This window comes from Pelodiscus sinensis, chromosome 1, assembly GCF_049634645.1.
Source record: "Pelodiscus sinensis isolate JC-2024 chromosome 1, ASM4963464v1, whole genome shotgun sequence".
Lineage (NCBI taxonomy): Eukaryota > Metazoa > Chordata > Testudines > Trionychidae > Pelodiscus > Pelodiscus sinensis.
The window spans coordinates 3,076,262-3,146,437 of NC_134711.1; the positions used below are offsets into that span (position 1 = coordinate 3,076,262).

The window sequence follows — 70,176 nt, forward strand, 5'->3', positions numbered from 1 at the left end:
TAGTGTGTTAACCAGTTCAGATCTTTATTCAAGCCTAAACGGACTGAACGGAGATTCAGGACACCTGCCTCGGGAAGGAAGGTCTCTGTCTGTCTCCCACCACCTGCCGGTCCGGAGTGTCTCTCCAGGGTGCAAAGAGGCTGAACCGAAAGCGACAGCAAAAAATGGATGCTCACACTGAAGCTCCCAAGGGCTGAAACTCTCCTCGCTGTCCCATGGTGGTAAATTCTACTCCCCTGCTGCAGGGACAGGTGTCACTGAGGTCAGAACCTGGCCCCAGCAGGGTGCCTGGTGGAAAATATCACCCCATATTTGCAGGCAGAAGCTGTCCCTGTCATGTGTTGGGCCAGAATCTCTGAGCCAGCGCAAGAGCAGTGGGGGCTAAATGTATTTACCCCTCTCTGGCTGCCTCTCAATTGGAGGCTGCTCCGTGAGGTGCAAGTCCCTGGCTTCTCACCCCCCCAAAAAATCATTCAGGGGGGCAAAAATAAGGGCACAAATTCAGCTTGCCAGGGGAGAGTATGAACGGCGGCGTAGCTAAGAAATCGCACCCCTCAATATCTGCCCCCGTAGAGACGATCAGCTGTGATTCCTCTCCCAGGAACCGACCTGAGATGCCGACTTATTTCTCTAACACTCAGGAGACACTTGTCTGTAGCCACAAGACTTGTGGGACGCTTTGATCTGTACAATGTTGGTTGGGATCCAAACTAGGAACCCAACAACAAGAAGTCTTCGCCGGACCCTGTGGCAGGAAAAAAAAAAGCAAACACCATCCTGGTCTGCATTAACAGGAGTGTGGTGAGCAAGACACGAGAAGTCATTTTTCCGCTCTCCTCGGCGCTGGTTAGGCCTCAGCTGGAGTCTTGTGTCCAGTTCTGGGCCCCGCATTTCAAGAAAGATGCGGAGACGCTGGAGAAGGTCCAGAGAAGAGCAACAAAAATGATTCGAGGTCTAGAAAACGAGCTAGGAGGGAAGGCTGAAGGAATTGGGCTTGTTTAGTCTGGAAAAGAGACGACTGAGAGGAGACATGGGAGCAGCTTTCAAGCACCTAAAAGGGTGTTACAAGGAGGAGGGAGAAAAATTGTTCGCCTTGGCCTCTGGGAATAGGACAAGAAGCAATCAGCTTAAATCGCAACAAGGGAGATTTAGGTTGGACATCAGGAAAAAGTTCCTGACTGTCTGGGTCTGTGGTCCCCAACACGGTGCCCGCGGGCGCCATGGCGCCCGCGGGGGCATTTGCATGCGCCCGCCAGGTGCTCGGGACTGGTCTGGCCCCGGGCACATGGCGCGGCGCTTGTGGGGAGCGTCGGCCCCGGGCGCGCGGCGCTTGCGGGGGGGGGAGGAGTGCCGGCCCCGGGTGCGCAGCTATGGGGGGGCCCCAGCCCCGGGCATGCGGCTATGGGGGGGCCACCCCCAGGCATGCAGCTATGGGGGGGGCACCCCCGGGCGCGCAAGTGTCCCCGCCCCCTGGCGCCCGGCGGGCGAACGGCCACGCCCCCTGGCGCCCGACAACCTCAAAAGGTTGGGGACCACTGGTCTGGGTGGTTAAATACTGAGCTAAGTTGCCTAGAGGGGTTATGGAATCACCATCACTGGAGATATTTAAGAGCAGGTTGCATAGACTTCTCTCAGGGATGATCTAGACAGTGCTTGGTCCTGCCGTGAGGGCAGGAGACTGGACTCGATGATTTCTCGAAGTCCCTTCCAGTTCTAAGATACTAGGATTCTAAGTCTGGCCCCAGCACTGCAATGACCAGCCCTCCCCAGGGTCCCGTAGGAACAATCACTCACTTGCGATTGATTCCTTTTGCAAAGGCTCGTTAACACCCCAGCGGTTAAGGGAACAGAGGTTTTGCTCGTCATGTCTGTGTGCCAGGAGCCAGTTCCGCTTTGAGCTATGGTCTGGCCACAGCCGAATGCCAAAGCAGCCGCTAGCGCTGATCAAACGCTCTGCAAAGCAGCCAGCTGTGCGCCAAGGCTCCAGAGAGTTTTGACTTCGGCTTCTGGGTTTCCAGAATATGGTGCCAGAGTCTCGTGACTTGATCTTAGGGCAAGTCACTGGGCAGCCCCGTGCCTCGGTTTCCCCATCTGTGAGACAGGAATCACGCTACAGGCAAACCTCACCGATTTAGCTCCCTGTAAAGATTGGAGAAGCTTAGCTGGAAGGTGCTAGCTATGTGCAAAGGGATTATTAATGAGGACGTGCAAGCCAAACACAGTGGCAAAGAGGTATACTGAGTCCAAGTCTGCATTCGGTAACGCCCCGGGTCTGGGGAAGTGTCGGGGGTAAACCAGGAGGACGTGGCCTAGTGGCAAGTGTGGAGTAAATCCGGCAGAGTCTGACCTCGCGCGTCCGCAATGGCGGGGGGGAGGGGTATGAAAAAGAAATCGTTGCTAAAGACGGGCATTAATGTTGCCAGCTCCGCAGAGAGGAACGGTCTCCCCTCGAAAAGGGAACTGGGAGGAAGCGGTGGAAACTGAGGCCGGCTAGTTCCCTTTGCGTCCAGTTCCTGTATGTCTGGTTGCCTGGCCTGCATGGGGGGAGGCGGGATGAGCTCATTGCCAGCCACGCGAGGGCTTCCACGTGAATGAGGCCTGGGGCCGTGGCGCGAGAGGGTGGCACCTCGCCCGCAATGAGCAAGGGGGCCGGAATCCTGCAGCCAGCTGGGCCCATGCCCTGCCACGCACCCTCAGCTGGAGAGCGGAATACGCGGGTGAAAACCCAGCGGGAGAAGGCAAACCTTGACCCCGCCCCTTCTGCCCGATGTCCCGCCCCTTCAAGCAACCTTTCCCCTGCCCCCGTGGTGCCAAGCCCCTCCCAACTCCAGCCTGATCCTTCCTGGCCACCTGCAGGGCTGGGGCTGTCACACTCCAGCCCTAGCCTTCCCCGGTGGCCGGGGAGCGTAGGCACTTTTAGGAAGGCAACGCCTTCCCTTGCCTACATCACCTGCTACCCACGGAGGCAGCCCACCCCCTGCCCTTTCCTAACCCAGCCACCGGGGTGTATCTCCTGGAGTGGACGCTGGAACGCAGTTGTCTGCTGGCTGGGAGGAGTCTTGACGTTAACACCCCTCGAGATGCATGGGGCAATCCACCCCTCTCCGAGCTAGGGCCCCAGGCTCTGTGCACCCTCCGGCAAGCCCGTCGGCATCATAACTTTGCCGAGGAGGAGGAGGAGGAGGAGGAGGAATTTTCCCTGGTGTAACCCTGGGGAAAAGCCCCCCTGTATCAGGCACTTTAAAACCGGGGAGTTTCTGTTGCTTTCTCAAGTCAGAACAAGCTTCCTGCCCCTTTGACGCCGCGAGAACGTTCCTCTCCAGGTTGCCACCCCTCCCGGATTGGCCGGGAGGCTCCACCAAGGCTTAGGGCATGTGATAAAAACCTCCCAGGATAAATCCCAGCAAAATTGGCAGCCCTGCTGTATCCACCAGAGCAGGACTTCGTCACGAACCACAGTCAAAGCAGCAACAACGGCCACGTGTGGCATGGGCAATGCCTTTCACAACGGCAGGGGCGGGCGACTTGCGTCCCGCGGGCTGGCCAGACCAAGCCTGGAGCAGGCCCCCTGCCTGCCGTGTCCCCGCACACCACTCAAAGCACCCGGCTGCGGGGACCATGTGCTTCTCTGGAGGGATCACTGGATGATTCCTTGTTCTGGTCACTCCTTCCAGAGTTGTTGACTCGAATCCCACGACTTGAACTCAAGTCCGACGTAAGTCGCCGAGGCGACGCGACTTGAGACTCGACTCGGGTTCATTGTTTGTGACCTGAGCCTCGACTTGAGCCTTGCTACTTTTGTTAAATCGACTTGGTGAAAAAATTGTCCGCAAATGCCGATATGGATGGCTTGTACAAAAGCGACTTGACATTTTTTAAATTAAGACTTGAGACTCGCCGTGGGACTTGACTCGAAAGTGGCTTTAGGGACTCGAGACTCGACTTGAGACTTGAACTGCAGTGACTTGAGACTCGACTTGGTCTTGACAATGACGACTTGAAGACAACACTGACTCCTTCTGGGGCACCTGGCATGGAGCTGTCTGTGGACAGGACACGGGGCTAGAGGGACTTTTGGTCTGACCTCGTATGGCTGTTCTTTATGTTATCAAAAAAGATATCAAGTAAGTTTGATAGGGTCTATTTTCCATATCTCTAAGATTGAGGGAGGGCACTATGACTATTGCCAATCCACATCGGGTTTATGAAACTGACATTTATTACTCTCTGTTAGTATTCTTTATTAAAGGAGAGCCCTATCAGCCCCATTGATTGGGCTCATAAACGTTTTCAGCTTTATATGCCCTCGGTTTGGACTTTACTCTGTTTGCACATCCAGGTTCGATCGCTTTACCATTCGGTTTTAAGTCTGCGATCAAGTCCGTCATCTGTCCAGACGATGGCTGGCATAGAATTCTCCCGGGGCCGCCTGCTGCATTTTTTGGAGGGAGAAAATCGTCTTCACTAGCATTTAGCAATTCCAAAGAAGGCGTGGCATGAGCTGTCTGAGACCTCCAGCGGATGTCACTGAATCATGATCACCCAGGTGTTTATTTTCCTGCCCATTATAGATAGGTGCACTAAGAGGCAGTCATCCGGTTCCCGGATGTGATCTGGTGGCCGGCCGCAGACACCGACTAATGCACAATCTTGTGTTCGATCTGTCAGGGCAGTGCTCCATCCGCATCATTTCTTCTGCATGGTCTGTGACTCAAAACCAGATAATGCCATTTTCGACACATAGCGGCATGCCTCATCCCGTTTTGCCCTTCCTAAGTAGGCTACATCCATTGATTTTAACAATTCGTCGTGTGAATCATCCCACACACTTGGTGTATCACCACGTAACTCAGATTTAGGCTCATAAATGAGCAATTCCTATAAATGAGCCCACAGTGAGGTTTTTTGGTTTCTATGGGTGGTGCACATTCACACATGCCTCTGTGCGCATACAAAATTATTCCGTACATGGCTGGAAAAAAATCCACACATGGATGGAATGGCTCTAGTTCGTTATTTGGGCTTCTATCATCAATGTACTGGCAATTCGAGAGTTTCTTCTCTTTATGGTCTTGCCTTCCTTGGTTAATTTTGTTCTCCACCGTTTGATTTTGTGCTGAAGGCTTAAGACCTTTGCTGGTTTTACCCTCTTTGTTTCTTATTTGTTTAACCCCCTCCTGACTTCTCTAGCCAGCCTGTCACTGAGGCTGTTCATAACTTTGCAGGTCTACACAATCGGATGCTCTTCGCTCTCTTACTCTAATACTCGCCCCCTGGATGTGTGTTACATTCCCGTGGTGCATCTTGTGTGTGTACCGTACCCAACACAATGGGCCCTGATCCGGATTAGTGCTTCTAGGATAGGCGCATATAATCCATACAGAATAATAATTAATAAGCGGCTGCGTGTCCCTCTTCTCAGTACGTACACAACTTAGGACTTAGGTCACGATGCCTGCTACTAAGTTGGGCATTATTGTAGTAACCCACAGTGGTCCCTGTAAACTGGGTACTTGTGCTGCCTCTCAGGAGAAATTTGAATGCCTCCCAGCTGTCTAGCAGAGTGCCCACAGCTAAGTTTTTTGTTTGTTTGTGTCTGTGGGTGGTGCACATTCACACATGCCTTGGCGCGCGTATAAATTTATTCCGCACACAGATGGAAAAAATCCGCACATGGGTGGAAAAGATTAGAGGGAACATACACTTACAGCATGCAGGGATTATGAAGAATATCCAGAAAGGGTCCCAGAGAGGGACCATGACGTAAGCCGCGTCTCGGCTGCTTGCCAGAACTGACTGAGGCTACTACCATAGAACGGAGCCCCGAGAGTTGCCTTTATTAGTAATGGGAGAGAGATCTCCTGGGCAAGATTTGGGGCTGGCGTGGAGGGCTGGCGTCCCCAGTAGGGTGTTTTGGGGCAAGGGGATGTTTGGAGCAAGGGCTTTGGTTTGGCCCAGTACAGATCCAGGAGCCAGATGATCCCAAAGTTCAGGGCTCCTTGAGTCTGCGGGTTTCGTCCGGGCTCATCGCTCATAGTAACTTTCTCCTTCCCCTGAAGCCTTTCACAAGGCCCAGCTGCCCTTGTGGCCTCCAGCCCTGTGCAGAAGGCACTTAGCGCCATGCAGGATCGGACCCGCTCACCGCTGTGCGTGCAACCCCAGCTCCAAAAGCCACCCCCAGAGAGTGGGAGGAGGGGGGACGACAGGGATCTGCCATAGGGCTGGGGGCAGCCAGGTGGCCCTGGACTCCAGGCCCTGCCTCCGCTTCTCAGCAGCTCCAGCCATGTGGCTTTGCCTTTCGGTCTCAGGGGTCCCTCTGGAAAACTGGGGTCTCCATTATTACCCAGTGTCGCCCTCCCACCCCCCCGCTCACCTTCGTTTAATCAGTTAACCAGTTAAACATAATGTTTAACCAGTCACCTAATTAAAGGGATTTTAATCTCGACCAGGGGTTCCCAAACTTTTCAGCATCACGCCTCCTTTTTGATTTTTGAGAAACTCTCATGCCCCCCCCTCCACCCACTCAAGAGCAGCAAAACTTGTTGAGCAAAAAAAGAAAGAAAGGAATTGACCGGGGCCGAAAAACAAAAATAGCAGTGAAACTTGGGAGGGAGATTGACGGGGGAGGACACTGGGTTGCCTCATGTCCCCCCTGGAATTTCTTCATGCCCCCCCGGGGGCACGCCCCCCAGTTTGGGAACCCATGCTTTAATGGTTTTTGGAGCATGTTAAGCTCTGTAAAAGATACATAATTGCCCCCACACGTGGGTCTGTGACCTACAGATAAAACAATAAGGCTGTGTTTAGACTGGCAGCTGCTTTTGCGGAAAAACTTGCCAGCTGTCTACACTGGCTGCTTGAATTTCCACAAGAACGCTGATGATCTCATGTAAGAAATCAGTGCTTCTTGCGGAAATACTGTGCTGCTTCCGTTTGGGCAAAAGTCCTTTTGCGCAAAAGCTTTTGCACAAAAGGGCCAGTGTAGACAGCTCAGATTTGTTTTGCGCAAAAAAGCCCCGATGGCGAAAATGGCGATCGGGGCTTTTTTGCACAAAAGCGCGTCTAGATTGGCCACGGATGCTTTTGTGCAAAAGCGCTTTTGCGCAAAAGCATCCTGCCAATCAAGACGCTCTTTTCCGCGAATGCTTTTAACAGAAAAGCTTTTCCGTTAAAAGCATTTGCGGAAAATCATGCCAGTCTAGATGTAGCCTAAGGGTGTAAATATTCAGGGAGGATCCTTGCAGAACAACCCCCCCCCCCCCCCCCACTGGGTTTCGCCCTGAGCCCAGTGCATGCTGGGGCAGGACTTGAGCCAGGGCGGGTGGATGGACACGCATGGGCCCTGCCCACAGCCAACCCAGCACGGAGTCAGCAAAGCAAACTAGCGGCAGCCCCCGGCCTACCCCCTCAGCTCCTCCTGGAGCGAGGGCCCTGAAAGGCGGCCTTCCGCCAGCTCTGATGGGGCCGCCGCGTGTGACCCAGACAGTTCATTTGGCTTTTGGCACGCAGCCAGACTTTTGTTTCCCTTTCTCCTCTGAGAAAGAGACTGACCCTGACACAACTAATTCCCTCCCTCCCCCCTCCCCGACATACACACGCTTCCTGCATGGTCTTTGGGACCTGAATGTCTCTAGCTGGGCCTTTCTTTCCCCTCTTGGCAGAGACCAGCTCGGTTTCCCGCTCCTTCCTGGCTCGGCTGCTTTCTGCCGATGGGAGATAGGGCCTCGTTGGTGTGTGCGGTGGGATACAGAGAGAAACACACACACAAAGGGCTTTATTCTCACTTTCCACTGGGGCTCGGCGGGTGTGGATTTGTCATGGGGGACACTACACCTGCTCAGCCCTGCTCCTAAAGTCTGGCAGATTAGGAGTGTGTCAGAGGAAGGAGAGACGAGGGAGACAGGGTGGGCTGCTCTACCGCTATCCTGTGTTTCCCAAGGGGCGTGGGACATGGAGGACAAATCAGAGCCAGTCTGAGGTGGCTCTAACTTACACCAGGGGCCAAGTGGGGCTCTGCACACCCCCAAAATAGGGGAAGCCTCTTTGCCTCTCTTTGGCTGCGTCCCAAGCGCTGAAAGGAAGGTGCTGAGGCCCAAAAACCTTTGCCACAAACGTCTGTGCTCTGAGCCCTGGCGATAACATTTATTCGGTCACCGTGTTGCTTTTCTTGGCTGCGCGCTGAGGAAAATCACCCAGCGCGGGCCAGGAAACGAGAAAAGCGGCGAAAAGAGCCAAAGGCGGGGCTGCCCCTGGGGGCTGCTCTCCTGAAGCCCAGGTCCGAGCGAGCAAGCCGCCCTTCCCGAGCCTGCCCGTCCCTGATTAACGGCAGCCCGTTAAGAGCTGGGGGAGGGCTGCCTCCCGAGAACGCTGCGCGCAGGGAAATGTAGAAAAGAAAAACAAACACAAGAAGGATCCCTCCCCCGCCCCACCCATTTGGTAACAAAGGGACTTGTGTGCAGCCTCAGAGGAAGCGGGGCCTAGTGGTTAAAGCACAGCGCTTGGGGGAGTTTTCCCAGCCTGGCACCCAATTCACGGTCCACGACTGAGCGCCAGTCTAGCCCCGAGGAGCTGCAAGCCATTCCGGAGCACTCTCAGTCAAAGGCCTGAAACTGCTCCCTGCCTCAGTTTCCCCCCATCACATAAGGCTAGCGCTACTTACTGAAGAATTGTGAGGATGGAGGAAGAGGGTCTAAAAACGATGGACGGTCGGATGAGCTACCGCTCAGTGCTCGTTCCTGAATTATTGTGGGGTGTCCCTCCTGCTAAAAGTGTCTAGCCCAGAGCTGGCTGCATTCTGGCTTGGTAGCATTGCTGTCGTCTCTGCCCATTCCTCGCCTACGCGCTGACTCGTCCGCCGCTACTGCTCCTTCTAGGCACTAGACTCTCCGATCTCTGCCAGGCCTGGGTTACCCTCCGGCATTAGGTCAACGCAAGGCAGCTACATCGCCCGAGCTATGGACGTGTCTACACTAGAACGGTGTCCCCGCTACGGTAACTCGCCCGGCTGAATCGCTCCTCCTCCACGAGCAGCGGCCGCTCGGGATCGGCGGCGTGAGGCCGATGTAGACACGGCGCTGCTCACGTGGACCGGTGCCGGCTTTCAGGAGCCGACCCACAATGCCCCGGGCTGAAAATTCAACCGGAGTAAGGGCTCCACGGAGTGACATGCAGACACGTGTGAGGGACGTGATCAGGGCTGGTGGCAGACTTCACTGGGCCCTGGGCAATGTGGGGGGGACTCGGCTTCGGGTCCCCTGGAAGGGGGGGATTGGGCAAAAGGGGAGGGAGGAGGGGCAACCTACCCTCAGTGTTGCCCAGACCACGCTGTGGCTCCTCCCACCAGCCCTTACAGACGCCCAGACCACGCTGTGGCTCCTCCCACCAGCCCTTACAGACGCCCAGACCGCACTGTGGCTCCTCCCACCAGCCCTTACAGACGCCCAGACCGCACTGTGGCTCCTCCCACCAGCCCTTACACACGCCCAGACCACGCTGTGGCTCCTCCCACCAGCCCTTACAGATGCCCAGACCGCACTGTGGCTCCTCCCACCAGCCCTTACAGACGCCCAGACCGCACTGTGGCTCCTCCCACCAGCCCTTACAGACGCCCAGACCACACTGTGGCTCCTCCCACCAGCCCTTACACACGCCCAGACCACGCTGTGGCTCCTCCCACCAGCCCTTACAGACGCCCAGACCGCACTGTGGCTCCTCCCACCAGCCCTTACAGACGCCCAGACCGCACTGTGGCTCCTCCCACCAGCCCTTACAGACGCCCAGACCGCACTGTGGCTCCTCCCACCAGCCCTTACAGACGCCCAGACCGCACTGTGGCTCCTCCCACCAGCCCTTACAGACGCCCAGACCGCACTGTGGCTCCACCCACCAGCCCTTACAGACGCCCAGACCGCACTGTGGCTCCTCCCACCAGCCCGTTTTGAGAACAGTAAGGGGATTTTAAAATGGCGCCCGGATGGGAAGATGCAAATGAAGCCTGGGATATTTAAATCCCGGGCTTCATTTGCAACTTCGCATGCCTACATTAGCCTCCCTAGTTCGAACTAGGGGGCTGGTGTAGACATACCCAAACAGATTTATTGGAGCATAAGCTTTTATGGGCAAAGACCCACTTCACCAGATGCATGTAGTGGACATTTCCAGAGGCCGGTATAAATATGCAGGCCAGAATCAGGTTAGAGATCACGAGGTAAATTCAATCAGAGAGGATGAGGCCCACTTCTAACAGCTGATCTGGAGGTGTGACCACCAAGAGAGGAGAAACTGCTTTTGTAATTGGCTAGCTATTCACCGGCTTTGTTTAATTCTAAATGGCTTTATAATGTGACATCCAGTTAATGTCTCTGTACAAGCCCAGGGAAACAGTGTCGCATTTGCAGATGACGATCAATTTCACACCCTCTCTCTGTCACTGGCGGGTGAAATTCCTTCGCAGAAGAAGGGCTCCTTTTCAATCCATGACTGTGTGCCCAGGCGGGTTTAAATGTGCCCCTCCCTCCAGATTTGTGTGTGTTCCTATTTCTCGTGTCTGATTTGTGTCCGTTCATCCTTGGTCGCAGAGACCGCCCAGTTTGGCCAACAGACCTGGCCGAGGGGCATCGCTACAGGACAGGTAGAGATGAGGATTATGTATCTGTCTCTCCTTCCTCTTCCCTGCTTAGCTTACATGCCCGAGGAGGGCATCTCGCTGGTCCAGAGCACCACTTGGCAAACCAGCCTTTCCCAACAGCCATGAGCAACTCTCAGACTGTTTTCTTCCGGGGCAGGGTCCGATCCATCTTCCATTGGAGTCCCTGGGTAGAGTCTCATAATCTTCTGTGGGCTTGGAATCTGGCCTTGGGCAATAAAAGGGCAGATGAATTTCAATGCTGATAAACACAAAGGCTGTGTCTAGACTGGCAAGTTTTTCCGCAAAATCATGTGATTTTGCAGAAAAACTTGCCAGCTGTCTACACTGGCTGCTTGAATTTCCGGAAAAGCACTGACGATCTCATGTAAAATCATCAGTGCTTTTCCGGAAATACTATGCTGCTCCCGTTCGGGCAAAAGTCATTTTCCCGAAAGACTTTTGAGCAAAAGGGCCAGTGTAGACAGCACAGGACTGTTTTCTGCAAAAAAGCCCCGATGGCGAAAATGGCGATCGGGGCTTTTTCGCGGAAAAGCGCGTCTAGATTGGCCACGGATGCTTTTCCACAAAAAGTGCTTTTGCGGAAAAGCATCCTGCCAATCTAGACGCAATTTTTCCGAAAATGCTTTTAACGGAAAACTTTTCCATTAAAAACATTTTCGGAAAATCATGGCAGTGTAGACGTAGCCAAAGTGATGCATTGTTGGAAAAAATCCTCCCAACTCTATGCATAATATGCGGGGGACTAAATTCGCTGTAACCACTCAAGAGAGCAATCTTGGTGTCAGTGTGGAGAGCTCTCTGAAAACATCCTCTCAGTGTGCAGCAGCAGACAAAAAAGCAAACTGAGTGTTGGGAATCATTAAGAAAGGGCTAGAGAGAGAATAAGACAGAGACTATCTTGTTGCCTGTATATCACTCCATGGTGCGCCCACACTTTGAATACTCCATGCAGATGCGGTCGCCTCCTTTCAAAAAAGATCTCTTGGCACTGGAAAAAGTTCAGAAAAGGGTAACAAAAATGAGGAGGGGTTTGGAACAGCTGCCCTATGAGGAAAGATTAAAAAACTGGGACTTTTCAGTTTAGAAAAGAGGAGACTAAGGAGGGATAGGATAGAGGTCTATAAAAAGTGACTGGCATGGAGAAAGTGGAGAATGAAAAGTGATTTGCTCACTCACACAAGAACTAGGGGTCACCCAATGAAATGAATAGGCAGCGGGTTTAAAACAAACAAAAGGAAGCATTTTTTTCCACACAATGAGCAGGCAACCTGTGGAACTCCTCGCCAGAGGTTATTAAGTTTAAGACTGTAACCGGGTTCGAAAAGAGCTAGATAGATTCAAGGAGGTTAGATCCATCAATGGCTATTAGCCAGGATGGGTAGGAATGGTGTCCCTAGCTTCTGTTTGCTACAAGTTGGGAATGGGTGACGGGGGAGAGATCACATGATTCCCTGTTCCGTTCCCTCCTCTGGGGCACCTGGCATTGGCCGCTGTCCGTCGACAGGACACTGGGCGAGATCTTTGGTGTGGCCGCTCTTATGTTCTCTTTGCACAGCTTGCAGAGCAGCCTTTCCCCGGCACAGCCCACATTGCAGCCTTTCAGCCACCCCGAACCCCCGGCTGCAGAGCGGCTCAGAGTCCCAGCACTGCTAGCAGACAAGAGCCAGACCGTCAGGCAGAACAGAGACTCCTTCCCCCGCCGCCGCGCTCGGCAGAAGGAGACTATCAGCTCCACCCTGCTCTGCTTTGCTGGCGTTGTGGCCGGCGGGTGGAATCTTAGACGCTGCCTCAGATTTCCAGGCCGGCGGAGAGGCCAGGAGGCCCCTGAGGGAGGGCGAAGGGGCGGCCGTCTGCAGAGAAGCCAAGGAGACGCGATGGGATGGCGCACAGGCGTGGAAGGGAGGTGAGGGGAAGGACACGGATCGATTAGTCCCCCGAGTCGAGGAGACGAGCACCGTGCGACGGACTTAGGCCGCCACCGCGAGAAAGGAGGGGAAACGCGCATCGCTCCGATGGGCGTTGGACCCCATGGGCGACGCTACCGAGGGGGGCAGGGGCCGGCCACTGAGTCCGGACCCAACAGGGTGGCCTCCGCTGAGGTGAGAGCAGCAGCTGACGTCTGGGACGTCACAGAGGTTGTTTAACCTCTTGGCGCAGTAGCTCCCCGTCCGCCACATAAGGGACAGGGGCTCGGATTCTGCCGCGCCCGATGGGGGAGCGAATTACCGGAGTCTTTGAGAGCGGCGAGGCGGCTAGGCAGGGAGGGGTGGGCAGCCGGAAGCAGGCTGAGGAAAATGACGTGCTCACCTGTGCACAGGGCTTGGAGGGGCGTCTAGACCTGTGGCTCTCAAACTTTTCGGCCCACCCAGCTCAAGGCAGGCCTCTCCGCGCACCACCCGCCGAGCACCCACGCTAGCGCTGGGCCAGGAGGTTGGGTGCAGGTGTGGGCTGAGGGTGCAGGGTCCTGGCTGGAGGGAGGGTGCAGGGGTGGGGTGGGAGGCGCTTACCTGGCTCTGTGCCTTCCGCCGCTCCCAGGCACCCGCTGCTCCCATTGGCCATGATTCCGGCCAATGGGAGCAGCAGGGAGCGCCTTCAGGTGAGTGGTTTCCTGCACTGTCAGTCTTCCATTGGAGGGGGGGGCAGCAGCGGTGGGCGGAGCCTCTTCCTTTCCCCACAAGCCGGATTGGCCCCCGAGGCTCGCCTCCCCCTCCCCTGCAATGGGAAGGGGCGAGCCCTGAGCCCCCAGCCCCGCTGCTCTCCACCTTGGGCCGGGCGGCCGAGCTCCCCGGAGAATCGCTCAGCTTCGGGCCAATGGTCTAGTGCTTATTATGGTCTGGATTCTGTCCCAGAAGGCCCAGGCAGGGAGGAGACAGGGACTAGGAACACGCCCCCCCCCCAGCGCCCCGGCACACGCTGCCCACAGCTTGGGGCCAGCTAGGAGGCATCAGCTAATGCCACCCACCCATTCCCCCCAGGTGGCCAAAGGGCGGGCGCGGCCCAGCCCCACATTGCCCTGGCCGGCAGGGATGAGCCAGGGGGGCGGCTGGGGGCAATTTACAGACAGTCCAGGCTGGCATCCTATTGCTCCCCCCCCATGAGTGGGTCCTGCAATCCTAGGTCCTGCTCCCCTAACCCCTGCACCCTCTCCTGCCCTCTAGCCCCTACACCCCCTTCTATCCCTTCACCCCTGCACCCCCCTCCTGCTCCCCTAACCCCTGCACCCCCTCCTGCCCTCTAGCCCCTGCACCCCCTTCTATCCCTTCACCCTTGCACCCCCTCCTGCTCCCCTAACCCCTGCACCCCCTCCTGCCCTCTAGCCCCTGCACCCCCTTCTATCCCTTCACCCCTGCATCCCCTCTGCTCCCCTAACCCCTGCACCCCCTCCTGCCCTCTAGCCCCTGCACCCCCTTCTATCCCTTCTACCCCTTCACCCCCCTCCTGCTCCCCTACCCCCTGCACTCCCTCCTGAACCCTTATCCCCTGCACCTCCTCCTGCTCTCCTACCCTCTGCACCCCCTCTGCTCCCCTAACCTCTAGACTCCTGCTCCCCTATTTCCTGCACCATCTTCTATCCCTTCCTCCCTCCTGCTCCCCTAACCCCTGCACCCCCTCCTGCCCTCTAGCCCCTGCACCCCCTTCTATCCTTTCACCCCTGCACCCCCCTCCAGCTCCCCTACCCCCTGAACTCCCCCTGCTCCCCTACCCCCTGCACCCCCTCCTGAACCCCTACACCCTGTACCCCCTCCTGCCCCAACCCTGCACCCCTTCTATCCCTTCACCCCTGCACCCCCCTCCTGCTCCCCTAGCCTCTGAACCCCCCCTGCTCCCCTACCCCCGGCACCTCCTCCTGAACCCTTACCCCCTGCATCCCCTCCTGCTCCCCTGCACCCCCTCTGCTCCCCTAACCTCTAGACCTCCCTGCTCCCCTATGCCCTGCACCGCTCCTGAACCCTTACCCGCTGTACCTGCTCCTGCCCCTGACCCTGCACCCCCTTCTATCCCTTCACCCCCTCTGCTCCCCTAACCTCTGAACCCCCCTCCTGCTCCCCTCTCCTGCTACCATAACCCCCCTGCACCCCCTCCTGAACCCCTACCCCCTGTACCCCCTCCTGCCCCAACCCTGCACCCCTTCTACCCCTTCAGTTCCCCTACCCCCTGCACCCCCTTCTGAACCCCTACCCATTGCACCCCTTCCTGCACCCCTGTACCTCCTCCTGCATCCCTCACCCCTGCACCCTTCCTCCTCCCCTAACCCCAACACCCCCCTCCTGCTCCCCTGACTCCTGTACCCCCCACCTGCACCTACCCAAGGACAGTGCCCTGGGGCATTGCTGCTCCCCCCCTCTGCCTGTGCTGCTGCTCCATGCACCCCTTTGGGGGGTTGTCAGGGATCCCTGCATTCAGGTCACATTCCCAGCTGGGCAGCGCGGGCGGGGAAGGGGGGCAGAGAGCAGCCCCCCGGGGAGAGGCGCCTCAGGGAGAACCCGCGCCTCTTCTAACCGAGTGCTGGCGTCCGATTCTCCGGGTGGGGCCGGGGGGAGATTAGAACTCTGCTTCCAGCTGCGCCACCCCCAGAACGAGGGCTGCTCCTTGGAAGAGGCGCCGAGCCCCCATTCCAGCAGCCCGGGGAGGGGGGGGAATTCTGGTTCGCCCAGCCAGAATCCTGTAGGCTCCCCCCACCTCCTACGACCCCCTTTTACAGCTGCGAGGGGCCACCAAGGGGCTGCAAGGTTGTTGTAACCACGACCGGGTCTCCCAGGGTAGGGCAGCCCAGCTCTGGAGAAGGCAGGGCCTTCAGCTGGGGTTGGGCGGGGCTTGGCTGGAGGTGGAGGGGAAAGGTAGGGAAGGGGCGTGGTCTCGGAAGGGGTGTGGCTTTGGGCAGAAGGGGCGGGGCTTCGGCTGCCTTCCTGCATGTGGGCAACGGTACACGAAACGTCTCGTGGGCCACGCCTAGAACCACGATGGGCTGCGGGTTGCCCACGTCCGAGCTAGGGCCCTCCTTCCCCGTTGCTGGCCTCGTTAGCCCATCAGGTCTCCTGGGCAGGGTCTGTCTCTCGCTGTGTGTACCAAGCAATGTTCCCTCTAATCTTTTCCATCTCCATGTAGATTTTCTCCACCCGTGTGAGGAATAATTTTTTATGTGCGCCGAGGCATGTGTGAATGTGCACCACCAATCGAGGGACTTCTTAGCAGCTTTCAGCTACCTGAAGGGGGATCCAGAGAGGCTGGAGAGAGGCTGTTCTCAGTGGCGACGGAGGGCAGAACGAGGAGCAATGGTCTCAAGTTGCCATGGGGGACGTCTAGGTGGGATATTAGGAAAAATGAATTCCCTAGGAGGGTGGGGAAGCCCTGGACTGGGTTCCCTAGGGAGGAGGGGGTGGAATCTCCATCCCTAGAAGTTTAAGTTCCATCTTGACCAAGCCCTGGCGGGGATGATTGAGTTGGGTTGGTCCTGCTTTGGGCAGGGGGCTGGACTTGATGGCTCCCGAGGTCTCTTCCAGCTCTGGGGTTCTATGATTCTGCACCACCACCCTTCCATTGCTTTGATCTCCAAAGGCAGCTGCCTTACCCCACCCCACCATCTCGCTGTAGATCAGGAGGGGTGAGGAAGTGTTTGATTCCCACCAGCACGACGTTGCCTGTGCTGACCGGCACATTGTCCCCGATACACCGGATCCAGATTCTAGACGCCACGCCTCCCGGAAAATCCGGAATGGAATTCAGTGGAGTGACTCCAGATTCCGAGCCGTGGGAATGTGGCCGTGCCATACACCTGGGTTTAAGGACGATCGCCCGCGGGCGTTACAGGGGGACGTATGATGCCCAGGTGAGAGGCCCTCCTGCCGTGGCGGCTGTTGGCTAGGGCTGGCCACAAGGAGCAGAGCACAATGGGCCGGGATAGACAGGAGAGCTGCAGCCAAACTGGATGTATTCAATAAACACAGCTAATCTTCTGCCGATGAATTCCAGGCTTCTGGCAGCCTCGGAGACAGCCTGCGGCGGGTGATGAGTAACACCCCCCTCTCCGGGCTGAGCTCTGAATTCACGTCGGAAGCGGCTGACTTCCCCAGAGAGCCGCTAAGCAGCCCAAGACAAAGCCTAGGGTTCAGCCGCAGCAGCGACCGGCATGGGCAGCGGGTGAAGGCCCAACTAGGGAAGGCAAGCCCTAACCCCGCCCCTTCCGCCTGAGGCCCGCCCCTGACGCCAAGCCCCGCCCACTTGAGCCAAGCCCCGCCCACCCCTAGCCCTCCCCAGTGGCCGGGGCATGTAGGCGATTTTGGGAAGGCTATGCCTTCCCTTGCATTCATTACCGGCCGCCCTTGGCTTCCCCCGACAGTCTTTCTAGACCAGTGGTCTCCAACCTTCTTGAACACGAGATCACTTTCTGAATTTAAGTGCAATCTAAGATCTACCCTTGCCCTGCTTCCTTCCGACCCCTTGTCTGAGGCCTCACCCCTGCTCACTTCATCCTCCCTCTCTTGCCCATCCTCACTCGCTTTCATCTATACATGGGGCAGAGGGTTGGGGTGCAGGCTCTGGTCTTGGATTAAGGGATCTGGAGCGTGAGGGGCTCTGAGCTGCTCTTGGGCCAGGCAGTGGGGATGGAGGAGGGAGTTCTAGATGCAGGCTCTGGGATGGTGTTTGGGCACGGGGTGCTCAAGGCTGGGTCAGGGACTGGGGCGCAGAAGGGGGTTCATGACTAGGGAAAGGTATGTAAGCTGCAGCTGGGCACTGCTGGTGGCTCCTGGGTGGTGGGGCAGTGGGGCTCCCCCCTGCCCTGGCCCTGCACCATTCCCTAAAGCAGCCAGCAAACTCCCTCCCAAGTCCTGTTGGGCCCCCTCTCTGCTCTGTGGAGAAAGGAGACAGAGTGGGAAAGGAGGCAGCTTGACATCAGCCCCCTCCTCTCTTGCCTCTGCCCTGCACAGAAAGCAGAAGGCTTGCCAAGGGGAGGGGCAGGAGATGGGCAGCCGTGCAAAGAAGGGGCAGCTGAAGTGCTGGCCCTTGGTAGCCTTTTGGCCAAACTAGTCAGGATCCCCTGTCAGACTCCACGATCGACCAGTAGATCCCGATCGACAGGTTGGTGACCAGTGCTCTAGACCTTGCGTGGCTGTGAACTGTCCAAAGGCACTGCCTAATGCCACTAATGCAAGTCTCTCGGCCACGCACCTTCCCATCCTTTACGTGGGACGCTCTGAGAAAGAGGATGAGAAGTTTTGGGATCCCAACAGGGCTGAGCCACGTGGTTTCGTCCGAAAGCAAGGGAGCTAGGCTGGCGTGGCTGCCCCGGAACAGGTTCAAATTGAGCTCAGGCATGTTGTAAATACAGCTTCCCAGCAGGACACACAGAGGAGGCCAAAGCATGCAGCCGGACAAGCAGGGCTAGGAGACAGCGGGTCCCAGAGAGCTTCAAACCACAGCTATTTTTGAGCATGTTTATTGGGGAATCGCAGCTGGAAAGATATTTCCAGCCTGACGGAGTGTTCCCGAAGAAAGGCGGCTTGAGAATCCTGGGAAAAAGAGGCAGAACCAATTGGAAGATGGGGGAAGGTGGCAGGGAGAGATGGAGGCCGAAGGGAAACTGAGTCAGAAGGGACCACACATGGCAGAGAGCGACTGGCATGTGAAGGAGAAGATTTTAGCTATTCCAGGAGACACAGCTGGGAGCTCTCAGCCTGCCACGGTGGAGACACGTGGGGCTAATAATAACTCCCTGAGCTAAATCCATCCCCCATGCAATATCACAAACTTATGTTTCTACAGGGGTGGCGGCGGGTACAGGCTCTCACGTTCCCAGACAAAGACCTGGCAGAGAGCTACGAGTATCTACCTGCTCCCCAATCCGGACAGCCCCCAAGATCCGAGTACAATCGGTGTGCGCAGCCAACAGGCCTTTGTAAGTGTAGCGCACAGCTGAAGGGTACAGCGTGTGCCTATGGAAACATGCGTGTGTGTAGCGGCGGGGAGGGTCACGTGTAGGTGTGTGATAATATCTGGTTCTTTTTATCACTAGAACTCACTGTGGTTTGCAGCCCTTGATATAACAATAAGAACATCAAAGCAGCCAGACCGGGTCAGACCAAAGATCCATCTTGCCCAGTGTCCTGTCGGCCAACAGTGGCCAAGGCCAGGTGCCCCAAAGAGAGTGAACACAACAGGGAATCATCAAGTGATCCCTCTCCTGTCACCCGTTTCCAGCCTCTGGTAGAGGATAGGGGCACCCTCCCTACCCATCCTGGCTAATAGCCACCAATGAACCTATCCTCCATTCATTTATCTAGTTCTTTTTAGAACCCTGTTCAAGTCCTGGTCTTCCCAACATCCTCTGGCAAGGAGTTCCACAGGTTGACAATTTTCAACAACACCCTGCGAGGTAGGGTGGTGCGATCTCACAGTTGGGAAACTGAGGCATGGAGGGGCTCAGTGACTTGACTAAGGTCCCAGAGACAGCTTGTGGCAGAACAAGGACTCCTCCTATTGGCTAACAAATGGACCAACCTTTGTGCAGAACACATCAATACATGCCCGTCTGGATCTTCGTCTTTATTTCCTCCTGCTCTTTCCTCCCCACCTTGCTCCATGCTCTCCTATCTCCTTAATCATGCCTTTGTCCCCTGCTCACACCTGCCTTTGTCTGGCCATGCCCTCGCCTTGAACGGGCCCCTGGCTCTGGAATGGCCCACTAAAGCAGGGCAGAGAAGTTGCGGCGCACATTCCACAACTGTCTCCGACTTAGCGATGGAGCAACGAGCCAATCTCCCATTTCCTCCCCGGGGCCCACGTTGCAGCTGCACCCCGGCACAGAGCCCGACCGCGAAGGCAGAGCAGAGATGATGGGGGCCGGCGGCGACAGGGCTGACGTGGGATCGAGCCGACCTGGCTCCGTGGGGGGTGCGATTCAGGCGGCGTTCACACATGACGTTCCCAATGCAATCGACGCGCGGGCCCCGATTCAGGAACGCCCCCCGGGACTTCCCGGCCTGTGCCGCAAGCCGCGTCTGCAGGAAACTCAACGCCGCGCCTTCACAGGCCCCGGCGCGGCCGCGACGCTGCGACGTCTCGCCGGAATGCACCCGCCCGTCTCCCCGGGCCGCAGGGGCTCCGGAAAGTGAACTCTAAACCCCACCAACACCTGCTGCCACATTTCACGGAGCTTGTCTCCCTCTTTCACAGGGGGGGATGGGGGAGAGACATTCCCAGGTTCAAATTCCCCAAATTCCTGTCGGCTCCGGCCGAGGGTCTTTCTCGCCTGAAATGCCACGAGCCTCGCGCCTGCGAATGAGTCACTGGACGGGCACGGGTCAGGGACGATAGACGCCCTGCGAGCCCACCGGCCCAAGGGGCTGCCACGGATTCAGCGTTGGATCGGCGGTGAAGATTTCTCCAGGCATCCCACGCATGGCGCCCTGCCGAGGACGCCGCAGAGAATGTGACCCTCTCCTGCATGCCCCAGCTCACCGTGCCCTCGACTCCTTCCCTGGGTGGGGGGCAAAGGTCCCTTGTTCTGAATTTCGCAAAGGCCGTTGGGCTCCAATCTCCCCGACCCGCTTGTCTGTCTTGTTCGGGGCTTTCGGGTCCTGCGTCGATTCCCAGACTCTCCTTCACCCAGACCCGCTCGGCCTGGCACCGTCCCCCCGCCTGTCTAGTGCCGGGCAGAATCTTTCACCCCGGGGTCCCTGCATCGACTGCACTTCTGGCTGGGCGCGAACCATCCGTGGCGTATGGGCGAGTTGGTTTTGGGAGGGTGTGCTTGTGTGAGTCTGTGCTACGTCTGTGGGTGTGTCTAGACTACATGCCTCCGTCGACGGAGGCATGTAGATTAGCCAGATCGGCAGAGGGAAATGAAGCCACGATTAAAATAATCGCGGCTTCATTTAAATTTAAATGGCTGCCCCGCTCTGCCGATCAGCTGTTTGTCGGCAGATCGGGGCAGTCTGGACGCGCCGCGCCGACAAAGAAGCCTTTCTTGATCGGCACAGGTAAACCTGGTTTCACGAGGCATGTAGTTTAGACGTACCCTGTGTGTATGGAAAGGCCTGAGTGTGTATGTGTGAACACACGTGTGCGTGCTCGCACAAGAATGTGTGCGTACCTGTCTGGTGCATGGGCAATGCGGGAACCAACCATTTGAGATGGCCCCGCCCCTTCTTCCCAAAGCCCCTCCCCTTCCCCACTGAAACCCTGAAGCTCCCCCCCCACACACACACACACCGTGGCTACCCACCCCACTCCTGGGCCCCCTGAGCACCCTCAGTCCTATTGCAGTAGGAAGGGCAGCATGGCCCCAGCTTTGGAGCATGGGCGGGGGGAGAGATGGCACAGCCCCAGCCCCCCCTCTAGGCACAGTCCCAGCCCCCCACAGTTACTCCACGGTGACGCAATCCATTGTCGGCAGTTACTCCACGGTGCACGGGGATGCACGTCAATTTCGGTGGACTCCTGTACCTGACTTTTGAGGTGGCTGGCGTGTGCTTTCCAACACAGCGCACCTCAGGCTGGCGTCTTGCCGCCGGCGTGCCCGCGCTCTCTTGTGCGGTTGTGTGCTGTTCCCAATAGTGCGGCGGCATGCTTGTTTCTGGGGGACCTGCCTCTTTGATGGCGGGCATGCCTTCGTGTCTGGGAGTGTGTTCTCTGGGTGTGTGTGTGGCTCTGGATTCCTGGGATCCTGCCGCACATCAGCCTGTCCTTTCACCCCATCTGCACCTCCCGCCTTCTCGTTACCCCAGCACACACGGCAGGAAGGTGGGCCGGAGGAAGGGGTTAACTCTGGCGGGGTGACATCAGGGAGTCGTGGTGTTTTGTTTCCCTGAAAGTCTATCCTCACGCTGCTGCCGGAGCCGGGAGGGGGAGGGGGCGTTTAACAGCCTGAGAAGAAGCGCGCCATTAGCTCAGCGGTCACACATCCAGCCGGTCTCGCGGCAGGCCGGTCGCCAGTGCCAGCTCAGAGCTCTAGGCCTTCAAAATAGCAGCGCGCCGCATGGACTCGGGACCCGCGGCCTCCCGAAAGGGGAGGGGATGGCCCGGACGTCGCACAGACATGGGCGCCGTCTGCCGTGTCCTAGCACGCGGTTGGTTTTTAATAGGCAACACGGTGACCTTCTCAGTCACAGCCTGGCCTTTTCGGGTGCCACGCCACACACCACGGTGACGCGGCCTGGGGCCGTGCCGGTAATGCAGGGCCAGGAGCTAGGAGAACGGCGCCAGGCCGTGGGTCCAGGGAAGCCGAGCAGCCGTGGCCCGGCGGGAGGAAGCTGCAGGGTAGCACACGTGGTTCTGGGTCCACGCAAAACACGGCAGCTAAAAACAGCCAGAGGAGGCCTCGGGGGTCGGCTGCCCCCTAGAATAGCAAAAGCCAGAGCAATGAAGTCATGGGCACTTCCTGCATTCCTGTCTCCCAAGCCCGGGGAGGAATCTGGGGTGTTTGGTTGTTTCCACAAGGTCACTGTTTACTGTAAGGGCGAGTGTCCTCCTGCTTGCATTGTCGGGTGTTGACTCACGCAGCAGGTAATCTGGTGGATGCCTTAAGGTCCTTTCCGGGAAAACTCCCGCCAGACGTAGCACAGTGCCCAGGTGTGCATGGCCAGGCCTGGCTGGCCAGAGAGCTAGCAGGGCCCACACCAGCATCTGACCCATGGGATCCGGCCGGTGGATGCTCTAGTTCAGTGTTTCTCAAGCTTTTTTTTGATAAAGTACCCCCTTTAAAAAAATTATAAGTACCCCAGTACCTAGTTTTCAGACGCACAATTTTTTTTCTACCATTGCAACACATTTCTTTAAGCAACTTAATCGTAGCCGGGCGGGCGATGAAATTTTGGGGAGTAAAAAGTACAGAAATAATCAAACGCTGTAAAACTTAAAACAGAAATTCAGTTTTCTCCAAATTTCAGCTGTGTGGATGTACCCCCTGGACTTCTCTCGAGTACCCCTAAGGGTACTCGGACCCTGGTTGAGAAACACTGCTCGGCTGTGTCTACACTGGTCACTTATTCTGGAAAATCAGCCTCTTTTCTGGAATAATTTGCCAGCTGTCTACACTGGCTCCTTGAATTTCCGGAAAAGCACTGACGATCTACTGTAAAATCGTCTGTTTTTCTGGAAAAACTATGCTGCTCCCGCTCGGGCAAAAGTCCTTTTCCGGAAAACTGTTCCGGAAAAGAGCCAGTGTAGACAGCAGAGATTTCTTTTCCGCAAAAAAGCCCTGATCGCGAAAATGACAATCGGGGCTTTTTGGCGGAAAAGCGCGTCTACATTGGCCACGGATGCTTTTCTGCAGAAAGTGCTTTTCCGGAAAAGCATCCTGCCAATGTAGACGCGCTTTTTCCGAAAATGCTTATAACGGAAAAGTTTTCCGTTTTAAGCATTTCCGGAAAAGGGTGCCAGTGTTGACGTAGCCCTCTACAGGGTGTGTCTACACAGCAGGGCTTAACTCGAAATAAGCTACGCAAATTGAGCTACGTTCACGGCGTAGCTTATTTCGCCATGGCTTATTTCAAGTTTCGACGCTGTCTGCGCAGCGCTTATTTCAAAGCCGAGCATGCTTCCTCTGACCCCTTACTCCTCGTACAAGGAGGGTTACAGGAGTCGGAGTAGCAGGCCTCCAGCTTGACAGCAGTCGAAATAACCTCCGGCTGCATAGACGCGGACTAGGTTCTTTCGAAATAATGTGGCTGTGTAGACGTGGACAGAGAATCCAGCCTGAGCAGCGCGAGTCACTCGCTGGATCTGTTCCACCACCCCTCTAGATTTAAGAGAAGTTTCAACGTTGTCTATTTCAGCGCCATCTGCCACGCTTTGACTGTTCACGATGATTTCATTTGACACTACCGTAAAACTTCCAATAGAAGCCCCCAGCATCTTTTAGTACAGACTGCCCGAGACCCTCAGCTTGTATTATTTGACAGACCCGGCATCTATTAAAACACCTGGTCTGTGTTCCCGGCGTCTAACAGTGTAAAAGACTCATATTGAAGGGAATTTTAGTTTGGGAGGTTACTGTACAATTTTCTGAGACTTGAGACTGTTTTCCATATGGTGGAAGACGACTGTGTCCACACCATAAGTTGGAGTAGTTTTACCCCATGTGTGAGACCTGCAGGTTGCTCTCCCTATACAATATACAGGCAGTCCCCGGGTTACCTACAAGATAGGGACTGTAGGTTTGTTCTTAAGTTGAATTTGTATGTAAGTCGGAACTGGTACATATTGTAGGGGAAACTCTAGCCAAACATTTCTCCAGAGCTCAGTTTTATTCTCCCATACCTCACTTCCCTCAGTCCTTTATTCTCAAGCTGAGGTGTCTGCTGAGAAAAGCTGCTCCATGTCTCCCTGGTCTGCTGGGGGGTCGCTAGCTTCGCGTCTCCCTGGTCTGCTGGGGGGAAGCAGCTAGTGCGGGGTTGCCTCACCCCGTTTGTAAGTAGGGATCTGATGTAAGTCGGATCCATGTAACCCGGGGACTGCCTGTACATGTTTTGTGAGTCTTTAAGGTGCTACTAGACTAGTCGTTGTTTTTTAAATTTTTCCAGATATAGACTAACTCAGCTCCTCCTCTGAACCTTACAGGGGAGACACCCGCCTCCCATTAATGTTCCTGCTCAGCTTTTCCATCCACGTGTGGAATAATTTTTGTTCTGCGCACCAAAGTGTGGGCAGATGTGCACCACCAATAGAAATGCATGGTGCTGGCTATGGGCACGGTGGGCACTCTGCTAATCAGCTGGGCGGCCCCCAAATCTCTCCTGGGTGCCCATAAAAGTGTTCAGCTTACAGGGAACATTGCCCCCCACCATGTTACAGGATATGGGGCAGAGAGGGAATTCTCTCAATGGAATTTTTGCATCCCCTCCCTCTGACCAGTCGGCAGGGATGATCTCAGATTAAGACTCTCTTCTGCCTGGCCAGGGTGTCCCCTCCACGGGGCAGGCTCCGGGTGCGGGTGGAGGTCTGTTGCGAGTAGTCGGTGGCCGGTTCTGTCTCCTCCCCTTTACGGGGGTGGGGGCGGAGCCCAGCGCCTCTCCCGGTACCTGCAGGAGGGAAAAGTGGGGGCAAAGGCTGGCAAAGTTTATATCTGTGATTGGCTGCCCTGAGGCCGGTCCTGCGCATTGTGGCAAAGGAGCCAACTAAAGATGCCTTTGCTGACAAGGTATCGGAGCGGCTCCCCGAAAGGATCGGGTGATGGTAAAGTTGCCCACCGGCACGGTGGCTCAGGGAAACCGCAGAACTAGCCGGCGTGGTCTCGGTTCCCGCTGATGTAAGGCAGAGTAGAGGGGCTCCCAACGCTTCCTCCAGTTGGGCCCTTCCTGCCACGAGTGGTAGGCTGACGGGAATCGAGTCGTTCCGAAAACAGCCCCGACCCCAAGAATAGAAAGGAGCAAAGGGCACGTATTTTTGACCATGGAAAAAATAGAGCGGCGGTTTCGAGTCTTTTCCCACTGCCTGGCTCTCACGGATCCGGCTCTGCGTGCGTTGCGCCCCCAACTCTCCAGGGACGTTGGTTCAGGGGGTGCTAGGAAAGCCGGATAGGGCCCGGCCCTTTCTCGGTCACTCCCATTGGAGTGTGTTTGTCATTTCTGGGTGTTTGGTGCGTTTCCCTGGACCAGGGACGGAGCACGGGGCCTAGTTCTGGGTGGCAGTAGCTCCACGCACCGGGGCATCCTTAGAATTTATGGGGCCCTTCGCAACACCCCACAAGTCCCCTCACGTGACTTGTTCCCTGTCCTAGCCTAGGGCCCCTGAGTGCTCCGCATCCCTTCCCCGTGGCATGTGACCTGGGAGAGTCCCATATGCATGTGCAGGAGCCGACCCTCACGTAGCAACCCCAACCTCAGGGCCTGATGCCTGTGACCTATCCCACCCTGGAGAAAGGCAGTCGTCCCGTCACGACAGTTCGGTTTTAGATTGGAGGGTGCGATCTAGTTTCATTGCTAAGTCCTTTTAACAAACTCGTGGGGTTCCTCCGTTATCCTCGTCCTGTTGCTGCCTTATTTTTCTGCTTCTGCCTCATCCCTACGTACGGCCTGCAAGCCCTCTGGGGCAGGAGCTGTCAGTGCGATGTATGGGGAACACCCCTCTCCCGATATGCTCTGATAGGACCTCTGTGTACCGTCACACAAATAATAAAGAGGCATTCGAATTATAGCTGCACGGTGAGGTCAGCTTTGTTCCACTGCAGCCAAACAGCAATCCTTAGCAATCCCCCCCCACACACACACCGATTTGCAGACAGCAACTTACTAAATAATAACACTCACATGGTGCTTAAGAAGCACAAAGTGTTCCCAGTGCAACTCCCCTGGTTCCAGGAATGTTCCACCCGGCTTAAACTTGAACAGAAGAACAACAAAACGGCCACGTGGGGTCAGACCAAGGTCCATCCAGCCCAGCGTCCTGTCTGCCCACAGTGGCCAATGCCAGGTGTCCCAGAGGGAGTGAACAGAGCAGGGAATCATCATGCGATTCCTCTCTTGTCACCCATTTCACTCTGACAGATAGTGGCTAGGGACACTATTCCTACCTATCCTGGCTAATAGTCATGGATGGACCTATCCTCCATGAATTTATCTAGTTCTTTTTTATTACTGTCTTGACCTTCACCACATCCTGCGGCAAGGAGTTCCACAGGTGGACTGTGCTTGGTGTGAAAAAAATCCTTTTGTTTTTTAAACTCACTGCCTATGAATTTCATCAGGTGACCCCAAGTGCTTGTGTTAGAAGGAGTCAATATCTACTTTCCTTATCTACTTTCTCCACACCAGTCATGATTTTATAGACCTCTATCTAACTTGACCCTGCATGCTCAAAGCATGAAACACATATTAATGGGTGGTCCTCAAAGTACACACGCACACACACACACACACACACACACACACATACACACACACACACACACACCGGAGACATTTATATACTGTAAGGCTGTGTCTAGACTGGCAAGTTTTTCTGCAAAATCATTTGATTTTGCGGAAAAACTTGCCAGCTGTCTACACTGGCCGCTTGAATTTCCGCAAGAACACTGACAATCTCATGTAAGATTGTCAGTGTTCTTGCGGAAATACTATGCTGCTCCTGTTCGGGCAAAAGTCTTTTTCCGAAAGACTTTTGCGCAAAAGGGCCAGTGTAGACAGCATAGTACTGTTTTCCGCAAAAAAGCCCCGATCGCGAAAATGGTGATCGGGGCTTTTTTGCGGAAAACCGTGTCTAGATTGGCCACGGACGCTTTTGCGCAAAAAGTGCTTTTGCGCAAAAGCATCCGTGGCCAGTCTAGACGCGATTTTGCGCAAGAAAGCCCCGATTGCCATTTTAGCCATCGGGGCTTTTTTGTGCAAAACAGTTCTTCCCTGTCTACACTGGTCCTCTTGCACAAGTATTCTTGCACAAGAGGGCTTTTTCCCGAGTGGGAGCGTGAAAGTATTTGCGTAAGAAGCACTGATTTTGTACATTACAAAGTCAGGGCTCTTGCACAAATTCAAGCAGCCAGTGTAGACAGCTGGCAAGTTTTTGCCAGTCTAGACGCACCCAAAGGTTGGGCTGAAGAACCAAACTTAGCCAGGATATTGGTTAACCAGGTTATTGGTTAGCCAGGATATTAACCAGTCACTGCAAAGCATTGTAGCCAAAGCTCTGGGTCCGCCCACACAGTTTCCCATTGGCTACAAAAGCAGTAATTTGTTCACTGTAATGAGGCCTGGGGTTGCATTAGCATCCAAGCTACCACTAAAGCCTTTCAGCCTCAAAGCTGTTCCCTTTGACAGTCTTGGGGAAAGCTATAGTGGGGGACAGGTCCAGATGAGGAAGAGAAGGTGTGACTATGTGGTAATCCTGTGGCAAGGAGTTCCACTGGTTGTTTGTGAACTGCCACATGGTAAATGGTCGCAACGTGATTTGGCATGATGCACGCAGAAGCTGCAAAGGCCGTGGCCATGCTAGGGCTTTACCACACGTTGGCTACCACGCATAAGCTGATATAGGGTTGAAACCACCTTTTTTCCAGCGGAAGATAGGCACTAGGTTATGTCTGCACCAGACAGGTAATCAGGGCTCTTAACTGCGTTTGAGCCTCACCCATCTCTACCACAGAAAAACCTTTAAGAGCCAAAATGCTGGAGTCAATTCCTGACTTCTGAATGCAACTTTGACCCTTACCTCTGACCCCTGACCTCTGATTCCTCACTACCAACTCCTGCTCTAACCACTTGGCACAGTTGCCCATGTCCCAGTCATCACAAGGTGCCAGTCACCAAGATTCACTGAGCAACAGAGACAGAGCTCCAAAGCGTTTGCAAGCAGCCAGTGGAACTCATTGCCACAAGATTATGAGTTGGCAGGATTTAGAAAAGGTTTGAATGAGAAGAACATCCTGAGTTACATCCATGGAAGGATGATAAATCTTCCTACTTTAGGGCACAAAAAGATTTCTGTCTGCTAGGGAGTAGGGAGTAACTTCATAGTCAGATTATTCCATATCTGCCAATTGCAAGCGGTTTTGCGCCTTCCTCTGTAGTAACTGGAACATGATCCAGTAACTTTGCTACGGTCAAAGTCAAGTTACCGGAGCATGGGTTTGACCTGGTCTGGCTTTTCATGGCTCCTAACCACCAGAGTTTCCCTTTCCATTTTAAAACCAAATTGAAAATCTAGGCTAAACCCAAATCTAGTGTAAACAGATGGAGCAACAGGAAATGCACTCCAATTCCTGGATCAGGGCCAAGTCACGTCTAACACACGTTCTAGCCGTCTCGCTCTGACACTGTGTAAATTACAGGGCAGCTGTGTGAGTCACTGGCCCGGGAGCAGGACAGAGTATGTTTGCATGGCAATGTAATGCTGTAATTTCTTTATTCCTGATAATGCCTCTGTTGATACAGTAAATTGGAAAGCTCACAAGGGGTGTTACACCCACCGAGGGCCATGCATGACTCTGATTTCCAGGAATGTTGACACGGCAAACAAGCCGCACACGGGAGCTTTGCGAGGGGATGGCAGCAAACAGATGAGAGGAAATGCGTGTTTGTTTTTTTCACGGAGGGTGCAGTTAGCATGTGGAACTCACTGCCACAAGATATCGGTGGGAGCAAGCATTTAGGAGTTTTCGAAAAGGCTTGGGCATCAATATGACTAACATGGACATATGAATTGCAACAGTAAGACCTGAGGGAAAAAAACCAAGACCTTTGGAAAGGATAGAAACCCGTGTGCATAAGCGACCCTCCAGAAATTCTTTCTGGAGACAGGCTGTATCCATGTCTTCATGGGACACTGCTGGGAATACCAAATTCAGGACAAACTGCTGAGAGATAGGGCAGATATATCCCAAAATGCTGTTGATGATTCTCCCATGAGGTATATCAAACCAGCCATAAAAGTAAGAACATATTGGCCATATTGGGTCAGACCAAAAGTCCATCTCGCCCAGGGTCCTGTCTTCTGACAGTGGCCAATGCCAGATGCCCCAGAGGGAGTGAACAGAATGATCATGTGATCCCTCTCCTAACATCCATTTCCAGCCTCTGACATAGGGTATGTCTACACTACCCCACTAGTTCGAACTAGGAGGGTAGTGTAGACATACCCATACAGAGGCTGGGGACACCATTCCTACCCATCCTGGCTAATAAGTATTGAAGGACCTAACCTCCATGAATTTATCTAGTTTTTTTTAACTCTGTTAAAAGCCCTGGGCTGCACAACTTCCTCTGGCAATGAGTTCCACAGGTTGCATGTTGCATGAAGAAAAACTCCATTTGTTTGTTTTAAACCTGCTACCTATTAAACATCTCTTTCACCACGCTGGCTAACATGAAGACAGAAGAGCATTTCCCTGAGGTATTCAAGTCTGCGCATCACCACCAACTGGATTCAGAGATGAGTGGTTCTTTACCACCAATCCCATCAAATCATAGAATCATAGAGCACTAGGACTGGAAGGGACCTCGAGAGGTCATCGAGTCCAGTCCCCGGCCCTCATGGCAGGACCAAATATTGTCTAGATCTTCCCTGATAGACATTTATCTAACCTGCTCTTAAATATCCCCAGTGATGGAGATTCCACAACCTCCCTGGGCAATTTATTCCAGTGTTTACCCACCCTGACAGGTAGGAACTTTCTCCTAATGACCAACCTAAACCTCCCTTGCTGCAGTTTAATCCCATTGTTTCTTGTCCTATCCTCAGAGGCCAAGACGAACAAGTTTTCTCCCTCCTCCTTATGACACCCTTTTAGATACCTGAAAATGGCTATCATGTCCCCCCTCAATCTTCTCTTTTCTAAACTAAACCAACCCAATTCTTTCAGCCTTCCTTCATAGCTCATGATCTCTAGACCTCTTGTTGCTCTTCTCTGGACCCTCTCCAATTTCTCCACCTCTTTCTTGAAATAAAATAAAAGGCTCTTCTGGTCCCAAAGGACCAGCCACTCCCACAGATCAAGACAGCACTTCAATCTTACCCCAAAATCATGCTCTTGCTGATCCTTTAGTGTCTCAAATCTACGGGTTCGTTTATCAAAAGAACGGTGTGGGGTAAAGGAATTGGGTAGCGGAGTTAAATGCACGCAGCGTAATTGCAAAGCTCTTGATTCAGACTTGTAGCAGGGATGGAATGAACGGGTGGCTTAAGTCTTTGGAAGACTAAGGTCCCAGCACTGAGTGTGCAGACGGAAGAATAGGCTTCACGCTCGTTGGTGGCACAACGGTTCTGGTTCCTCAAGGACCCACACGGAGCAGCACCTGTTGCCTGCCCAACTGCCCGGAGCCTGCATGGGTCATGGAAAGAGTGGGGGTGCTTTGGGAGGAGACAAGAGTTTTTTTGCCCACCAGGCAGCTCAGGAGGGAAGGCTCCAGGCCAGCTGGGGCGGCTCCTCCAGCCATGGGGGAGAGGTTGGGGCTCCTCAGGTGTTTGTGTGGTGGGGTCAGGCCTCCAGTTACAGGCCGGGGGACTCGTCTACAGAAGGGGAGGGAGGGGCTCTATCCATACAAGGGATGGGGGCCTCAAGTGGGGGAGGGGCTCTATCCATACAAGGGGTGAGGCCTCAGATGGGGGAGGGGCTCTATTCATATAAGGGGTGGGGCCTCAGATGGGGGAGCGGCTCTATCCATAGATGGGGTGGGGTTTCAGGTGTGGGAGGGGCTCTGTTCATACAAGGGGTGGGGCCTCAGATGGGGGAGGGGCTCTATCCATAGAAGGGGCGGGGGCTCAGGTGTGGGAGGGGCTCTATTCATACAAGGGGTGGGGCCTCAGATGGGGGAGCGGCTCTATCCATAGAAGGGGTGGGGTCTCAGGTGTGGGAGGGGCTCTGTTCATACAAGGGGTGGGGCCTCAGACGGGGGAGCGGCTCTATCCATAGAAGGGGTGGGGTCTCAGGTGTGGGAGGGGCTCTGTTCATACAAGGGGTGGGGCCTCAGGTGGAAGAGGTGGGGCCAGGGCACTAGCTTCCCCAAAGGTGGGCTCCACCCACCACTGCTAACCTTCGCCTGTTCCCTCCTCTGCCTTCCCTGGGGAGTCAGTCCCCCCCTTACCCAGAGTGAAGGTGGTGGGGGTCTCTTCTCCACATCCCACTGGAGCAGGGTGGGAGTGCTAAGATGGCTCATGCTGCCGCCACCGATTCCCCCAGCCCCCGCATGCGACGGGCCGCTGGCTGCGAGGCTTTGCACCGGAGCAGCGGAGGCGAGTGTTGACACGGGGTCTTGGCACGGAGAGCGCTGGCGCGGCGTGAAAGACGAACCCGCTTGCCCTGCGTCGCTCTAGCACAGGCGGGGCCCCGACCACACAGGGCCTCAGGGACCCGGCGTTACGCTGTCTCCGGCAGAATTTCATGCCACGCAGTGAAATCCCCCGCCAGGCCCCTTTCGGGGCCATGTGAGGATTTGTGTCTGCAACACAGGAGCGCTGCGAAACAGAGCTGAGGACATTCCGGTGCAACGTTTCTCCGGTTGGACTTTCATCTCGGCTATTTCCATGGCAACCGCTTATAAACCCGTTCAAACAGAGACTCACTGAACCGTAGGCCTGGAACGGACCTCGAGGGTCTTCTACTCCAGGCCTCTGCCCTAACGGCAGGATTAAATATTATCTCGACCATCCCTGACAGGTGTTTGTTTAACTTGCTCTTAAAAACTATGGAGACTCCACAACCTCCCTAGCTAATGTATTCCAATGTTTAACCACCCGACAGGAACTTTTTCTATTGTTCAACCTAAACTGCCCTGGCTTCTTGCCCTGTCCTTAGACGTTACGGAGAATAATTTTTCTCCCTCCTTCTCGTGACAACCTGTTAGGTACTTGGAAAGGGCTCTCACGTCCCCTCTCAGACTTCTCTTTTCCAGATTAAACAAACCCAATTCTTTCAGTCTTTGGACACAGCTCGTGTCCTCTAGACCTTTAATCGTTTGTGTTGCTCTTCTCTGGACCAATTTCTCCCCATCTTTCTTGAAATGTGGTACCCAGAAGAGAAGAGTGAGGGGGGATTTGAGAGCAGCCTTCAACTTCCTGAAGGGGGGTTCCAAAGAGGATGGAGAGAGGCTGTTCTCAGTGGTGGCAGATGGCAGAACAAGGAGCAATGGACTCAAGTTACAGTGGGGGAGGTCTAGATTGGATATTAGGAAAAACTATTTCCCTAGGAGGGTGGGGAAGCCCTGGGGTGGGTTCCCTAGGGTGGGGGTGGAATCTCCATCCCCAGAGGTTCAAGTTCCAGCGTGACAAAGCCCTGGCTGGGTTGATTGAGTTGGGATTGGTCCTGCCTTCAGCAGGTGGCTGGGCTTGATGACTCCTGAGGTCTCTGATTCTGTATTGCACAGCTACCTGGTGTCATTGTTTATAGGGCTCGAACACCTGGGGTAGCCCAGTCCCTAGTGCCTCGTTGTGATGCGTGTGTGTGGGCGGGGGGGGGGGGCCTGTTGGCTCTGTAACCAAGGGTTCCCCTGCACGGAGATGCTTGATTCCACTGACTCACCCACATGTGTATTGGCCCAGACACCTAGTCCCAGCATGAGCAGATAACACTGAGCAGCATGAAAAGTTCTTCATTAGTTCCCATAATATAAGGACTAGAGGACACCAAATGAAATTAATGGGTAGCGGGTTTAAAACTAATAAGTGAACGTTCTTCTTCACACAGCGCATAGTCAACCTGTGGAACTCCTTGCCAAAGGAGGCTGTGAAGGCTAGGACTAGAACAGAGTTTAGAGAGAAGCTAGATAAATTCATGGAGGTTAGGTCCATGTGACAGGGTGCACCCGTCCCTGTTCCCTCCCAAGGACGACTCCAAGACCCTAGGGGTCAGAAGGGAAGCCGGCGCCACCCCACTCCCCCGGTGGTGTGGCACATGCACTGAGGTCCGCACGCTGCATTTAAACGCGGGGCGGATCAGCTGGAGAGGGGGCAGAAGCAGCCGGAGAGCGGAAACGGCCAGGGACGCTGGGGGCGGCAGAAGCGGCCAGAGGGTGGAATCGGCCGCGGATGTGGGGCCGGCGAGGTGGCTGGGGACGCTGAAGTGGCCGGTGAGGCCGGGAAGAGGGGAGCCCGGGGGAGGAGAGCCCGCGGACGAGCGGGGAACAGAGCGGCCAGAAGAGGTGTGGAGAGGGCCGATAAAGAAAAGTTATTTATTAGTTCCCTAAATAGAAGAACTAGAGGTCACCAAATGAAATTAATGGGGAGCAGGTTTAAAACTAATAAAAGAAAGTTCTTCTTCACACAGCGTGTTGTCAACCTGTGGAACTCCTTGCCAGAGGAGGCTGTGAAGGCTAAGACTATAATAGCGCTTAAAGAGAAGCTAGATAATTTCATGGAGGTTAGGCCCATAAAAGGCTATTAGCCAGGGGATAAAATGGTGTCCCTGGCCTCTGTTTGTCAGAGGCTGGAGAGGGATGGCAGGAGACAAATCGCTTGATCATTGTCTTCGGTCCACCCTCTCTGGGGCACCTGGTGCTGGCCACTGTCGGCAGACAGGCTACTGGGCTAATGGACCTTCGGTCTGACCCAGTACGGCCGTTCTTATGTTCTTACGTTATGTTAAGAACAGGGCAGCGACTGGAGTAAAGGACCGGAGAGCCCGGACCACAGGCCCCGTGTAGAACCCGCTGTCGGGGTTGCCAGGAACGACACCCCTTTGCAACGTTCACAACAAACCCCAGGAGGGGCCGTGAGGAACCCCGCGACGGGCGGCAAGACCTCCCCCGCCCAAGGGACTGGGGACTATTGCACAGCCGGGGGGAGTTATACGGCTTGCAGGGTGGTAGGTCGGCCTCCCAGGAACTCACCAGCTTGGGCCGATACCTAACCCCCTTCACTTTACAAGCCCAGATTAAAGATAGGGACCGGGGCCTCCGTGCAGTCAACGTGAGGATTCGCTCCCACATAAGCTCAGGGGGGTGAGGGGACGGGGGAGATACATGACAGTCCATAAAAAGCTGTTAGCCAGGGGATAAAATGGTGTCCCTGGCCTCTGTTTGTCAGAGGCTGGAGAGGGATGGCAGGAGACAAATCGCTTGGTCATTGTCTTCGGTCCACCCTCTCTGGGGCACCTGGTGCTGGCCACTGTCGGCAGACAGGCTACTGGGCTAGATGGACCTTTGGTCTGACCCAGTACGGCCGTTCGTATGTTCTTATGCTCTTCCCAGGGGGGAGATGAACACCTGGCTGGGGGGCAGGGTCTGGGTGCTGACTAAGCTGGGTGCTGAGTGTTGAGGGGGGCGAGGGTCCCCTAACCCAAGGGGTCTGAGGCTGCCTGGCCCTGACTCCTGTAGCCACATGTCTGTGCTGCGCTGTATCCTGGCGGAGCAATAAACCCTCCTTCTTCCACTGGCTGGCTATGGGGCTGCAGGATCGGGGGGAACCCCCGCCATGCCGCCACGCTCGTCTCCCCCCCCCCGGGGCCCGAGAGCTCTGCTTGTTGCTAAGCCGATGCAGTCGCAGTGAATTGAACTCAGGGGAACAAACCGGTGGGGTCCCTCAGGGCTGTTCCCTGGCTCCGTGACCATGACGGAGCCGGAGGGACCAAAGCCCATGCTGGCAGGCTCGGGGGGCTCTTGCGTCCCGGCCTCCCACGCCCTCAAGGGCCGGCCTATCCTCCCGCCGCCAGCAAGGGAGAGCGACGGAGACCCGATCCTGGGGCTTTTCTCACCGGGCCGCTCCCGGCAGGGCGAGGGGAGGGGGCGGTAAAAGGCAGCGCGTGGCAGGGCCCTGTCTGCGCTCAGACCCTTCCGGTGACCTGACAAGGCCTCCGTCTGGGTGATTGTACCTGGCCCATGGCTACCTGGCGAGGTGCCCTCTGGTTCTCAGCCTGTCGGGCAGGGTGAGGAACCTTTTTTGGGTCAGGAGCCACCGGCCCTCAGAAAAATCAATGGGGGGGGGTGCACAAAAGTGAGCATACCCCCCCAACCACATTCCCCTCGCACACCGGAGCCTAGGGAGCCACGGCTGGTAGATGTGGTGGGCCCCCCATGGTTCTGGGGTGAGGTCAAAAATGCGAGGTTCAGTGTGTGGAGGGGGCTGCTGGGAAGCAGGTTTGGGTGTGGGAGCTGGGGGTTGAGGGGTCTGGGAGGTGGGGGGGCAGGAGCAGGCTGGGGGTTGGTGGGTCTAGATTCTCCGTGACTCAGCCTTTGCCTCAGTGAAACAGGAATGGGAGGGGAAGCAGATTAAATTTATTCCATGGTCACGCGCCCTTTGCTGGGCGAGAGCTAGCGAGGAATGAAAGGGGAACCCATCTCCCGTGCCTTCCTCGAGCATTTGACGAGCACGGGGGCCTCACCTGGAGCCTCACTTCACTGCCCCCTCCGCCGTGGGGCTGGGGCCGACGGTGCAGAGGGGTCACATCCCGTGGTCACTGCTGGGACAGACACCGCGGCAACACCGTGAACCCAGCACTCTGATCAGGGCCGGCCCGACCAGATGGGCAAACGAGGTGGCCAGTTGGGCACCAGCCTTTATGGGGCGCCAGATTGGACGGAAGAGAAGGTTTCTCTCGAAAAAAAATCTATTGAGATGTTCTCTTTGGTAAATACAAGTGTCAAATATTGCGTGTGTCCAACCGCGCCCCTGTGCCCCGCGAGCGGCCTCCGGTTTCAGAAGGCACCAGCCCCCCCTGCTCCGTGATTGGCAGTGGGGCAGCCGAAGTTGTGGGCCCCTTTTGGAGATTTCGGCAGGTTGTAATGAACGAATGCATGGACACTGACGGTCGGTGCTTCACCCTGAGGCTCCGCCCCTATCCCCGCCCTTCCACCCCTTCCTCTCACCCCCGCCTCTGCCCTCTTCCCCAGGCCTCCCCGCCTGCTCTTCTCAGTCCCCCGCCTACCTCTTACTCCTCCGCACCCTCCCGCCAGCTGTCAAAGGGTATGTCTACACTACAAAGCTAATTCGAACTAACAGACGTTAGTTCGAATTAACTTTGATAGGCGCTACACAGGCAAACCGCTAGTTCGAACTTAATTCGAACCACCAGGGAAACTCGTCTGCCCCTCTCCCGGCCCCGGAGCCCTTAAAGGGGCACGGGCTGGCTACGGTACCCGTGCCAGGTGCAAGCCTGCCAGCACCCAGCCAGCAGACCCTGCACCTGGCACGGCTCGAGCCAGCCACCCGCTGCCACCCAGCCCTCCGCTCAGGGCACTCCAAGACAGGACTGCTTTGCAAGCGGGGAACCCCTGAGAACTGTCTGTCCGGGGTGGGGGTCAGGTCCCTTTAAGCACAGCCCTCGGCTAGCCTGAGACAGCAGCTCCACGCTCTATGTCCTCATCTGATGCCCTGCCGGCACTGCTTCCGGCCAGCCTTAACCTCGGTTCAGGGTCCACTCAGTGTGGACATGCTAGTTCGAATTAGCAAAACGCTAATTCGAACTAGTTTTTAAGTCTGGATGCGCTAATTCAAATTAGCTTAGTTCGAATTAACTAATTTAAACTAAGTTAGTTCGAATTAGCGCTGTAGTGTAGACATACCCAAACAGCTGATGGGAGGCCAGTCCGAGGCCCACCCAAAATCTGTGACTGGTGGGTGCTGGGGGTGCAAAAATCCCAGATCACCCACGGGGTCGGCACCTAGGAATGGTTGGGCCTTTGACTCCCCAGATGCTGGAAGAAACCAGTTTAGCCAGAACCGGTTTGAAAGCAGAGTTCAGTCAATATGTTTTCTTAACTCTGTTGAAAAACCAGACGTACCCAGACCCGCCAGTTCCTAATAATAGCTGGCCCAGGATTCACAGTGGGTGGCTATGCAGCACCTCGAGTGAGGAATGCATTTAATTTGTCATCGTTTCTCGTTTCCCGGCCTGGAAAAACTCTCCCGCTGAGTCGGCCTGATACGGACATGTGCATCGGCTCCATTTTTCTTTCTGGCGGGGCAGTAAATTTACCAGCATTCAGGGTCACAAACAACAGGCTGTTTGAAATGGTTACAGATACTGGGGTTTGTTCCTGGGAACCAGCTGCCAAGTTTCACAAAGCATTCTGGGCTTGAGCATAAAGCATTTTAAGAAGCACACCTTGGCCTAAAATCTTGGAGCTGAGCAACGGCAGGGTTAGGCCATAGAGGCACCAACTTTGAGAGCAGCAGAGCTAATGGAGAATCACCATTAGCGGCGAGCACTATAGCGGCTATGGCATGCACACTTGTCCAGTCCTGATTCCCTCCAGCAGAGGGTGGCGGTGTGAATTCGACACGTTTGCTCCAATCCCTTTGGAATATGTAACTCCTGCTATGGAACACGATGGTTCATGTCAGAAAGAGGGCTGCTCCCTGTAAAAGGGCACTGAGCTCCCGTTCTGGCTGCCCTGGAGGAATTCTGGCCAGTCCAGCCGGAATCCTTTACGCTCGTACCACCTACTGGTCTCGGAGAAGGGGTGTGGCTTTAGGCAGAAGGGGCGGGGCTTCGTCTGCCTTCCCCATCTGGGCCTTCACCCCCACGCCCATGCCACACATAGAACCCTGATAGGCCACATGGGGCCTGCAGGCTGCAAGTTGCCCACAATGCTGATGGACAGCAACAGGCCAGCCCTGTGTGCCGTTTACAACCCATTCTCCCGCAGATCAATCAGATCCCAGTCCATACTGCCTGGGGCTTTTCTTTCCTCCCCGTTGAGTGCGCTGGTTGCTAGTCTGGAAACCAGGGGTGTGTCTAGACTACATGCCTCCTTCGACGGAGGCATGTAGATTAGCCAGATCGGAAGAGGGAAATGAAGCCGCGATTAAAATAATCGCGGCTTCATTTAAATTTAAATGGCTGCCCCGATCTGCCGATCAGCTGTTTGTCGGCAGATCGGGGCAGTCTGGACGCGATGCCCCGACAAAGAAGCCTTTCTTCATCGGCACAGGTAAGCCTCGTGAAACCAGGTTTACCTGTGCCGATGAAGAAAGGCTTCTTTGTCGGGGCATCGCGTCCAGACTGCCCCGATCTGCCGACAAACAGCTGATCGGCAGATCGGGGCAGCCATTTAAATTTAAATGAAGCCGCGATTATTTTAATCGCGGCTTCATTTCCCTCTTCCGATCTGGCTAATCTACATGCCTCCGTCGAAGGAGGCATGTAGTCTAGACACACCCCAGGAGTGTTGTAGGTGCGTCGCTAGCATCCGGGGGCTGAAACGTGTCCGAGTGGGCAAGAAGGGGAAGGTTTGTCAGGAAATCAGGTTCTTGTGGAGCGGAGGAAATTCCTCCATGTGGATCTGCGGAGCAAGCCGGACAATGTGTAACAACCTCGCACCCTCCGGATAGCCACCCCAACCTGCACTGATGCTTTTCCCCAGAAAGCCCCGTTTTCCCAGACAAGGCCTGGTAAATATTAGTGCTGAAGGGAGAAGAGAAAAGTTATATATGTCCCCGCCATAAATACCTCCTTTACAGTCTGACAGTTTGATGCTGTTGACGCAAGGAAGTCAAATAACTTTTCCATCGGCATCCGGGCAATTTTTTAATGTTTAAATTCAATGGGACCGAACGTGGCTGAGAATCAAAGCCGCTCCCTGAAGGTTTTATTGCGCTGGCGCATTTTTTCCGAAGAATCACGTTTAATGGGCGCAGGATTTATAGCTGGGGCGAGGAAAAAGAGGCCAGTGTTCGAATGGAACGTACAGTCCTAGGGGGAGCTGCAAATTCATGAGAACGCCTCTGGCCAGCCGGCGGGGTCTGGAACGGAGGCCTGCCTGCCAAATCCATCAGGACGCGAGCTCCAAAAAGCACGGACCAGATGTGCCTCCTGTCAGCACCTTCCGCACGCCAAGGTTTATAGCTAGGCCGGGCCTGGCGCAACACCCAGGCCAGACGGTCCGCGGGTGTAATTTGCTTGGCTTCAAGAGAACTAGGCAAGCACATCCCAGCCAGGGATCTGACCAGCGGACTGAGCTGGATCCGAACTGAGTTACACCAGCGGTGGATCTGGTCCTACGCCATCAATGGCAGCGCTGCGATTTTCACCATCCAGGGAGCGGCCAATGGACTTCAGTGGAGAGATGCCGATTTACACCATCTGGGAACAGCCCAGTTACTTCAAATCACAGCTGATGTACACCATGTGTGGGTCTGGCCCATTGGTTTCAATGGTGTTACGCCATGTGGGGGTCTGGCCCATTGGTTTCAATGGGGCTATGCGGATTAACGCCCTGTAGGGGTCTGGCCCATTGGTTTCAAAGGAGCTATGCGGATTTACGCCCTGTAGGGGTCTGGCCCATTGGTTTCAATGGGGCTATGCGGATTAACGCCCTGTAGGGGTCTGGCCCATTGGTTTCAATGGGGCTATGCGGATTAACGCCCTGTAGGGGTCTGGCCCATTGGTTTCAATGGGGCTATGCGGATTAACGCCCTGTAGGGGTCTGGCCCATTGGTTTCAATGGGGCTATGCGGATTTACGCCCTGTAGGGGTCTGGCCCATTGGTTTCAATGGGGCTATGCGGATTAACGCCCTGTAGGGGTCTGGCCCATTGGTTTCAAAGGAGCTATGCGGATTTACGCCCTGTAGGGGTCTGGCCCATTGGTTTCAAAGGAGCTATGCAGATTTACGCCCTGTAGGGGTCTGGCCCATTGGTTTCAAAGGAGCTATGCAGATTTACGCCCTGTAGGGGTCTGGCCCATTGGTTTCAAAGGAGCTATGCGGATTTACGCCCTGTAGGGGTCTGGCCCATTGGTTTCAATGGGGCTATGTGGATTTACGCCCTGTAGGGGTCTGGCCCAGTGATTTCAATGGGGCTATGCAGATTTATGCCCTGTAGGGGTCTGGCCCTACATCCTCAGGATAGACGCTTACCCTCAGGCATCACCAAGCAATCGGTCTGCTCTTCTATTCCAGTCTCACCATTTGTCGTGCAGGCCTAGGCAAGAATATATGCAGGACAGACAGGGCGCAGGGAAGGGTACAGGGCAGGCAGGGCACAGGGCAGACATGGTGCAGGGCAGGTCATACCAGTGGCCCATCTGGCCCAGTATCCTGTCTTCTGATCCATCCAGTTCCAGCTTCGGGCCGTCGGAGACCTAGGGACACCTAGAGCATGGGGCTGCATCCCTGAGCAGCCTGGCTAATTGTTCTGGAGAGACCTGTCCTCTGGGAACTCTCTCATTCTTTTTCAATCCATTTATACATTTGGCCTGCCCAACATCCCCTGGCAAGGAGTTCCATAGGTTAGCTGGGCGCTCTGTGAGGAAACTTCCTTCTGTTTGTTCTAACCCAGCTGTGGATCATCCCTGGTCCGTGTGTCATGTGTGTGTGTGGGGGGGGGGGGAAGGTGGAAATACTATTTCTCTATTCACGTGCTCCACACCAGTCCTGTGTTTACAGATCTCTAAGTAGCAGTTCTATAGAAAAGGACCTGGGGTTTACAGTGGATGAGAAGCTGGATATGAGTCAACAGTGTGCCCTTGTAGCCAAGAAGGCTAATGGCATATTAGGGTGCATTGCCAGCAGATCCAGAGATGTCATTATTCCCCTTTACTCAGCTCTGTTGAGGCCACATCTGGAGTATTGTGTCCAGTTCTGGGCCCCCCCACTACAAAAAGGGTGTGGACGCATTGGAGAGGGTCCAGCGGAGGGCAACCAAAATGATTAGGGGGCTGGAGCATATGACTTATGAGGAGAGGCTGAGGGTGTTGGGTCTGTTTAGTCTGCAGAAGAGAATAGTGAGGGGGGATTTGATAGCAGCCTTCAACTTCCTGAAGGGAGGTTCCAAAGAGGATGGAGAGAGGCTGTTCTCAGTAGTGACAGATGGCAGAACAAGGAGCAATGGTCTCAAGTTGTGGTGGGAGAGGTCCAGGCTGGATATTAGGAAAAACTATTTCCCTAGGAGGGTGGTGAAGCACTGGAATGGGTTCCCTAGGGAAGTAGTGGAGTCTCCATCCCTAGTGGTGTTTAAGTCTCGGCTTGACAAAGCCCTGGCCGGGTTGATTTAATTGGGATTGGTCCTGCCTTGGGCAGGGGCTGGACTTGACCTTCTGAGGTCTCTTCCAGTTCTAGGATTCTACCCTCCCCCTGCCCTGGCTCCACCCCGCCTCATTTCTGTTGCCCTGCGCTCTGTACCTTTTCGCTTCTCATGTATCCGACCCTCGCGATAACACCCTCCCTGATAATGAACGTCGGGCTACAGCGCGTATGCTTCCCGGATCCCGCCTCCAGCCCTGCCTGCTGTGGGGAGGTGGCGGGGGGAGCATTCAGCGGAGACTGAGTGTTCACTCCCGGGGCCGGAAGGGCTCTGTTTCTTCGCTGCAGGCCCCCGCAGGAGCTGCCCCCACCTTCCCGTAACAAAGTCCTACCTCTCGTTCGGGGCGGCGCGCAATGAACAGCAGTCTACAGCTGAGCGTGTGCTTTCCTGCCCTTCCCATGTGTGGCGGGCCTGGAACAAACAGCCCAGGGCCAGCAACGAAACACCAGGGTGGATCCTAAAAATCGGTTACTGCCAGGGGCAAGGGGAGGTCCACTCTGTAACAGCTCTGGGCAAGCTCCCAACCCCACCCCACAGGCCCCGCCCCCTCTGCCCAGGCCCCGCCCCCTCTGCCCAGGCCCCGCCCCTATGAGAGCCAAGCCACTCCCCCCAGCACCCTGGGGAGGGAAGTGGTACGTGGCCCCCGCCTCCCCAGCCCCGCCCTCACTCCACCCCCCAGTCCGCCTACAGTAGGTGTTCTGGGGGCAGAGCGTGGGCTGGCGGTTTTGGAAGGCAACACCTCCTCCTGCCTCGCATCCCTGCTGCCCAGGGAGAGGCACGAGAGGGAGAGGGGCGGGCGGCCGCCCCGGGCCCCGTGCTTCAAGAAGCCCCGCGCATGCGCCGTGGCAAAGGGGGGGCCTGTGAAATTGGGCTGCCCTGGGCCCCGGAAAATGATCATCTGCCCCTGGGAAGGAGGACTGTTCCGGGCCCTCCATCCCTGGCACAGGGCCTGCTCTGGGGTGAACAGGGCCAATGGCAAAGGGCCTCTCGGAAATTGACGAATGCAGATACAAATTCCACGCCAGTCAGGACCTCCGGCCCCTCAGCAGGCTGAAAGCCTGCGCTCGCCAAGGGACGGCCCCATCGCCCGCGTGCGTGGGCAAGGCCTGGCACGGGGCTGGGGGAGCGAGCGCTGCAGGGAACCAACCCTGCCGGAGCTAGTCCGCCAGGGCCAGCTCAGAGGGAGTCAGCCGCTTGGATGGGGGCTGTGCAGACAGCTTGGTGCACCTCTGCCCTCTCGTGGCCAAAAGCCTTAACTCCCTGTGTCAGCGCTTTCATCGAATCCTAGGCGCCTAGAACTGGAAGGGATCTCGAGAGGGCACCAAGTCCAGTCCTCTGCCCCCAAGCACTGTCTAGATCATCCCTGACAGGTGTCAGTCCAACCTGCTCTTAAATATCTCCAGCGATGGAGTCATAAGAACATAAGAACGGCCAGACTGGGTCCGACCAACAGTCCATCTAGCCCAGCGTCCTGTCTGCCGACAGTGGTTAATGTCGCAGCCCCAGCCTCCCTGGGTAGCTGGGGCCTGTAGTCAGTTTTGGAAAGGCAACGCTTTCCCTTGCCTACATTACCCGCCGCCCCTGACTAAAGTCATGCAATAACAGCATATAACCACCATCACCACAGAGCCAGCCTTCCCGGTTAGGTCCTGGTTAGCAGGAAGCTGCCAACTGCCTTCAGCTCCACAGGAAACTTTCCCTGAAGCTGGTTAACTGTTGCGGCGCGCCTCGTCGCTCTGGCGCGATGAACTTACAAGTGATTCTTTACCGGGGTCGCTGGACACGGCCAGCCACGCTGGTTCTCCCTGCCTCTCTGTCGCAGACACAGCCGGTGGGGCTCTGCGGAGGTCTCCCCTACATCTCCAGCATGAGAAGACAGGATCAGAGAACAGAAGCGTAACCGTAGTAAGTACAATCCCATCCAGGCCCTGTGTACACACGCGGGACAGCTAGCCCTCGGTCACTTGTGCTACACTTCTATTTTTAGCACGCCCGCTCGGATCAAGTGTCCGCTCCAGCACACCAGCTAGCCTTAATTCCTGCGCCGGTGTGAGCAGTTCTGCTCATGCCACAGCTCCTCTGTTGTCCATGTCCTGGGGAGCATTGCACAAGGGTGCCGAGTTCCAGCACAGGTGTGAGGAGAGGCCACCTGAGGGTGCAGGTTAGCAGTGCTAGGCGTTGTCCCCGGCACGGAAGGCGGTAGGTAAGTCTGGAGAACGCTCCCTCACAGCCTAACACCCAGGGACCTGAGTTGGGAATGGGTGCGTCTCAAGCACCTCATCTCGGGTCCGTTCTCTCATGTGCGGCCTGCGAAAATCCGTGGTTTCCTTTGCGTCGGGCGGCATGTCCCGCGTTGCCTTCAGGAATCCAGCAGAGGCCTTTCGCGCTCGCTAACGGGAGTGTGAGAGAAAACAAAATGGCCGCCACCCCATTGGCGCTCACTTTGGACTGTCTGCTCTGGAACGTCTCATGGGAGATTCACCTCCAGGCTTCATTCTTTCGCGCTCGTGGCCCGAACTTGCGAGATTCAGAGAGTCTAAGCCCAGAAGGGCTGTTGTGATAATCTAGCCTCACCGCCCACATAACAGGCCGTAGATATTTTCCCCAGTGATTTCGGCATCACGCTCTCCAGCGTGGGGTTGAACTGGAGAACGTATGTTTGACAATCTTGATTAAAAATCTTCAAGTGAGGCGAATCCGCCAGAGTAAAATTGTTCCAGCCAATTATTATCCTCCTTGCTATCCCGCATCTTGGCTTCCATTGGTGAGGAAAATGTGTACATGGATATAGCTGTTCATAGAATCATAGAATAATAGACTGGAAGGGACCTCGAGAGGTCATCGAGTCCAGCCCCCCGCCCTCAAGGCAGGACCAAGCTCCGTCTACACCATCCCTGACAGATGTCTATCTAACCTGTTCTTAAATATCTCCAGAGAGGGAGATTCCACCACCTCCCTTGGCAATTTATTCCAATATTTGACCACCCTGACAGTTAGGAATTTTTTCCTAATGTCCAATCTAAACCTCCCCTGCTGCACTTTAAGCCCATTACTCCTTGTCCTGTCCTCAGAAACCAAGAGGAACAAATTTTCTCCTTCCTCCTTGTGACACCCTTTTAGATATTTGAAAACCGCTATCATGTCCCCCCTTAATCTTCTTTTTTCCAAACTAAACAAGCCCAGTTCAAGAAGCCTGGCTTCATAGGTCATGTTCTCTAAACCTTTAATCATTCTTGTCGCTCTTCTCTGTACCCTTTCCAATTTCTCCACATCTTTCTTGAAATGTGGCGCCCAGAACTGGACACAGTACTCCAGCTGAGGCCTAACTAGTGCAGAGTAGAGCGGCAGAATGACTTCACGAGTTTTGCTTACAACACACCTGTTGATACAACCTAGAATCATATTTGCTTTTTTTGCAGCAGCATCACACTGTTGACTCATATTCAACTTGTGGTCCACTATGACCCCTAGATCCCTTTCCGCCATGCTCCTTCCTAGACAGTCGCTTCCCATCTTGTATGTATGGAACTGATTGTTCCTTCCTAAGTGGAGCACTTTGCATTTCACTTTATTAAACCTCATCCTGTTTACCTCTGACCATTTCTCTAACTTGCTAAGCTGTTAACGGGAGGATATAGCAGGAAGGAAACAGTTACACACACTCTCATGGTTCACAGTCACGCTGGAAGGGTATAATAAGTGGGATTCCATAGGGGTCTGTTCCGGGACCAGTTCTATTCAATATCTTCATCAACGATTTAGATATTGGCATAGAGAATATGCTTATTAAGTTTGCAGATGATACCAAGCTGTGAGGGGTTGCAACTTCTTTGGAGGAGAGGGTCAGAATTCAAAATGATCTGGAGAAACTGGAGAAATGGTCTGAGGTAAAGAAGTTGAAGTTAAATAAGGACAAATGCAAAGTGCTCCACATAGGAAGGAACAATCAGATTCACACATACAGAATGGAAAGCAACTATCTAGGAGGTACGGCAGAAAGGGATCTAAGGGTCAGAGTGGACCACAAACTAAACATGAGCCAACAGTGTGACACTGTTGCAAAAAAGGCAAACATGATTCTGAGAGGCGTTAACAGAAGTGTTGTGAGCGAGACACGAGAAGTCGTTTTCCCACTCTACTCTGTGCTGATTAGGCCTCAGTTGGAATCTTGTGTCCAGTTCTGGGCACCACATTTCAAAAAAGATGCGGAGAAATTGGAGAGGGTCCAGAGAAGAGCAACAAGAATGACTGAAGGTCTAGAAAACATGAGCTATGAAGGAAGACTGAAGGAATTGGGCTTGTTTAGTTGGAAAAGAGGAGATTGAGGGGGGGCATGAGAGCCGTTTTCAGGTATCTAAAAAGGGTGTCACAAGGAGGAGGGAGAAAAATTGTTCTTCTTGGCCTCTGAGGATAGGACAAGAAGCAATGGGCTTAACATGCAGCAAGGGAGGTTTAGGTTGGACATTAGGAAAAGCTTCCTAGATGTCAGGATGGTGAAACACTGGAATAAATTGCCCAGGGAGGTTGTGGAAGCTCCATCTCTGGAGATATTGAAGAGCAGGTTGGACAGACATCTCTCAGGGATGATCTAGACGGTGCTTGATCCTGCGGCGAGGGCAGGGGACTGGACTCGATGGCTCTCAAGGACCCTTCCAGTCCTAGTGTTCTGTGATTCTATGATTCTTAGGTGGGCATTCCCTGTCTTTGTCGTGCTTAGGGTGTTGTTTTTTAAACTGTTTTTGGCCAGATTTTCCACTTTTGTAAATTGGTGTCGTCCTGCTAATACCACAGGCGCTGTGTGTAACGGTTCTCTCTCTCAGTCATCACAGCTACTGGGAGCTCCAGAGTTTTGTGGGGCATTTATGTCACTTATGACCCTCCAGACCACTCCGTGGAGCCTGGCTGACGCTGGCTATACATGTTGACTCAAATGACCCTGCACAGCACATGCTTTTTGTTTTGTTACGGAGCGGAAGGAACACAGCGTCTTAGGTGCATGAAATCATCCACTTAGGGAATACAGAAGCTCGGTACAATTCCTGACTCAGTCGCTGTATCTTTATTCTGGTTCTTGCTTTATTTTGAGGCATGTGGCATGTTACCCTGAGCTACCCCTCTCAACCCAGAGCTCCTGAGCCCCGAACCTGTCATCCCTAGCCCGGCCTGCAATCACAGTTCATAAAGAGCACAGAAGCATTTTCACAACCCAAGGAAAACCCTGTACAAAGTTTGGTTTCCCAGCTTGCTCCAGACTTGGTGGTGCACATCTGCCTGTGTCTCGGTGTATGGAACAAAACTTATTCCGCCCATGGAGGGAACAAATTAGAGGGAACATTGACCCACACTCCATGCTGCAGAGGAAGGTCACCCCCCAAGATCCCAACCACGCTGATCCAGAGCAAAATTCTATCCTGACCCTGATTCTGATGATCAATTAGACCATGAGCAGACCCATCAGAATGCCTGGAGTCACCTCAGAGCATCCCCCATCATGTCCAGTCTGCTTTCTCCAGCTGGGGCCATCGCTAATGGTTCCAAGAAAGATCAAAAAAGCAAGAACACAGTGTGAGGAGAAAGTTCCCTTCCTGACCTCCGCAGCCCTGAAGCATGAGAGTTTCAGGACATAAGACACCCGGGCAAGCAGTAATGGGCTTAATCCGCAGCAAGGAAGATTTAGGTTAGATATAAGGAAAAAAATCTAACTCTAAGGGTGGTTACACTCTGGAACGGGTGTCCGAGGGAGGTTGTGGCATTCCCAATGTTGGGAGGTTTTGAAGAGCAGGTTGGACAATCACCTGCCAGGGCTGGTAGGGTGTCCAGGTGTCCAGTTTGGAACTGGACAGTCCAGCATTTGAGCTTTCTGTTCGGGAAACAAATTGAGAAAATAGAAATGAGAAAATATGAGTGTCCGGTATTTTCTAACTCAGATGTAATGTAGATGGTGATGTGTGTCTGGTATTTTTCTTGAAACCATCTGATAACCCTAGGGGTGGGTGATATTTATCCGAATCTGCCTCAGTGCAACGGGGTGGCCTTAATGACTTCTCGAGGTCCCTTCCAGCCTGACATGGATTCTGACTCAGATGGGACCCCTCTGGGCAACCCTGTCAGACAATCCCACTCATCCATGTATCCAGCTTTTCCTTACAACCAAGCTGGTTGGTGGGCCTACTTTTCCCATGATGCACCACAGCTTCCCCTCCGGGGGGGGGGGGGGGGAGGCAGCTGCAGCCCTAGAGTCTCAGGCCATGGTGCATCATGGGAGATGTAGTCCGGCTGGGGTGCCTGGCTCGGAGGGAATGGGGACGTGAGGAGAGCGAATGGTAGCTCCCATGGGGCAGGGGGGTACCAGCACTACTAGCATTGGGGGGGGAGCACGACGTCGGCAGCTTGCTTTGGGGGCCCAGACACAAAAGCTGCATCTAGGACAGGGGGCCGGGAAGCGTCCCGGCAGCCACTGAGCCATCCACCCCAGAACCTGCCCCCCGGGTGGGAAATGGGGGTGGGAAGGAGGCTGTTCAGGAGGGGTGCGGGGCAGGAACCCGTCAGTGAGGGAAGGAAGAGTTAAGGAACTAGGAGAAGTGTCCTGAGGGGAGGGAGAGAAGATACAGAGCTGCAGGGGGCTGGCAGGAGAGACCAGCCCCAGCTGAATTTTCCTCCTGAACCCGCCGCACAAACACATGCAATACACACACACACACACGTGTGCACACGCAGACACGCACACAAACACACGCATGCAATCCGCACACATGCACACCGAGACAGACAAACATGCACGTGCGATACACCCCAGTTCTGCACACGCAGACAAACTTGCACACACATGCAATACACACATGCAGGCACGGACACACACATGCACACACACACAATACACACATGCAATACACGCATGCAGGCACAGACACACACAATACACACATGCATGGCCCCGCAGCCATATGCACACACAGACAAGCATCCGCCCATGCCCACAGGCACACGCAGACACATGCACATACGCAAACATGCATACACATGCAAATGCATGCACACACTCATACACGTGTGCAGGCATGCGCACACCTCTGCACGTGCACAGTCACACACACACACAGAGGCAAGAGTTTAAGCATCAGAGCCCAAGCGCCCAACCCTATCAGCTCAGCAGTGGTGTCTGGCCCTCTGGCCATTGCTAGTGGAGTGGAACAGCCGGCTGTACCCTGCTTCAGCACTTAGGGGATGCTCCAGGATCCATCCCCACTGCCTCCCCTCCGCGCCTTGCACCATGGGCTGCAGACCAGCTCTTTGCTCCCGCGAGGGTTAAGTCTCAGGGCACTGGGGCCTTTGAGAACCACCCGGTTCCGGGCAGCGGCAGCAGCTCTTCCAGAACAACTTTTCCCGGTGTTTCCATGCACACAGCGAGGTCCCACCTCAGACAACCCTCCCGAGAAAAACTGAGTCCTGTGCATCAGCTGCGAGGGGGCGCGCGCGTAAGCAGGGCCGGACCGAGCCATTCCGGGGCCCCGGGTTGCGGGAGAGCTGGCGGCGGCAGGATGCACGTGCCCGGCCCAGCTACCACCGCTGGCGTGCAGCCCTGATTCTATGACCGCGGGATACGTTTCAAAGCGAGGAGGTTGCTTTGCTATACACTTCCCCCGGCGGCTTGCCCAGACTTAACGTCGGCCTCCCCGGGTACGCGTTGCCCCAGCGTGCAGAGCCTCGGTTGCATGCTTGCGTTTCCCCCTGAAGAACACGCCACCCCTTCTTCTTCGGCAGCGAGAGCGGCGGCTGTTTTAGTATCGCTGCAGGATTTGAAAGGCTTGCTTCCCCGGCCATCGCTCTGGCGCTGGGAACCTCTGGCCGCTTTGCGTCGTCCGTTGGCACGTCTCGTTCAAACAGATCGGGGGCAAAATGCAAACTCGGGAAAGGCCCCGGGGACGTGCGGCTGGTTTTTAACTCACCGAGGGAGGGGCGGTGGGTCCCCCCCACGCCTCCCGCGGACGCTGGCTTCATGTGCTCATCTTCTATGCTCCAGCTCCAATCGGCATAGTAACGCCTAGCTCTTACGTAGTCCTTTTCGCCGGAGATCTCAAAGCACTTGGCAAAGAAAGGCAGAACAGGTTGGACCTCCCTGGGCCGGCACCCTCCGGTCCTGGATGAGGGATTTTGCTGGACCAGGAGAGGTCATTTCTGGCCGTCCTGTCACCGCTACCCTCAGCCCTGGCTTGGCCACTGGTCTACAGGCCACATGCCCCCTGCTGTTCTGCTGTGCGTACAGGGCTTCCTGGCCCCAGCCGCCAGCCCTCCACCGGGACTCTCTGGTCCTGGAACATCCCCGGAGAGTCCCTGTTTTGAGCGTTTCAACCTGTATTATCCCCAGTGGGATTCCCCTGTAGTAATGAGGCATCATAACGTCTTTCTCCGGCAGGGGAAACTGAGGCACGCCTGCCTGAACTCGCTCGGCAGCCCAGGGGCAAAAGTGACACCGTGCTATAGGACACAGTACAAGAGTTGTGGCAACGTTTTGGTCACAAAGGCCACGCTACGTACACTGGGCTGTTTATGGTCCCCGCCAAAGAGAAGGGGAACTTTGAAGCCAAGCTGGAAGAGCACCACAGGATACTGCACCAAAAGCTCGCCCGGACATTTCAGGAGCTGGCCTCACAGCGCTAACGCAAGGCCCAGCGGCTAAATCATTTCGTTCTGGGGCGGGCCGGTTTCAGGCTGCGAAGGTCAGAGCATGCGCCGAAAGAACAGCTCTGGCAGCGGAATTGGGTCAGGGGCGAGCGCCGCGAAAAGAAAAGCTGCAGGAGAGATGGAGCCCTGGAAGCAATTAGCCGGTTTGGACACGGCTGGCGAGCGAGCTGGGTCTGCGTTTGAATCTCCCTTGGTGACACAGGGCAGGGGGACGGGAGATTCCCCGTGGGCCGAGGCAACCACATAACAACAGAGCCGGGGAGGTACCACACACAACTCGCTGAACTGAGGCCAGGCTACACAGACACTGTGGCCAGCAGGGAAGTGACACCCAAGCCGACAGACCCAGCCCACATGCCTTGCTTGTGCGCCTGGCAGGGGCCTACTGAGGCCGATGAGGCCCGGACTAGGGGCACAGGAAATTCGGGAGGTGTTTCGCACAGGCTGGGGGGAGGCAGGGGGGTGTTGGCCACGTTCCTGCCTGGTACAGGAGAGGAGCTTTCAGATTGCCGGGGGGGAGGTGAAAAGAGAGATGGAGGGAAGGGGAAGAGGCCGGCGAAAGGAAACAGCGCCACAGAGCTAAGCAAAAAAACCAAACCCGCTCTGTGACGTGGCCCCCGACTGAGAAGCAGGAAAGCTCTCCCCACATTTCCTCCTACACCAGATCCTGGGGGGCTCAGGCTAGTAGATTTTGTGTACCCCAGGCCTGCAGAGAGACAGCGGGGAGGGGGGCTTGAGCATCAGTGCAGGTTCCCCAATGCTGAGGGGGAGCCCCAAGCCTCAGGGGCCGGATCCACGCAAGCCAGGGGCTGCATCTGGCCCCCGGGCCTTAGGTTCCCCACCCCCGAAAGGGTTAACTGGTAACTGGTGTGGGTCGGAGCATCTCCTCGCCTGCCACGGGGCCCCACAGGGAGCCTGCTGCAGACGGGCCGCTCTTGTCCGGAGCACCCTGTCCGTGGTGTCGGCAGCCCTCCGGGACAGGGACACGCGGTGCGAGCTTCCAAACTCGGCCATGGAAAAGGCACCGGGACGACAGGACCTGTGAGGCGTTTCCCCAGGGAGCATTCGCCACGAATACCGGGGAGGGGAAGGGGTGACGCCCCCACGATAGGCCAGGGATGGGGGAGAGGATCGGGGACAGCGGGAGGCGTCCCGCCTCGTTTCAAGGCCAGCGTGAAACCCACCTGTCACAGGCAGCACGCAGGTGGCCAGGTGGCCTAGTGGGTAGAGCGCTAGACTGGGGCTCAGATTCGATGCCTGCCTCGTGGGCCCAGGCTCCTGATTCCCACCCACCGAGTCTGACGCTGAAATGCCCTTGAGGAGCTGAGATGCCTCCCAGGGGGGTTGCTAGGGCCAAATCCAGTCATGCTGTGAGGGGCTGAGCTCCTGCCGGGCTGAGGGCTACGGAAGCAGCTGCCGGGAGGGGCGGGGGAGGCTGTAAGCACCGGCAGGGCTCACGCCCCGCAGGGCCCTGGCTTGTCTCCGGCAGCGCACACGCCCCGCCCGTTCTCCCTCGCCAAGCGCCGCGGTCCAGCCGGGCGGGCGCTGTGAGACGGGAATCAAACATCGCCGGGCCTGGGGCAGCCGGCCAAGCCTCCCGCGCCCCGGGCGTCTGGCCACAAAAGCGAAGTGCGCGCCACACACCGGCTCCCCGGCCTCCAGCAGCCACCTGGCTCAAGCCCTGAGCCCCCCCTCACCCAAACTACCACACCTTGCACCCCAATACTCTGCCCCAGCCCTGAGCCGCCTCCCGCACCCAAACTACCACACCCTGCACCCCAATACTCTGCCCCAGCCCTGAGCCACCTCCCACACCCAAACTACCACACCCTGCACCCCAATACTCTGCCCCAGCCCTGAGCCCCCCCTCACCCAAACTACCACACCCTGCACCCCAATACTCTGCCCCAGCCCTGAGCCCCCCCTCACCCAAACTACCACACCCTGCACCCCAATACTCTGCCCCAGCCCTGAGCCCCCCTCCCCCAAACTACCACACCCTGCACCCCAACACTCTGCCCCAGCCCTGAGCCGCCTCCCGCACCCAAACTACCACACCCTGCACCCCAATACTCTGCCCCAGCCCTGAGCCGCCTCCCGCACCCAAACTACCACACCCTGCACCCCAATACTCTGCCCCAGCCCTGAGCCGCCTCCCGCACCCAAACTACCACACCCTGCACCCCAATACTCTGCCCCAGCCCTGAGCCACCTCCCGCACCCAAACTACCACACCCTGCACCCCAATACTTGGCTCCAACCCTGAGCCCCCCCTCACCCAAACTACCCCCCAGAATCCACACCCTGCACCCCAATACTGGGCCTCAGCCCTGAGCCCCTCCCTCACTCAAACTACCCCCCAGAATCCACATCCTGCACCCCAATACTGGGCCTCAGCCCTGAGCCCCTCCCTCACTCAAACTACCCCCCAGAATCCACACCCTGCACCCCAATACTGTGCCCCAGCCATGAGCCCCCTCTCGCACCCAAACTACCACACCCTGCACCCCAATACTCTGCCCCAGCCCTAAGCCGCCTCCCGCACCCAAACTACCACACCCTGCACCCCAATACTCTGCCCCAGCCCTGAGCCGTCTCCCGCACCCAAACTACCACACCCTGCACCCCAATACTCTGCCCCAGCCCTGAGCCACCTCCCGCACCCAAACTACCACACCCTGCACCCCAATACTCTGCCCCAGCCCTGAGCCGCCTCCCGCACCCAAACTACCACACCCTGCACCCCAATACTCTGCCCCAGCCCTGAGCCGCCTCCCGCACCCAAACTACCACACCCTGCACCCCAATACTCTGCCCCAGCCCTGAGCCGCCTCCCGCACCCAAACTACCACACCCTGCACCCCAATACTCTGCCCCAGCCCTAAGCCGCCTCCCGCACCCAAACTACCACACCCTGCACCCCAATACTCTGCCCCAGCCCTGAGCCACCTCCCGCACCCAAACTACCACACCCTGCACCCCAATACTTGGCTCCAACCCTGAGCCCCCCCTCACCCAAACTACCCCCCAGAATCCACACCCTGCACCCCAATACTGGGCCTCAGCCCTGAGCCCCTCCCTCACTCAAACTACCCCCCAGAATCCACACCCTGCACCCCAATACTGTGCCCCAGCCATGAGCCCCCTCTCGCACCCAAACTACCACACCCTGCACCCCAATACTCTGCCCCAGCCCTAAGCCGCCTCCCGCACCCAAACTACCACACCCTGCACCCCAATACTCTGCCCCAGCCCTGAGCCGTCTCCCGCACCCAAACTACCACACCCTGCACCCCAATACTCTGCCCCAGCCCTGAGCCGCCTCCCGCACCCAAACTACCACACCCTGCACCCCAATACTCTGCCCCAGCCCTGAGCCGCCTCCCGCACCCAAACTACCACACCCTGCACCCCAATACTTGGCTCCAACCCTGAGCCCCCCCCTCACCCAAACTACCCCCCAGAATCCACACCCTGCACCCCAATACTGGGCCTCAGCCCTGAGCCCCTCCCTCACTCAAACTACCCCCCAGAATCCACACCCTGCACCCCAATACTGTGCCCCAGCCATGAGCCCCCTCTTGCACCCAAACTACCACACCCTGCACCCCAATACACAGCCCCAGCCCTGTGCCTCCTTCCTCACCCAAACTACCCCCCCAATCCACACTTTGCACCCCAATACACAGCCCCAGCCCTGAGCCCCCTCCTGCACTCAAACTCCCCCCCGAATCCATGCCCTGCACCCCAAGCCCTGCCCCACCCCCCACTGGCAGCCCCAGTACACTGGCGGGGGGGTGCCGAGCTGAGCCCCAGTTAGCTAAGACCTTCCCCCCCGGCAATGAATGGAAGAGCCAGGACGGGGGTGTGCGCAGGAGCAAGGCGATTCAGACAATCAGCGTCACCCCAAGGTCCCAGGCTGTGGGGTGGGCCCCCCAGGGGGACGTCAGGGCAGAGGTGACCCCCAGCCCTGCCCCCAGCCTGAGCGCAGCGCCACATCTGGCCGGGTGCCCACCTGCCAGACCCCCCCCCCCCCCCCCGGCCTGCCCGCCTGCCCCTGTGCTCCTGCCCCCCAGCCTCAGCCCCGGGCCCACTCCTAGCCCCACCTGTGGTCTCAGTCTCGGCCCCCTTACCCTTGTCTGCGCCTTCCCCCCCCAACCCCCCGCAGGAACCATGACCCTGCTCCCAGCCCCAGGAGGGTGGGGGGAGCAGACAGCAGTAAGGGGGGGCACAGCCCTTAAAGTTTGGGGACCACTGGAGTAACCTGTCCAGCACAGACAGGCCGGCGCACACAGGGGATGGGTTAGATGAGCCTAAAATGGAGTGACCGTCTCCCCCTCAGAGTTGTGCCTCTGGACAGGGCCCCCAGGAGGAGCCGAAACACGGGCGGTGGGTGAAGGTAGCACTGGGGGGAGCCAAGCCCCCAGCCCCGCCCCAGCCCTTCAACCTTGGCTCCGCCCCCATGGGAGCCAAACCCCGCCCCCAGCACTCACGGGAGGTAAGGTAGCACGTGGCCCCAGCCTCCCTGCCCCAGAGCACAGGCGCTGGGGGCAGCAACATCCCGCCCCCCAGCACCGGTACAGCAGGTGTTCTGGGGGCAGAGTCTGGGCGGGGCCATGCTGGCGGTGCGGGATGGCAACTCCTTCCCCTGCCTATTACACCCGCCGCCGCTGGGGAGGATCCTGTCTCCGTCGTTGGACCAATAATAATACAATGAACGAGTAGCCCCCCTCGGAGTCACAAGATGCCCCATTTTCGCAACAAGCCCTCCCCCACGGCAGAAACCAGGCAATCGAAGAGACACTGACGATAACACCATTCTCCCGCGCCCAAGTCCTGCAAACTCACGATGCCCAAACCCAGCCAGAAGCCCCTCGCTAGCCTGCTCCTTATGCCATGTTCACACAGCAGTGAGCAGCTCCTAAATCAGCGTTCTGCAGCACACCGGTGTGCCGGGAGGCAGTTGGAGGTGTGCCGCCGAGAACAACTGAGTTCAAAATGGCTGCCCTTAAAGGGGCACTCCTTTTTTTTTTTTTTTTTTTGGCTCAATAAAAAAATCCTTGGTGTTCCTCATAAAAAAAAGTATTGTTTGGTGGTGTTCCTCGGTAAAAAGTTGAAGAAACACTGTACTAAATAGATATAAGTGATCTGACGCCCCAAGGTGCTCGGTGTCCCGAGAGGAAATCGAGAGGCGCGCCGAGTTTCCCACGCCTCGGAAAAATCTGGCTGCGTACACGTAGGTGCCCCTCTGTAGACTGAGGTGTCTGAGTTTAGGCAACCATGTTTGAAAACGGCCTGGGGCAATCGCTTTGCAGGCTGGTTTGGCAAACGTTGGCTCTGTGAGTTCCCGTGGGCCCGGGCACCGGCCAGCCGCTCGCCTAGACGACAGACGTGTTTGACGAGAGCATCCCCTACTATAAATCAGTAGAGGTCCCCTGAAGTCCACTTACACCGGGCCTATTTTTCTCCTGCATGCCCACAGATCTCCCAACGCCTCTCTGAGCAAGGGTGGGGGTGCTGAATAAAGGGGCGTGAGGAGCTCAGGTAGATCCCCGAGGTCTGAGCCGGGTTCAGGAGAGCCAGGAGGGAGACTTGAGTCTTGGGCTTGCTCTGCATCCTACACCAGGGCAACCTTCGTCTGTTGCAGTCGCCACATCCGCTGCGAAGCCTCCAATGTCTTTGCCTGACACGTCTAGACTAGGGCAGGTTTTAAGAGCCCACAAATGCCCAGTCTGCTTGCTGGTTAACACTGCTCGGACACAGCAACAGGAAGTGAATTCTAAGGTGTCGGTGATTCTTACAGAAACAAAGCACACTAGAAGGGGAAGGGACCATCAAGTCTGGGCCCCTGCCCTCACGGCAGGACCAAGGACCATTTGATCATGGGTTCCCAAACTGGAGGGGTGTGAAGAAATTCCGGGGGGGGGGGGGCGCGAGGTGACCCATCCCCCCTCCCCCGCAAGCTTTGCTGCTATTTTTGTTTCTCATCCCCGGTCAGTTCCTTTTTTTTCCCCTTCAACAAGATTTGCTGCTATGGGGGTTTTTTTTGGGGGGGGGTTCTCAAAAATCAACAAGGGGGCACGATGCCGAACAGTTTGGGAATGACCGATCTAGATCATCCCTGACTGGTGTCTGTCTAACCTACTGTTAAATATCTCCAGCGATGGATTCCACAACCTCCCTAGGCAATTTATTCCAGTGTTCGACCACCCTGGCAGTTAGGAACTTCTTCCTAATGTCCAACCTAAACCTCCCTTGCTGCAGTTTAAGCCCATTGCTTCTTGTCCTGTCCTCAGATGCCAGGAAGAACAATTTTTCTCCCTCTTCCTTTTAACTCCGTTTTAGATACTTGAAAACCGCGATCATGTCCCCTCTCAATCTTCTCTGGCCGTGTCCAGACTCAGGGGTTTTTTCGGGAAAAGTAGCCTTTTCCCGAAAAAACTTCCCCTGCGTCCAGATTCAAGCCGCGTTCTTTCGAAATTATTTTGAAAGAACGCGGCTTTTCTTTCGATGGCGGTAAACCTCATTTCACGAGGAAGAACGCCTTCTTTCGAAAGTTCCTCTTTCGAAAGAAGGCGTTCTTCAATGTAAAGAGGCCGTCTTCGAAAGAGAGCATCCAGACTCGCTGGGTGCTCTCTTTCGAAAAAGCGGATTTCTCTTTTGAAAGATCCGCCTGCAGTCTAGACGCGATCTTTCGAAAGAGGCTCTTTCGAAAGATGCTTTCGAAAGAGCCTTTTTCGAAAGAAGCCTGCAGTCTAGACATAGCCTCTTTCCCAAACGAAACCATACCAATTCTTTTAGTCTTCCCTCGTAGCTCATGTTCTCTGGACCACTGTTTCTCACCCAGTGGTACAAGTACCCTTATGGATACTTGAGAGAAGTCGGGGGGGGGGGGGGGCGTACGTTAACACAACTGAAATTTGGAGAAAACTGAATTTTTGTTTTAAGTTTTACAGTGTTTTATTATTTTTGTACTTTTTACACCCCAAAATGTCATCGCCCGCCTGGCTACGATTAAGTTGTTTAAACAAAAGTGTTGCAATGGTAGAAAAAAAAAGGTGTGTGTCTGAAAACTAGGTTCTGGGGGTACTTTTTTTTTGAAAATGGGGTACTTATAATTATCTTTTAAACGGGGTAGTTTATAAAAAATGATTCAGAAATACTGTCCTACACCGGTGGTCCCCAACCTTTAGGGGCCGCCGTGCGCCCCAGGCCGGGCCCGTCATGCGCCACGTGACCAGGGCCGCCCATGTGCCACGCGTCCTGCACTGGCACCGCGCATGTGCTCTGCACCCGGCGGGCACCATGGCACCTGCGGGCACCGCAGGAAAACTAAACCTTTCCTTAGTTTTGTTGCTCTTCTCTGGACCTTCTCCGATTTCTCCACATCTGTCTTGAAATGTGCTGCCCAGAACTGGACACAACACCCCAACTGAGGCTTAATCCGCACAGAGCAGAGCGGAAGAACGACTTCTCGTTGTGCTTAAACTAACAGTCGTTTTCCATTGTGCCTGGATTTTCAAACCAACTGAAGCAGCACGTGTAAAATCCTTGCTTGCCTTTGCCACGTCCTCTCCCGCCGGAGCGCTCACTGCCCTCACCAGCGAGCAAGGAGATTCGAGGGTCGCGTCTGCTTCCTGTGCAAGCCACCAAGACGGGAAAAACAACAAGGCTGTGCTACCAGGAGTTAATTCCTCCGCCCTGCCAGGTTTTTACAGGCACACAATCCAAGCAACACCTTGTTTTCATTGGACCGGCCTGGCCTCATTAGCACAATACGGCTGTGATTAAACGTCTCCAGCGCTGGCCAAAGCTAACACACCCTGCGCGCAACACAACCTGGAGGGCTCTCCAGAGGTGCGAACTGGAAAAGAGGAACCGCATCTGGTCTGGCAGCGTTTGGCTTGGAGGAGTTTTCTTCAGAGACCTCCTTGTCAAGATGGCTCTGCCAGGCAGCGGGAGGTGGAGGCGGAAGTGGGGAGGGTGGAGGGGTGGAAAGTCCGGCAGTCTTTGCAGATTCATCGCTTCCTTCCCTGGCAGGAACGGAAAGGGGCAGAGCCGAGCAACAGCTGGTTCTGGGGGAGCTGATTTTATTTGCGCTGGGTGTGCGCGCTGACCGCACGCTCCCAATCCCACAGGCAAAGGCAGCTCCATGCTCTAACCCTGCATGAACATAAAGCGACGGGTGAAACCGAAGCAGACCCCGACTTGGAAAGCACGTCACATTGGACACTCGGGTTGCAGCTTTTGCCCCAGAGAGCTTTACACATCTGGAGTCACGTCATCCCCGGCTGAAACTGCAGGTGGTAGCATTGTAGGCTGCCGCCACATACAGAAAGGCTGGGCAAAATATGGCCCACGGGCCAGGATTTGGCCTGCCAAGCCCCTGAATCCGGCCCTGGGACCAATGGGGAGCCTCAGGCAGACTCCGTCTCCCCCCCTCGCCACACACAGGCTGCTCAGAAAAGCGGCTGCAAGGCTGTTTGTCTTTGAACAGCTGCGAGCCCGGGGGAAGGGGGGAGGAGGCTTCGCATGCTGTCCCCGCCCCCACCACAATCCCATTGGCCGGTTTCTGGCCAACGCAGTGGGGGCGGGGCAGGCAGGGAGCCTAAGAAACCTGCCTCTGGCACACAGCCCCTCCCTCCCCCAACTCTTCCCCCCCATACATGGGTTGTTCAGATCAAGATGGAGCACTGCATGCTGGGATTGGTTGCCTCACTAGGCCACACCCCCAAATCCACGAGGAGCTGCTCCAATTGTAGCCATGGAGCTAAAACATAGCTTGACCCAAAGGAATGTGCCTCCGTCCGTTTTGCCAGCCACCTTTTCACGACCTTTACTTAACCATTGCTAGGTGCACCAGGCAGCATACTGTGCCCAAAGCTAATTCCAAGGCAAAAATTAAGTCTCATACTTTTAGGCTACGTCTACACTGGCACCCTTTTCCAGAAATGCTTAAAACGGAAAATTTTCGGAAAAAGCGCGTCTACATTGGCAGGATGCTTTTCCGGAAAAGCACTTTTTGCGGAAAAGCGTCCGTGCCAATGTAGACGCGCTTTTCCGCAAAAAAGCCCCGATCGCCATTTTCGCGATCAGGGCTTTTTTGCGGAAGAGAAATCTGGACTGTCAACACTGGCCCTTTTCCGGGTCAGTTTTCCGGAAAAGGACTTTTGCCCGAACGGGGGCAGCGTAGTTTTTCCGGAAAAACACTGACGATTTTACATTAGATGGTCAGTGCTTTTCCAGAAATTCAAGGGGCCAGTGTAGACAGCTGGCAAGTTATTCCGGAAAAGTGGCTGATTTTCCGGAATAAGTGGCCAGTGTAGACACAGCCTTAGGGTTGCCAGGTGTCCAGTTCTGAACCGGACATTCTGGTATTTGAGCTTTTGTCCAGGAAACAAATTGAGAAAATACTAGACATAGAAATGTCCAGTATTTTCTACTTAAGTAAGTTTTATTATTATCATCAGCTCGACAAATACACTCGCCTGCTCACCCATGGCGAGTAGATTTTACCAGCTGGCGAGTGCAGGGGCGGTGGGCCGTTGTGACGGGCTGGCCGAAGCCCGCACTACGGGCGGCACGGCCCCATCCGATACGCCGGCCGGCGGAGGAGCAGAGCGCTGCCGGGAAGGGGGAAGTGCAGCAATTCTCAGCACTGGGCTGCCTGCGTGCAGCTCTGGCGCCAGGAGGCGGGGCGTGAGCCAGAGGGCGGGACGCCGGCAGACGCCAGGACGCTGGCGTGACGTGGCGTCCTGACGTCACGGCCGGCGACTGCCGGATTCAAAAAGGCTCCGGCAACCCCGCAAAGTGGAAGGCAGAAGCCAGGTAGGGGAGGGGAAAGGGCTTGTGCTGTGCTGTAGGGAGGGGAGGGGAGGGGGAAATGGGGAAGGGGCTTGTACTGAGGGGAGGGGAGGGGGCCAGGAGGAGAAGAAGAAGAAGAAAGGGGAAGGCACCAAGGGACAGGGGTGAAGGAGACACAAATGCCAGGGGGCCAAGTGGAGACAATGAGGAAAAGGGCAGGAGGGGAGGTGTCAGTGGGAGGGGGACAGGGTGATGCTGGGAGAGGAGAGGGGAACGGCATTGGGGGCTAGATGGGGGAGGGGGAGGTGCTGGGAAGAAGGGGTGGGCATGAGGAAGGCAGGGATGGAGCAAGTCATGTGTGAGGGCACAGAGGGGCAGGAGGGGAATGGGGGCAGAGACTGGTGAGGGGGAGGGTATCAGGGAAAAAGAGGGCAAAGGGGGCAGGGGCAGTGAGGGAAGGAGGAGGCACCAGGAGGGTGCAGATGCCAGGCGATTGGGGGGGGAGCAGAAGGGCAGACTCCTGCAGGGGAGGGACCAGCACCAGAGGAGAGAGGCAGGGCAGGTGTGTAGAGGGAGGAGTTAGGAGAGGGGATGAGGAGGGGTAGCTCACATGATCAGAGTGGGGCTACTGGAGGAGTGGGCATGGGGGGAGAGAAGGGCTGGTGGAGGGGGGCAGGTCGCAGGAGGGCTGAGGGCAGTGAGAAGGGCAGGAGTCAGGACAGCAGAGGAGGGTGAGGGGTTGGGGGGCAGCAGGCCCCAGGGGAGCTGATGGAGCAAGGGGAGGAGACGTGGCAGCAGAGGGAAAAGGTAGAGGTTTATATGATATTTATTAATAACTTGGGTGATATTTATTAATAACTTATTTGTAATTACTGTTCTTATTTTTATTACGAATTTATGCCATTAAAAAACACTTTTTTGGGGGAGTGGGGAGTCCCTTTTTTGTCTGGCGAGTAGGGTTTTCCATAATTTATCGAGTCCTAATTATTACGTTATGACGTGACTTGCGTGCGAGTATTCTCGCTCGCTCTCTAGGTCTGTGCTATGCGCTACTCTGCCGATTTGCCACTTGGATACGTGTATCAGTACATAATTGCGTACTGCCCGGCTGGTAGACATGCTCACACTACGTAAGGGTGTCTACCAGCTAGGCACTACGCAACTACGCAGTCGTGCTGAATATTTTCCTTTTATAAATGTACGATTTGTGACACTGCTGTCCTTCATCTAGCTTTCATCTTTCCTGTATCTTGCAGCGCTCTTTTAAGGTAAGGAATATTTTTCCAGCAAAGAACCTTCTGCACCAAATTTATTAAAACAGGCTCAATCATCAGTTTCAATTCCTGTGTCAAATGCTGGTGCGGAAAGAATTTTTAGTGTCATGGGTAATCTACGGACTGACGAATGCAACAGATTGAGTGTTGAGTCAGCAAGAAGTCAACTTTGTGGTTTTTTAAATATACCTTTCACTTGTTTGGAAGCAAAAGATGAGTTTTTGAAAAATAAACAAATTGATAAAAACTGCACAATCTAACATAAAATATAATGTCGATTATATAATGTTGATTATAAAATGTAATGTAGATTGTCGTCAATAAACTTCGCATATCATGTATATTTTTTTTTGGACGACAAATTTTTATCAAGTGTGTCTGGTATTTTTGTTGAAACCATCTGGCAACCCTATATACTTTTATTTGAAGGTTTAAAATTAGTATTGTAAAATAAGTAAAAGAGTGTGGTAATTGTTGTTGTTTTTTTAAATTGGAACTTAATGTCCTTGTTCGAAGCTGTTTAGTGCTCAGTGACAAATGCTGCTTCTCCGTCACAAAGAAATCAACCTTGTGTGGTGAAAGAGGGTCAGATATGTACTAAAATTATGTGTAAAGGCCACTGAACCAAATGCTCTAGAAAGAAGCCGAAGGCAGACGTAACGGCGCCAAAACCTGCTGCACGTCCCTGTCGAGAAGTAAGCAGCAGGCAAATGAACGGCTCTGAAAAAAGGCAAGCATTTATTAACTGAAACAAAATAGCTGGAATCAAACCCAGCTTAGCATGGCAGAACGAAAAAAAGAGAGCAAAAAAATCCCAACCACAAATAACAAACATGCGTCAAAAACCAGCACAACGATGCGTCAAAAACCAGCATAACGATGCAAAACTTACTAATCCCAATGGAAAAAAAAAACACCCTACTATAAAAAAGGACTTGTTTTGCCATAAAACTTTGGGAGCGTCCTGCCAAAACTGGATGGATAGACCCTCAGCTCTTCTGCCCGTGATAAATCCAGTTGGCCACAGACCGGTAAGTATAACATCAATTGGCGGGACAGTGTGTGCGTGTGTGTGTGTCTGTCTACGTAAGCCTGTGCTAATTGCTTTGCCATTGTGTTCTCAGTAAACGCGGCCTGTTGCCTTTTTCCCCATCAAGATCCCGTGTGCTTCTGATCAGCATATTTTTTGGTGGAGATTGGCAAAAATCACTGGAAAGACACCCAGCGATTTTCGTGGGCTTGGATGAGGTCCACAGAGGATTACATGGCATGACTTGGGGGCTGCCTGCTGGCTTTGCTAGGGCAACTACTGGCCTAAAAGTGAAATGTGGGTCTAATGAGGGCACCCATATAATTAGCCCCTTGTTGGGTGCAGTTACCCCTTCAGGAACACAAGGCAATGCAGGACAGACTCCAGTGGAGGGAGCAGTCTGACAGGCGGTCCAGTGTAAAAAGGTGATGAGCAAAAAGCCTGGACCTACACATGATCTTAGCTAGTGTCTTTGTCAATACTCTCAGGGTATGTCTACATTACATGCCTCTGCCGACAGAGGCATGTAAAATAGGCTACCCGACATAGGCTATGTCTAGACTGCAGGCTTCTTTCGAAAGAGGCTCTTTCAAAAGCATCTTTCGAAAGAGCCTCTTTCGAAAGATCGCGTCTAGACTGCAGGCGGATCTTTCGAAAGAGAAATCCGCTTTTTCGAAAGAGAGCACCCAGCGAGTCTGGATGCTCTCTTTCGAAGACGGCCTCTTTACATTGAAGAATGCCTTCTTTCGAAAGAGGAACTTTCAAAAGAAGGCGTTCTTCCTCGTGAAATGAGGTTTACCGCCATCGAAAGAAAAGCCGCGTTCTTTCGAAATAATTTCAAAAGAACGCGGCTTGAGTCTGGACGCAGGGGAAGTTTTTTTGGGAAAAGGCTACTTTTCCCGAAAAAACCCCTGAGTCTGGACACGGCCATAGTCAATGAAGCGGGGATTTAAATATCCCCCGCTTCATTAAAATAAAAATGGCCGCCGCGCTGTGCCGGCTCAGCTGATCGTCGGCACAGCGCGGCAGTCAAGACGCGGATCGGTCGACAAGGGAAGCCTTTGTCGACCGCTCCGTTATGCCTCATGAAACACAGTTTACTGGAGTGGTCGACAAAGGCTTCCCTTGTCGACCGATCCGCGTCTTGACTGCCGCGCTGTGCCGACGATCAGCTGAGCCGGCACAGTGCGGTGGCCATTTTTATTTTAATGAAGCGGGGGATATTTAAATCCCCGCTTCATTGACTATGTCGGGTAGCCTATTTTACATGCCTCTGTCGGCAGAGGCATGTAATCTAAACATCCCCTTATCGACACGGGGGGGGAGAGGGAAGGCTGCCACAGAAACAGTATTTACACCAATTAACTTAAATTAAAGGGGATTCTGATGGGAAGGGAGGGAGAGACAAGGGACTTCATCCGGTGGGTCTAAGGATATCGTCCTTCGGCGTCACCTTCTTCCGGTCAGTGGTAGGAGAGGTATTTCCTCAATGGCCGAGGGATATTTAACTTGGCAATCTTCGCCAGCCCGTGCTGGCCGGCGGCTTTCCGCAGGCTAACCCTGCAGAGCTGCGACAGCCTCAGCGGCGTTTCTGCAACGATACGAAAGACCGGTGGCGTCACTGTGTCAGCTCGGCACGAGCCGCTTCATTCTGCCCGGCGCGGAACTCTGCAGGCCACGGGCATCGAGTCCGTGGACTCCGTGGGAAAAACCAGCCCCGCTCGGCACCTACCAGCCACGGTTGTTTGGCGGCTCAGGGAGGGGACTGGAGGAGGGTGGAGTCCAGAGACCAGTGGGTGGGGAACTTAGGGAGGGGGTGGGGCAAGAGAAGGCGGAGCGAGGGAGGGGCATGAGGGTGGAGTGTGGGGCGGAGCCTCGGGATGGAGCACCCCACGGGAAAACAAGGCTCTTTTAAACAACTAACAAAATCCTCCAAAGCACAGCATGTGCCGGTGATGGGGGACTTCAACTACCCCTCCATTGGCTGAGAAAGCAACAAGCAGGTCACCGATTATCCCACAAGTTCTTGGAATGTATTGGAGACCTTTTTTTTTTATTCCAGAAAGTGGAGAAAGTGTCGTGGGGAAAGAAGGGGAGCGCTGTCCTAGCTTTGATGTTGACAAATAGGGAGGAACGGGTGGAGAATCTGAAAGTGGAAGGCAGCTTGGGTGAAAGCGATCATGGAATGGTAGAGTTCATGATTCTAAGGAAGGGTAGGAGGGAGAACAGCAAAATGAAGACAATGGATTTCAGGAAGGCAGATGTTAACAAACTCGGGGAGTTGGTAGCTAAGATCCCCTGGGAAGCAAGTCAAGAGAACTGGCAGTTTTTCAAAGAGACATTATTATGGGCCCAATTAGCAGAACTAATAAAAGAAAGTTCTTCTTCACACAGCGTGTAGTCAACCTGTGGAACTCCTTGCCAGAGGAGGCTGTGAAGGCTAGGATTCTAACAGAGTCTAAAGAGAAGCTAGAGAATGTCATGGAGGTTAGGTCCATAAAAGGCTATTAGCCAGGGGATAGAAATGGTGTCCCTGGCCTCTGTTTGTCAGAGGCTGGAGAGGGATGGCAGGAGACAAATCGCTTGATCATTGTCTTCGGTCCACCCTCTCTGGGGCACCTGGTGTTGGCCACTGCCCGCAGACAGGATACTGGGATAGATGGACCTTTGGTCTAACCCAGTATGGCCGTTCTTATGTTCAATAGCAAATTATCCCACTGTGCAGGACAGATAGACAGTAGGGCAAGAGGCCACTTGGCTTAACCAGGAGATCTTTGGTGATCTGAAAATCCAAAAAGAGTCCTACAAAAAGTGGAAACGAGGCCAAATCCCAAAGGATGAACATAAGCAAACCACACAAGTACATAGGAACACAACTGGAAAGGACAAAGCACAAAATCAAACTAGCTAGAGGCATAAAGGGTGACAAGAAAACATTCCATAAAGACGTCAGAAGCAAGAAGAAGCCCAAGGACAAGACAGGCCCGTTACTCACAGAGTGTGTGTGTAGGGGGGAAGGGGGGGGCGGAATAACGAGAAAATGTGGAAATGGCAGAGGTGCTTTTAATGACTCCATTCCGGTTTTCACCAAGAAGGTTGGTGCTGATTGGACGCCTAATGTAGTAAATGCCGGTGAAAATGAGGTAGGATCAGAGACTAAAATAGGAAAAGCACAATTACAAAAATTGCCTAATCAAATCAGATGTTTTCAGGTCATCAGGGCCTGATGAAATGCATCCCAGAACACAAAGGAGCTGACTGAGGACCAGCCATTAGCTATTACCTTTGGAAATTCATGGAAGATAGAAGAGATTCCAGAAGACTGGAAAAGGGCAAATACAACGCCCATCTATAAAAAGAGAAATATGGACAACTTGGGGAATTAAGACTAGTCAGGTCAACTTCTCTCCCAGGAATGATAATGGAGCAAATAATTAAGCAAACAATTTGCAAACATCTCGACAATAATAAGGTGATAAGTAAGTCTATGGCTATACTACAGAGAAGATCAAATCTGCCGCTGTCGATCTTCCGGGGTTCGAATTAGCGGGTCTAGTGAAGACATGCTAATTCGAACGGAGGGGAGCTCCGGTCGATGCCGGGAATCCTGCTTCTACGAGGAGTAAGGGAAGTCGAAGGAAGAACATGCTCCCCCCAACTTCCTGCAGCATGGACAGCACCAAAAGCTGAGTTAAGGTCCTTTGATTTCAGCTACGCAATTAATGTAACTGAAGTTGCATATCGTAATTCAACCTTATCCCGTAGCGTAGCCCTACCCTAAGTGTTAGCTTTGATTTGCCACGAACAAATCACGTCAAACCAACCCGAGAGCTTTCTTTGGCAGGGTAACAAGCTTTGTGGATAGGGGGAAGCGGTAGATGCGGTATACGTGACTTGTCTCACACACAGAATGGGAAGCGGCTGTTTAGGAAGGAGTCTTGCCGAAAGGGATCTAGGAGTCAGAGTGGACCACAAGCTAAACATGAGCCAACAGTGTGACCCTGTTACAAAAAAGCAAAAGGGAGTGTTGTGAGCAAGACACGACAAGTCATTCTTCTGCCCTACTCTGCGCTGATTAGGCCTCAGTTGGAGTATTGTGTCCAGTTCTGGGCGCCACATTTCAAGGAAGATGTGGAGAAATTGGAGAGGGTCCAGAAAAGAGCAACAAAAATGATGCAAGGTCTAGAGAACATGAGCTATGAGGGAAGACTGAAGGAACTGGATTTGTTTAGTTTGGAAAAGAGAAGACTGGGGGGGACATGAGAGCAGTTTTCAAGTACCGAAAAGGGTGTTACAAGGAGGAGGGAGACAAATTGTTCTCCTTGGCCTCTGAGGATAGGAAAAGGTCCAGGTTGGATATTAGGAAAAACTATTTCACTAGGAGGGTGGTGAAGCACTGGAATGGGTTCCCTAGGGAAGTAGTGGAGTCTCCATCCCTAGAGGTGTTTAAGTCTCGGCTTGACAAAGCCCTGGCCAGGTTGATTTAGTTGGAATTGGTCCTGCCTAGAGCAGGGGGCTGGACTTGATGACCTTCTGAGGTCTCTTCCAGTTCTATGATTCTATGATTCTAAGAAGCAATGGACTTATATTGCAGCAAGGGAGGTTTAGGTTGGACATTAGGAAAAACTTCTTGTCAGGGTGGGTAAACACTGGAATAAATTGCCCAGGGAGGTTGTGGAATCTCCATCACTGGAGATATTTAAGGGCAGGTTAGACAAACCCCTGTGAGGAATGATCTAGATAAAACTTAGCCCTGCCATGAGGGCAGGGGACTGGACTAGAATGAATTCCCAAGGCCTCTTCTAGTCGTATGATTCTATGCTTGTGTGAAGAAATACTTCTTTTTGGTTTTTCTTTAAACCTGCTGCCTATTCATTTCATGTGGTGACCCCTAGTTCGTGCGTTGTGCGGAGTACACGACACTTCCTTATTTACCTTCTCCACGCTAGTCGTGATTTTATAGACCTCTGTCACATCTCCCTTAGTCGTCTCGTTTCCCAGCTAAACAGTCCCCGTCTTTTTAACACCCCGATCATTTCGGTTGCCCTTTTCTGCTCCGTGTCCAATTCCACGAGGAACAAGGAGATGATGCGATGGGGAGAAAATGGCAGCCCTAAGACGCATCGAGTTTAAGGCCAGGAAGGCCCGTGATGATGACCAGCCTGCTGAAGCAGAAACAAGTTCTAGCACAGCGGTGGGAGAAGGGACTTCGCCTCACTTACTTTCATAGTACTGCAGGCATTTGGCCGTCGGGCTCGTCTCACATGTGTAGTCGGACGGTTTCTTCCCCCGGTTGTCCCGGGCATAAACGTTTCCTCCAAATTCAATCAGCATCTCTACCAGATCCACATTTTTCACCTTGGCTGCGTGGTGAAGGGCCGTCTCATGGAGTTTGGCTGCATTCACATTTGCCCCTGGGAGCATAAACAAAACGACAGCAGTAAAGCCCAATGCAGCTAGCTTTGCTCTGGCTACATCATCTCTCAGGGTATGTCTACACTAGCCCCCTAGTTCGAACTAGGGAGGCTAATGTAGGCATTCGAAGTTGCAAATGAAGCCCGGGATTTAAATATCCCAGGCTTTACTTGCATCTTCTCGTCCGGGCGCCATTTTTAAATCCCCTTAGTCCGAACTAACTACACGCGGCAGTCAAACGTTAACTCAAACTAAGTCCTTAGTTCGAGTTAACTGTTACATCTCATTCAAAGAGGAGTAGCAGTTAATTCAAACTAAGTCCTTAGTTCGAGTTAACGGTTACATCTCATTCAAAGAGGAGTAGCAGTTCATTCAAACTAAGTCCTTAGTTCGAGTTAACTGTTACATCTCATTCAAAGAGGAGTAGCAGTTCATTCAAACTAAGTCCTTAGTTCGAGTTAACTGTTACATCTCATTCAACGAGGAGTAACAGTTCATTCAAACTGAGTCCTTAGTTCGAGTTAACGGTTACATCTCATTCAAAGAGGAGTAACAGTTCATTCAAACTAAGTCCTTAGTTCGAGTTAACGGTTACATCTCATTCAAAGAGGAGTAACAGTTCATTCAAACTAAGTCCTTAGTTCGAGTTAACTGTTACATCTCATTCAAAGAAGAGTAACAGTTCATTCAAACTAAGTCCTTAGTTCGAGTTAACGGTTACATCTCATTCAACGAGGAGTAACAGTTCATTCAAACTAAGTCCTTAGTTCGAGTTAACGGTTACATCTCATTCAAAGAGGAGTAACAGTTCATTCAAACTAAGTCCTTAGTTCGAGTTAACGTTTGACTGCCGTGTGTAGCCGTGGGCAGTTACTTCGGACTAAGGGGATTTAAAAACGGCGCCCGGATGGGAAGATGCAAATGAAGCCCGGGATATTTAAATCCCGGGCTTCATTCGCAACTTCAAATGCCTCCATTAGCCTCCCTAATTCGAACTAGGGGGCTAGTGTAGACATACCCTCATACACTCACAGAACAGGAGAACTGGAAAGAACCTCAAGAGACATTGAGTCCAGTCCCCTGCGCTATCTAGATCATCCCTGACAGGTGTCTGTGCAACCTGCTCTTAAATATCTCCAGAGATGGAGCTTCCATAACCTCCCTAGGTAATTTATTCCAGTGTTTAACCACCCTGACATCTAGGAAGCTTTTCCTAATGTCCCACCTAAACCTCCCCTGCTGCAATGTAAGCCCATTTGTGATGTCACACTGTTAACGATTTCATTTTTAACAGAAACATCTAGTTCTGCTGGGATTGAAGGGTCTGGAGAGCCGGACACCCTTCAGCGCCCACCAACCACGGACCAAATCGTGTTCATTCTCATTTCTGCTGAAAAAATGTGAACAGATAAACCCAAGCCAGAAGGCTGTTCTCCGTCCCACCTCTTCCTGCTAGCTGTTCCATCGAGCTGACGGGTGAATACTAGGGTTGTTAGATGGTGTGTAGTTGAATCGTCATGTAACCACATCACATTTTAGCAGTTACGCGACTATTCGATAGGCCCTGGGGGCGGAGCCAGCAGCCAGAGCGTTCCCGGCCCCTCTCCTGAGGACCACCCTGCTGCTCTGCACTGCTGCCTCTGATACAGAGGCAGCAGTGTGGGGTGGCAGCAGCCCCTGTCTGTGGGGGGGGGGTCTTAGCTTAGAGGCTACTTCACAGCAGCCTTCCCAGCCCCCATGCTGCTGTCCCAGACCCCTGCCCCCTCCACACCACAGAGACAGTGCTGGCGGGAACCGGCTTTTAAGCTGGCTCCCCCTCCACACTGGCTCTTGCTTCCCCCCTCCCTTGCTGCCTCTGATACCGAGGCAGCGAAGGGGAGGGGAGAGAGTAGTTGACTTGACTACCCAATAAGCCTAGACTTACTGGGTAGTCTACGAATCGACGACCCTTCTATATTCCTACCGCGCGCCCTGACACAAACCGCTCGGCTGGGCCGTACCTGCATTGAGCAGTAACTTGACGCAATCCACATGCTCCCGGGCACAGGCCACGTGCAGAGGGGTTCCGAAGTGGCAGTCGTGGGCCTCCAGTTTGGCCCCGACCTCTATCAAAAGCCGCACGCACTCCGAACTCCCTGCGGGACGAGAGCCAGTGAGTGGGACACGGGGTAGTTTTTCCCACGCTTTGTATCAGAATAGTCCTACGTTGCAGAAGCAACAGACCATGGAATCCGAGGGCTGGCAGGGACCTCAGGAGGCCACGGAGCCCAACCCCCTGCCCAAAGCAGAAAATCTTCGGTCTAGCTACCCGCCCTGGCGCTGCTAGGTGCTAAAGATGCAGACTCATCCAGGATTTGAACTCAGGACCTCCTGCACTCTAAGCAAGACTCAGACCCTTGAGATCAGTGGTTCCCAAACTTTTTGGCATCAGGCCCCCTTTTTGATTTTTGAGACACCCTCATCCCCGCACCCCCAAAAAAGCTGCAAAATTTGTTGTGAAAAAAAAAAAAGCTGCCCTTTTAAAAGCAGACATTACCTTTTTAAGGCAGCCATTTTGAAGTTTGCCCGGGATGCTCCATCCTCCACCTGCCCCAGCCAGCCCAAGCTGCACAGACCGGACTCTTTCTTAGGGGAGGAGATTAATGGGGGGGGAGACGAAAGGGGACTGGATCTCACACACACACACACACACACACACACACACACACACACACACACACACGGAATTGCTTCACAACCCCCCCAGTTTGGGAACCTATGCCCTAGACCAACAAGGCCAGACCAGCCAGCCTGCGCTAGCCTGAATGCAGCTCGCACAGGAACCAGCACGGAAGACACCACCATGCAGCCTTCAGAGAGATATTGTGAGCCAGGTACGTATCTAGGGCTGTACCACCGACGCTGAAGCCAGCGTTGTGCTGATACAGTTACCCACGCTAGGTT

General features: G+C 54.7%; 1 protein-coding gene and 3 long non-coding RNA genes across 6 annotated transcripts in view; 1 reads left to right on the forward strand and 3 right to left on the reverse strand.

Annotated features, from left to right (window-relative positions):
* The first annotated feature begins 12,130 nt into the window (after nt 1-12,130).
* LOC142827998 (uncharacterized) lies at nt 12,131-24,023 on the forward strand. 3 transcript variants are annotated; one of them, XR_012902863.1, is made up of 5 exons: nt 12,131-12,747; nt 15,755-15,952; nt 16,241-16,475; nt 18,410-18,542; nt 18,660-24,023. It is a non-coding gene; the product is annotated as an uncharacterized LOC142827998 (long non-coding RNA). The 3 variants fall into 3 exon arrangements; XR_012902864.1 differs by having other exon boundaries at nt 12,132-12,551; nt 18,410-24,023; XR_012902862.1 differs by having other exon boundaries at nt 12,133-12,747; nt 18,410-24,023.
* A 6,091-nt stretch (nt 24,024-30,114) lies between these two features.
* LOC142828000 (uncharacterized) lies at nt 30,115-31,541 on the reverse strand. The gene is made up of 2 exons (XR_012902866.1): nt 31,159-31,541; nt 30,115-30,395 (listed from the first exon to the last, which is right to left on the reverse strand). It is a non-coding gene; the product is annotated as an uncharacterized LOC142828000 (long non-coding RNA).
* A 6,625-nt stretch (nt 31,542-38,166) lies between these two features.
* On the reverse strand, nt 38,167-41,561 carry LOC142828002 (uncharacterized). Its single transcript, XR_012902872.1, has 3 exons — nt 41,360-41,561; nt 39,864-39,927; nt 38,167-38,289 (listed from the first exon to the last, which is right to left on the reverse strand). It is a non-coding gene; the product is annotated as an uncharacterized LOC142828002 (long non-coding RNA).
* Nucleotides 41,562-63,088: 21,527 nt separating this feature from the next.
* The window catches only part of ASB13 (ankyrin repeat and SOCS box containing 13), a 19,921-nt gene continuing 12,833 nt past the window's right edge, over nt 63,089-70,176 (reverse strand). The window contains exons 4-6 of the mRNA XM_075925083.1: nt 69,234-69,368; nt 67,041-67,232; nt 63,089-63,409 (exon numbers count right to left, since the gene is read on the reverse strand). Coding sequence (XP_075781198.1) covers nt 63,282-63,409; nt 67,041-67,232; nt 69,234-69,368 — 455 coding nt within the window. The 3' untranslated portion in view covers nt 63,089-63,281. The remainder of the gene's footprint in view (nt 63,410-67,040; nt 67,233-69,233; nt 69,369-70,176) is intronic.